The sequence below is a fragment of the Gymnoscopelus braueri genome, assembly GCF_963280865.1.
Source record: "Gymnoscopelus braueri genome assembly, chromosome: 7".
Classification (NCBI taxonomy): Eukaryota; Metazoa; Chordata; class Actinopteri; order Myctophiformes; family Myctophidae; genus Gymnoscopelus; species Gymnoscopelus braueri.
Genome location: NC_137608.1, coordinates 53,552,401 through 53,624,489, shown reverse-complemented (window position 1 = coordinate 53,624,489; position 72,089 = coordinate 53,552,401). Strand labels below are relative to the sequence as shown.

General features: G+C 40.9%; 3 protein-coding genes across 3 annotated transcripts in view; 2 read left to right on the top strand and 1 right to left on the bottom strand.

The window, feature by feature from the left end:
- Positions 1 to 9,041, top strand: part of LOC308088139 (WD repeat-containing protein 5-like) — a 16,282-nt gene extending 7,241 nt beyond the window's left edge. The window contains exons 7-14 of the mRNA XM_080432515.1: positions 424 to 507; positions 711 to 766; positions 1,088 to 1,134; positions 2,633 to 2,708; positions 4,863 to 4,896; positions 6,180 to 6,254; positions 6,375 to 6,462; positions 7,372 to 9,041. Coding sequence (XP_080288641.1) covers positions 424 to 507; positions 711 to 766; positions 1,088 to 1,134; positions 2,633 to 2,708; positions 4,863 to 4,896; positions 6,180 to 6,254; positions 6,375 to 6,462; positions 7,372 to 7,472 — 561 coding nt within the window. The 3' untranslated portion in view covers positions 7,473 to 9,041. The remainder of the gene's footprint in view (positions 1 to 423; positions 508 to 710; positions 767 to 1,087; positions 1,135 to 2,632; positions 2,709 to 4,862; positions 4,897 to 6,179; positions 6,255 to 6,374; positions 6,463 to 7,371) is intronic.
- Positions 9,042 to 13,035: 3,994 nt separating this feature from the next.
- Positions 13,036 to 14,160, bottom strand: LOC308089152 (uncharacterized protein; the record flags this gene model as incomplete). Its single annotated transcript, XM_080433719.1, has 2 exons — positions 13,036 to 13,839; positions 14,029 to 14,160. 2 exons carry the CDS (start codon positions 14,158 to 14,160, stop codon positions 13,264 to 13,266), a joined length of 708 nt encoding a protein of 235 aa, XP_080289845.1. The 3' UTR covers positions 13,036 to 13,263.
- An 18,651-nt stretch (positions 14,161 to 32,811) lies between these two features.
- On the top strand, positions 32,812 to 41,876 carry gstt2 (glutathione S-transferase theta 2). The gene is made up of 5 exons (XM_080432517.1): positions 32,812 to 33,035; positions 35,928 to 36,015; positions 36,908 to 37,058; positions 40,093 to 40,269; positions 40,933 to 41,876. Exons 1-5 carry the CDS (start codon positions 32,930 to 32,932, stop codon positions 41,077 to 41,079), a joined length of 669 nt encoding a protein of 222 aa, XP_080288643.1. The 5' UTR covers positions 32,812 to 32,929; the 3' UTR covers positions 41,080 to 41,876.
- Positions 41,877 to 72,089: the final 30,213 nt, after the last annotated feature.

Below are 72,089 nucleotides of genomic sequence, written 5' to 3'. Positions count from 1 at the left end.
CCTCGCCAATAATGACCCCCCCCCTGCCCCCCCCCCCCACTACATATTGTATAAAGTTGTGATGCAGATTAAACTTTTTCATAGATTTCATAGATCAGATTCATAGACTAGTTTGACGGCACTATCATCAGTTTTTGTCAATTAATTTTACTCATGATCTTTTCTATTCAAGGTCTGAAAATACACAAACATGAATCCAACATATTAACAATTGTGTGTGTGTGTGTGGTCGGTTGGTTGGTTGTGTGTGTGGTCTGTATTATATCTGTCATATCATAACAGTTCTGTGTTTTTATTAACTACCGTAGTAGTATTGTCTTGTACTATGAATGTAAATTCATATTTTGTGTTTGTCTCTAAAAAGTATGAATTCATTTACTGTATAACTTCTTATCCTGTGTGTGTGTGTGTGTGTGTGTGTAGTTTGACGAGAGTGTGCGTATTTGGGATGTGAAAACAGGAAAGTGTCTGAAGACTTTACCCGCCCACTCCGACCCAGTCTCCGCTGTAAGTTCATTAAACAACAATTTAACAAGTTAATTAACCATCTAGTTAACCTAGTTCAGCAGCTGTCATCTTATTATCTTGGTATTGGCAAAGATCTCCCCATTCCACTCTGATTTACTGTGTGTGTGTGTGTGTGTGTGTGTGTGTGTGCGCGCGCGTGTGTGTGTGTGTGTGTGTGTGTGTGTGTGTGTGTGTGTGTGTAGGTTCACTTCAACAGAGATGGTTCTCTGATCGTCTCCAGCAGCTATGACGGTCTCTGGTATGAACACACACACACACACACACACACACACACACACACACACACACACACACACACACACACACACAGTAAATCAGAGTGGAATATTCTTCCCATGTTTTATGGCTGGGCTTTAAGCAGCCATAACTCCAGTTCCCAGCATGCAACTGGCCCCAAACTTTGTGGGTGATCCTAAACTTAAACCAAAACATTTCAGAGGACTAAAATGTGACTGAAACTAAATGGAATTGATTTAAAAATACTGTGACTGAAACTACATACAAATTTGCTGTCAAAATTAACACGTGTGTGTGTGTGTGTGTGTGTGTGTGTGTGTAGTCGTATATGGGACACCGCGTCAGGCCAGTGTCTGAAGACGCTGATAGGTGAGTAGAAACCTGCTGATTCATAAAAACATACAGTGTATCATATAGTGATAGATTCATGTTTACAATATATGATTCATACAGTGAATGAATATGCGGTGAGACGATTGATGAACACTAGCATTCTGGCTAAATCCAGTCTATTTACATCTACATGTGAATGTGTTCATTAACACATTCCATGCCAGAGTTTAATATCATAATATACTCACCAGTGCCAGCGTTTTATTGTAGTTTTTTTGTTTTTTTTCATGTCGCCACAGACCTCGCTAAATACGTTTAAAAGTGCGCGTTCATTTGGTTCTAAACACACAGGGGATCTGTGTGAGACGAGCAGTGAAGACCGCTTCCTTTTGCGATCCGCCATCTTGAAGCTACAGCGGTGAACGCTAAACAGTGATCAGCGAGGAGAAAAACAACCACCGAGATGATCGACTTTTAGATTTCGTCCCAGACAGGAAACGGATACGATCGGAAAAAACGGAACCCGGATAATTCCGTTTCCGGTGGTGCTACCGGAGACGGAAGTGGATCGAAAATTTCAGAAAGTGCACTTTTTGTTCCTTTCGAGAAAAAAAAAAAACACCACTTCGCGTAGATCTACGCGATTGGCAGTCAATGTGTTAATATGCGCTGTCCCGTCAAAATAAACAAATACATTCTACCGTTGTTGTCGGGCAGAAACCTCGTATCTCCGTATTTGAACTCTTTCGTGTTTTTTCTTAAATTAAATCAGCTACCTGATCATACACTACAGCGTCACACAAAAGCATCAAAAGTAGCAGATTGAGCTTGTAGATCTGTGGTACCGAGTGGCGCGCTGAGAGCTTGTAGATCTGCTATTTTTATTGTTGAGGAAAAATCGTAAAAACTATGTGCAAATCTTTGAATATATCTTTTTTTTTTAAGCGAATTTTTTTTTTCCACTGAAATCTTTGCTTCTGGTTGATTCTAAAAGTGTCTTCTAAATCCTAACAGTCTTTTGAAAACACGTATGTTTCTATATCAGTGATTCTCAAACATGTCAAGGACCACCAGAATGATATGTATTTGGCCACCGACCCCCATCTCTAAATATGTTGTTCCAGGGACCCCCCAGAAGCAAAGATTAGAGTTACAAATGTTTGCTTTAAAAAAAAAAATATATAATATATATATATTCAAATATTTGCAAAAATGTTCACGATTTTTATTAAATAGCAGATCTACAAGCTCATACATGCTATGAGCTTGTAGATCTGCTATTTTTGAATAGCAAAAGAGATCTTAAAATGACACAGATGCGTTCCCGGATTGAATGGGTTAATATTCTATGCTCTGTTGATGAATTGAATACATAGGACCACAATGGAAACAAGTCTCCAGGACTTTATTTGTTTGTAATCCTTTTTACCTTAATGTGTTACTGTTTCACATCTTTGACTAATACATGTTCAATCAGTCAATCATGTGTAAATATATAACAAAGCATTGATAGATGTTGTGTTTGTGTCTCCAGATGATGATAATCCTCCTGTGTCGTTTGTCAAGTTCTCCCCCAACGGAAAATACATCCTGGCTGCTACTCTAGACAAGTATGTACCGTTACTAAGTCACCATACTCTATGTACCGTTACTAAGTCACCATACTCTATATGTAACCAAAATGTATCTACTCTAGACAAGTATGTACCGTTACTAAGTCACCATACTCTATATGTACCGTTACTAAGTCACCATACTCTATATGTACCGTTACTAAGTCACCATACTCTATATGTACCGTTACTAAGTCACCATACTCCATATGTACCGTTACTAAGTCACCATACTCTATATGTACCGTTACTTAGTCACCATACTCTATATGTACCGTTACTAAGTCACCATACTCTATATGTACCGTTACTAAGTCACCATACTCTATATGTACCGTTACTAAGTCACCATACTCTATATATACCGTTACTAAGTCACCATACTCCATATGTACCGTTACTAAGTCACCATACTCTATATGTACCGTTACTTAGTCACCATACTCTATATGTACCGTTACTAAGTCACCATACTCTATATGTACCGTTACTAAGTCACCATACTCCATATGTACCGTTACTAAGTCACCATACTCTATATGTACCGTTACTAAGTCACCATACTCTATATGTACCGTTACTAAGTCACCATACTCTATATGTACCGTTACTAAGTCACCATACTCTATATGTACCGTTACTAAGTCACCATACTCTATATGTACCGTTACTAAGTCACCATACTCTATATGTACCGTTACTAAGTCACCATACTCCATATGTACCGTTACTAAGTCACCATACTCCATATGTACCGTTACTAAGTCACCATACTCTATATGTACCGTTACTAAGTCACCATACTCCATATGTACAGTTACTAAGTCACCATACTCCATATGTACCGTTACTAAGTCACCATACTCTATATGTACCGTTACTAAGTCACCATACTCCATATGTAACCAAAATGTATCGGAATTGACGTTCGATACAGTGTACCGAAATCACAAGCTGTATCGCGATTCTCACGCTATTTCATTATGTTAGTCCTGCACATGTGCGCGTCCAGGGGAAGCCAACTATCCCAAACTCACATCATTCGACCCACGGGTCGCGCTCAAGAAATAACGAGCGCAGTCACGGTGACATGCGAGCCTTTTCAGTGGTTGGAGAACGCTGGATTTAAACATTTAATCGCGTTCTAGAACCACGTTACAAAGTGCCAATCGGATCGTGTTTGAGCAAGTGTGTTGCCTGCGACGTATGAGAAATTAAGGCAAGAGTTACTGAAGGGCTGAGCCATGTAGAATTGATTGCCTGCTTTAACTAGAACGGTGTGCTCCTCCTAGTGCGCAGATCTCCGCCAGGCCGGCTTATCTACCCTGGGCCCGCAAACTTTGAAAGGCAGTCATAGCCACTTGGAATGGGAAAAAAATCATAACTTTTCAAAGAATGTTAACTAATCTTCTTAAGGTCAATGACGGTTAATAAAACCCAAAGTTTATATTATTAATATGTTAAACGTTTTATTATTCTAGATTCTACATTTATTTATCATTGTTATTCAAATAAAAGTTATTTATTGAAAAACTTTTTTTTTTCTTTACAAATCAAGAGTCGGCAGCCTAATAATTAAAATTAAATAAAAATCGAATTGTGGATTAGGCGTATCGTGACACCTCTAACTGTTGCGGGTCCATTTGGTTCAATTTGTACACTCTCAGAGTATGAGGGGACCTGCACCCCACTTTGCAGTTTCTAGCGCGTCTAGGAACTGAACAGCAGATCCGATATTCTATTATTTATATGGGTACCTGGTACCCATACATAGATTGTGCATTACATTCACACACTCACACACCGATGGAGGAGGAAACCATGCAAGGCACCAACCTGCTCATCAGGAGCAATTAGGGGTTCAGAGTCTTGCTCAAGGACACTTTGACACTAAGTCTGGGGGAGCCCGGGATCGAACCGGGAACCTCATGGCTTCCGTCCGGCCACTCTACCCCTGAGCCACTGCCGCCCTGTGTACTGTCTGTTGGGTTGTGTAGTAAATGTGTACTGAATGATGTGTACTGTGTGTAAGGTTGTCACACTGATCATTATGAATATCACCAGTGTGACCACAGCTGGTGCCCGGGCCGCAGGTTGAGAAACTGTGGTGTTAAACTGTTGTTGATGTCTGTCTGTCTGCTCTGTCTTCAGCACACTGAAGCTATGGGATTACAGCAAAGGAAAGGTACTGTCTGCCTGTCTACATGTCTGTCTGTCTACATGTCTGTCTGTCTACATGTCTGTCTGTCTACATGTCTGTCTGTCTACATGTCTGTCTGTCTACATGTCTGTCTGTCTACATGTCTGTCTGTCTGCCTGCCTGCCTGCCTGTCTGTCTGTCTGTCTGTCTGTCTGTCTGCCTGTCTGTCTACACGCTGTTACGTTACAAGCGCAACGTGTTGTGAGCTTGTAGATCGGCTGACAGAGACAGTCCCTGTTTACTCAGCCAGTCCAGACCCAACATTGAGACGCGCTAGACAACGTTTCCCAAACTGAACACATAGAGAAACAATACTTAAAGGACAACTTTGTTTTTTTACAACCAAGGTTTATGTTTTAGATTGTAATTAAAGTAAATAAAAGATGAGTGTTAAAACATTTAAATGTACTGCTTTCTATAGTGTTAGCAATTTTCACGATCATTTTTACAGTGGGCGGGGGCATTCTGTCCGGTGGCTAAATATGTCTTTTTTTACACAATAACCGGGCGTTTTCTTTATTATTATTTACAGTAGCTCTACTAGCCCCCAATAACTCACATCTGGCCATCAAAGACCACAGCACCTTTTTTTATTGTGTAAAAAAGGCATATTTAGCCACCGGACAGAATGCCCCTGCCCACTGTAAAAAATATCGCGAAAATTGCTAAAACTATAGAAAGCAGTAAATGAAAAAAAAAGAACACTCATCTTTTATTTACTTTAATTACAAGCTAAAATATAAACATTGGTTGTAAAAAACTAAAGTTGTCCTTTAACTGTTAGCTGAATGTCATTGTTAAGATATTCAACAACATTTTGTTTCAATGCCAGATTGAACTGCTACGTCTGTGAACTTCTCATGCAAACTGCTAGCCTAGCCACTTAGTCGGCCCTGCTCTGCCGAGACTCCGTCTTCATATTTTGATTAGTTTCATTTGAGAACGGCCAGGTGTTCCGTCATGCTCGTTTGAGCACGGGTAGAGCGCCTATTTCATACCAATGGAATTGCTTGGTTCGGAACCACCTGTTGTACAATTTGCTTCATTCCATGTGTTGTGCTCCTCTGCCCCGCCTCCTCTTTGACCCGTTTGGTTTTGTTTTTTGGAGGTTAAACATTGCCGTGTGACATACGTTGGCTGATGTGCATGTTTTATCAGCCTGTCCGCCTGCCCGTTTGCCTGTCTGCCTGCCCCCCCGCCTGTCTGCCTGCCCGTCCGCCTGCCCAACCAGCTGTATGTCTTACTTGTCTGTCTGGTTTGTTTTCCAGTGCTTGAAGACCTATTCGGGACACAAGAATGAGAAGTACTGTGTGTTTGCAAACTTCTCTGTCACTGGAGGGAAGGTGAGTCACTGACCCCCCCCCAACACCCCCCCCCCCCCCCCCCTCTCCTTCTAGTGTGTGAGTTGGTTGACCTATTGACCTGTGCATGGTGTGCTTGACCTTTTGCCCCGTGTGTTGCAGTGGATCGTGTCGGGGTCAGAGGACAGCATGGTTTACATCTGGAACCTTCAGACCAAAGAGATTGTCCAGAAACTACAAGGACACACAGGTAAGATAATAATAATAATAATAATAATAATACTGTGATCTATGGTCTTCAGCTTGTATGTTTCTGATCTACAATCTAGACCAGGGGTCTTCAATGTTTTTCAGGCCAAGGACCCCTTAGCTGAGAGAGAGCGATGAAGCAGGGACCCCCCCAGGGACCCCCCCACTACATATTGTAGAACATGTCTTGCAGATTAACCCATTAAGACCTGAAGCCGATTCTACAAATGTCTCCTATAAATCCCAACAGTATTCTGAAAAACGTATGTTTCTATATCAGTGGTTCTCAAACTTTTTCATGTCAAGGACCCCCAAAATTATTATGAATTTGGCCGCGGACCCCCATCTCATAATATTTTGTTCCAGGGACCCCCCAGAAGCAAGGATTTGAGTTAAAAAAATCGCTTTAAAAGAATATAAATATATTAACAGGGGTGCACATAACTGGTGCGCAGGTGCCCATGCACACCCAAAATAAATAATGCGCGGCACATCAGACGACGCGAGGCGCTTTTGCGTACCAACAGCTGGGACAGGAATATCCAAGCTTTTATTTTTTAGCAAAACTAAAAAAGAAAAGCCTGGAGATCGAGGCTAGGAATTTACTTCCTGAAGCCACACTCACACAATCACGCTGAAGCACGCGTCGGCCCCATGTACAGCCATTAGGCGCAGGGGGAGGGGGACGCATGCTGCACGTGATTGTGTGAGTGTTGCCTCGCATCCTCACACACAGACACACTGCCACTCGCAGCTCGCTGCACCCGGCCAGCAGCGGCTGTTAGAGGCACTCGTCACCGATGATGAACGCACCGTAATGGTGCATGTTAGAAGTTGACCTGGAGGAGAGAGACAGAAATGTCTGACTTTAAGTGTGTGTGTGTGTGTGTGTGTGTGTGTGTGTGCGTAGATGTTGTCATTTGCACAGCCTGTCATCCCACAGAGAACATTATCGCCTCAGCTGCACTGGAAAACGACAAGACCATCAAACTGTGGAGGAGTGACTGTTAGACTGTCTGTCTGACTGATTGACTGACAGAGCTCATGTCGTCATCCAATCAGTCGTGACATTTTGTCAGCATTGTTAAATGCGTTGCATTTGTTCCTTTTGTTAAAGTCTTTGCTTTGGGACAGGAAGTCACCGGTCGGTTCCGTCTGTTGTTTTTGTATCGACGTGTGTGCGTCTGTCTCTGATGATGTCACAGGTCAGAGGATGAGGTCACAGATCAGAAGAATGGGGAAACCACTCAGACCACTCTTTTTTTTTCACAGCCACCCACTAATGATGTCATCATTAGTTCATTAATTGAAGTATTGCATCTCAGTATCCAGGACTCAAAACCTACACCTAACGCCTCTCTCTCTCTGTGTCGCCCTATAACAGTTAGTTCCCAAACGTCTCAGTTCCAGACCCAAAATATTCATTTGATTTCCCCACCCCGGGACCCAAACTAGTGAAAATAGCTGATCTTGTAGATCTGCTATTTTCACTACTTTCTTAAAAGTTTATTTATTTATGGAATTTCTTTGAGGTATGAAGTTATTTTGAAAAAAAAATTTTGGGAAAAGAATATATACAGTATATATGTTTTTTATCTTTTGAAATAATTGAAAAGAATTTGAAGGAAATAGAAAAAAAAGGGATATTTATTCACAACCATAAAGATGTGTCCACGAACCACAAACGGGTCCCAAACCCACTGTTTGGGAATTCCATTTAGCGTAGCACAGTGGTTCTACTTTTTGGTTTCAAGGATCCCCCATGTAACTCTGAGAGTGTACACATGGAACCAAATGGACCCTTACGGGTCCATTTGGTTCCATGTGTACACTCTCAGAGTTACACGCCCGTAAGGGTCCATTTGAAACCCCCTCAAGGAACCATGAGGGTCTCTGGACCACACTTTGAGACCCACTGGTGTAGCAGAGTGTTTCCAGTGACTCAACACCCTGACTCTGTTTGAGCAGAATGGAACAGAGCCTTCATTATTTAGTATCATTGGTAACACCCTGTTAAGGAAGTAAGGAAGAGGCCCAATTTCTTTCCTATATGGCTGCTGTGCACAGAGCCTATTGAAGAAGAAAACCAAAAATGGTCAAATCTGTATCAACAGCACGGTACAGAAGAACGGTGCAAGGCGCTGAGTACGGTTCATTACCTGACAATTCATCTCTGTCGGGTGGAAACCTCATATCTTCACTTTTCAGGATTCAAACCCAAAAATGGCAAAAGTAGCAGATCTACAAGCTCAAAACGCGTCGCTTGTGGATCTGCTACTTTTGATGATCTTGTGTGACGCTGTAGTAAGATCAAATAATTTACGAAAAAAAATTAAGTTATTTGGAGATTGGTTTCTGCCCGACAGCAACGAAATTATATTTACATGTAAAGGAAGAGGAATTCCAGCCCCTGGTAAAAAAAAAAAAGGCCTTGGGAAACCCTGTAGATACAGACATCATCATCGCTATCAACTGACTGAATCTGATTTGAAACAAAAACTGAACTATTGACAATGTATTTTATTTTATTTTTAAATGTTTGTAAATAAAGGTTCCTGTTTTTTGACTTTGAACTGTGAAGTAAGTGTTTGTGTTTACTGGACCAAACCAGACCAAACCGGTTCCCCGCCTCCAACTCGGGTTGGAACCAAGAACACCCTAGTCTCGGGGGAAGGTCTCGCTACATGGGTTTATACATTATACAAATACCCCTGTATGTTATGTGTATGTGTACAGACAGGCCTGTCTCATATTTTATTTTAACATTCGGTTGAGGGAGTGCAGTTACATCACGGTGTAAGTGACCATCAAATACATTCTAGCGACTGAAAAACTGATGTATACTGGCCTTTGAGCATTATATATCTATATCTATATATCTAAAATCACCAGCTGACATTGATCAGTAATTGTAGACAAAAGTGTCTACATGGAGTGGGCTAAGTTGTACTTGAAGCAAAAGACAAAACGGCTGTAAATCTAAACATCTGCCCTTATTTCAGGATGTCTTCTATCGGTTGAAATCATCAGTAAGCATCTATGACAACAGTGGACCCCCGAACTGGGGGTCGGGGGTCCCCAGATTATTTTGGGGGGGTCCCCTGATGATTAGCTTAATGTGCCACATTGTCTTCTCACTCAACAGTGAACAAACCAACCTACAGTATAAGTGTATACTATACAGGGTTTCTGCACATTTCTAAAGTTGCAATTTAATGACCTTTTCAATACCAAATTGTCAAACATTACATAAGAAAGAGGCAAACATTGTGAAAATATCCGATCTACAAGCTCGTAGATCGTCTATTTTCACAATATTTATCTGTGGAACCGAGTCAAACTAAATGCAATGCCTACAACTCCAAGTGCTTGACAAGGTGGGGGGTCCCCAGTTCAAAATAACAACTTAAAAGAAATAAGCTGATGGAAGTTGAAGGGTAAGTTTACCCACATGATATTTGAATTTGTCAAGTTTAAACTTTATGAAATAATGTAGTCACTGAGTCACTCATCAAACATAAATTGAATAACACATGGTCTTATTTAAACAATATAAAATCAACTGAATAACATTTGGTATGAGAACCGTTTAATATTTGCAATCGGTAAAAACAATATTGAAATCTCTTAAATGAGTATTCATCCTAAATAGGCTATAAGCCGGTCAGTCATAATTTTAGATAAAAAAGAACCCACATTATTTGGTTTGGGGGAGATATAATGTATAGCCTACTCACCCAAACATGTTAAACGCCCACAAGCTGCAGTATACAACACAGGCTCTTATATTATAAACTTAATGGTAGCTACTAGTCATGTTATTTTATTGTTTACAGCCTTGTGAGCTAAATAATAGAATAATAGAGGGAAATGCATAAAGAAAATGACATAAGTATGAATTGAGTACAAAGGACCCAAATGGAAACAAGCCGTATCGCTTTCTTGGGTTTAAAATCCTCTTAGCAGACCTTGTATTGAACTGTACTTTCCTGTGCTTCTTTTTGCAAACTGCTAATAAAGTATTCAATCAATCAATCAATCAATCAATAAAATAGTACTAAGGGTTAACTGTGTTGTAATGTCATGAATAAACAGACATTTCTGGATCAATAACAATACTTAAAATATAAATAAAACAAAGTAAATAGAGATTGTCATATACGGTATTGTATGTTTATTTTTCTGGGGTTTGTTTCTAAAGTTTAGGCTTAATTGTCCATCGAAGTTACTACAAGAGCCATACAATGGGTGCGTTCGAAAATACAGCACTGAGTGCACTGGCCAATACAAACTAATAGGCGAGTGTGCTCCGGTGCGTAATTTCCGAACGCGCCCAATATAAAGAGATAAAATGATAAAGAAAATATCCTGTAAATCACAGGCTCTCAAGGTGTGGTCCGAGGACCCCCAGGGGTCCATAAGGGCGTTCCAGGGGGTCCACGACTAAATGACTGATAGTTGGGAAACAAAATGGTCACTTATGGGTCAGTAACTCTGAGAGTGTACAAATGGAAACAAATGTACCTGTACATTTGTTTCCTTTGTTTCCTTTTGACAGAGTTAAATAAGTCCCAGAGATGAAATATTAAATATCAAGTGGGGTCCTTGCAGTGGTGGTAAAAGTACTCACATTCTTTACTTAAGTAAAAGTATCAATACTGCAATGTAGAAATACTCTGATCTGATTCCAATGACATCACCCACAAGTCTGTATGGCAATCAGCTGAAAAGTTACATAGAAAAAAAAAGACAACTTGACCTTGTAAATCGGCTACTTTCATTTCCTGTTTGGCGTTGAAGTTTGATGCTTTGCCACGGTCACGCCGTTGTATTAACATTCACGCTTTCGAGACGCATACATTATTTAAAAAAATCGCCAGTTGTGAATTGTGTGCTAAGTTGCGCAACCTTTTGAGTAAAAAAAAACACGATTCATTATGGATAAAATAATAGTAATAATAATAATAATAATGATAATAATAATCTTTGCAATTTCAATAAGGCTTCGCACTGGTGCAGTGCTCGGGCCCTAATAAAATGAAATGCATGTCCTACTAGGAGGAGACCCTGTGGCAGACCAAGGACCAGATGGGGGGATTATATCTCCACACTGGCCTTGGAACGCCTCAGGATCCCCAGGAGGAAGTGGTTAATGTTGCTCAGGAAAGGGAAGTCTGGAGCTTTCTGCTGAAACTGTTGCCCCTGTGACCCGACTCCGGATAAGCGGTTGAAGATGGATGGATGGATAAAATGAAATGGTATGACGCAGGCACAAGGGAGAGGTTTGCCGTCAACACTTTCTGACTGGGAAAAAAGCCCCCCAAAAAACGTCCTTGTTCTTCCTTGTGCTTTTGCAACTATGCTGAACCCTAACTTTAACCCTAGGCTTAACCTCACAAAACTATGTCTAAACCTAACCTTAACCTTCACACATGAAAACTATGGCTAGCCTTAACCTCACACTAACGTAACATGTATTGGACATGAGAACAAAGGGATTCTACCGTTGCGCCTCAGCCTTAAACGGCCAGTCCGGTGCGTCACAGGGATAGGGACAGTAAGTGCAGAAGAGAGAACGCTGGAGCAACACGGACAGTTTAGGCCTTTTATTTATTTCGGTGCAAGTAAAACAGATAGACTGACGTTTCGGTCTTTCGACCTTCCTCAGAGGAAGGTCGAAAGACCGAAACGTCCGGACTGGCCGTTTAAGGCTGAGGCGCAACGGTAGAATGCCTTTGGACATGCTTTGGACATACTTTGGGGAAAAACAAAGTAAAAAGTAAACCCACGGTAGGTTTTGAACCTGTGAACTTGGGGGAAATCCGTAGGAAGGGGGCCACACCCTTTCTGTCAGAAAGCCCTCAGGGTCAAATCTAGATTAGAACATAGACCTGTCTGTGTGCATATAAACAGTTAGGTGAGACATCACCTGTCTCACCTGCACATGAGACATCACATCACCTGTCATCCATTGGGTAGAAAACTATTGATAACTTCATCAATAATTAAATTGCTTTTGGCTCTGCATTGAGAAGCGGACCCTCAACATGTGATTCACATTGGGCCCCTCCCACTAACATTGGAAGCCAATTACATAAACTGTAATACTTGTAGATCGGCTGTTTTCAAATAGCCTAAGTACATATAGGGCTGAAGTGGTTAATGCATGTTTTGTAGCCTAATAAGAATTAAAATCTCTAAAGCAACTATTATCTACAGTTTTCAAATAATTGCAGTGATGTAAAAGTACAATAATTGCCTCTGAAAAAAATCAGAGGCATGAAAAAAAAAAAACTCAAACATGTCCTTAAGTACAGTACTTGAGTACATGTAGGCACACCACTGCTTTACACCACTGCTTTTCCACAACTACACCTGACCTTAACGACCGAAGTTTCATCATCATTATTATGATCATGACATTTCCATGGTAACTTTAACCCACTGCTATCGCTGAAAGTTATGATATAATAAAGAAAAGGTCATTAAGTGAGAACTTTGGGTGGTAGCCTAGAATATTCAAAGATTTACAAGAGATCTTTGTTCTTCAGGGGGAAGATATATTGAGGGGAGAGTGTGTGTGTGTGTGTGTGTGTGTGTGTGTGTGTGTGTGTGTGTGTGTGTGTGTGTGTGTGTGTGTGTGTGTGTGTGTGTGTGTGTGTGTGTGTGTGTGTGTGTGTGTTCTATCGGTAAGTGTGTGTGCACCACTACATTGTCCAAAGTATCTTACAATGTGATGTTGTTTGAGGTGAGACTTTACAGAGAAGCGTTTTACTCAAAATCTCCAACTGTCAGTGGTAGGTCAGGTCTTCTCTCCTCTATGAGTTCTCTCATGACGTTTGAGATGACTGTTCTGGCTGAACCATTTCCCACACTGGTCACAGTGGTAGGCCTTCAACCCTGTATGAGTTACCTGGTGAAGTTTGAGTTTACTGTTCTGGCTGAACCGTTTCCCACACTGGTCACAGTGGTAGGGCTTCTCTCCTGTATGAGTTCTCTTATGACTTTTCAGATGGCTGTTGCTGCTGAACCGTTTCCCACACTGGTCACAGTGGTAGGGCTTCTGTCCTGTATGAATTCTCTGGTGAAGTTCGAGACTACCTCTCTGGCTGAACCGTTTCCCACACTGGTCACAGTGGAAGGGCTTCAACCCTGTATGTATTAGCTGGTGTATTTTGAGCTTACTGCTCGTGCTGAACCATTTCCCACACTGGTCACAGTGGAAGGGCTTCAACCCTGTATGTATTCTCTGGTGAAGTTCGAGATGACCTCTCTGGCTGAACCATTTCCCACACTGGTCACAGTGGAAGGGCTTCAACCCTGTATGTATTAGCTGGTGTATTTTGAGCGTACTGCTCGTGCTGAACCATTTCCCACACTGGTCACAGTGGTAGGGCTTCTTTTCTGTATGAGTTCTCTCATGACGTTTGAGAGTACTGTTCCCGCTGAACCATTTCCCACACTGGTCACAGTGGTAGGTCTTCTCTTCTCTATGAGTTATCTCATGATGAATAGTGAGATTACCGCTCTGGCTGAACCCTTTCCCACACTGGCCACAGTGGTAAGGCTTCTCTCCTGTATGAATTCTCTGGTGAAGTTTGAGATTACTGCTCTGGCTGAACCGTTTACCACACTGGTCACAGTGGTAGGGCTTCTCTCCTGTATGAATCATCTGGTGTTGTTTCAACTGACCGCTCATGCTGAACCGTTTCCCACATTGGTCACAGTGGTAGGGCTTCTCTCCTGTATGAATTCTCTGGTGTATTTTGAGATCACTGTTACTGTTGAACCTTGCTCCACACTGGTCACAGTGGTAGGGCTTCAACCCTGTATGAATTCTCTGGTGAATATTGAGACTACTGGTCCTGCTGAACTGTTTCCCACATTGGTCACAGTGGTAGGGCTTCTCTCCTGTATGAATTCTCTGGTGTTGTTTCAGATCACTGCTCCTGCTGAACCTTGTTCCACAGTGGTCACAGTGGTAGGGCTTCAACCCTGTATGAATTCTCTGGTGATGTTTGACATTTCTATTTCTGCTGTAGATATGTTGGAGTTGGGCAGGGAAGACATCTAGGATGGAGAATGACGAGAGAGAAAAAAACATGAAATGTTTTGAAATAACATGCAAGCTGTGTTTTGATTGATTGATTGATTGATTGATTGATTGAAAATTTTATTAGGCAAAATAATGTAAAACAACACAGTTACATTTATAATGCTTTTGTCTAAAAGGTCCGGCCAAAAAGGTCCTTGCGGACTTGTTTCCGTTGGGGTCCTTGAATTAATTTCATAGACATATATAGTAGCAACCAAACAGTTCAAATCAACATGAAAATACAGATTATACAGAAAAAATACCACTATGTACAAAAAAAAGCATTAAAAAAAAAAATATATGTACAAAAAAGGGGGGGGGAAGCATGAAAAAAAAAGATTATATACAAAAAAAGCATGAGGAAATAAAAAATATGTACAAAAAAGAGGAGGGGGGGGGGGTCGTCTGTCTACAGGGAAACTGGTACTAGCTCCTTTTTAGGCCTCCAGAAAGATGAGTTTTTAGGGCTGTTTTGAATGAGCCCAGCGAACTGCATTTTTTGATGGATGGGGTTAGTGTGCTATTGTTGTATTACCAACTGATAATAGAGCACCGAAGTCTGACGTAATTTACACATCCTACCTGGTTCGCGGTTTTCCAGCCCCGTTCTGAATTCCCATAGACGTCTCTAACTCATTCAGTGCCCAGCTTCTTTATGGAATTTTGGCTCTGAGTGCCACAGCCAAAATTCATTGTAAAAAAAAAAGTGCTTAGGAGCCGAGATACAGCCTTTTTCAGTAAGAAGTTAAACAAAGAGTGAATGGAGCAGCAAATCTTCAAATCATCGTATCTTGGGTTCTGAACATGTCCCCCCCCCCCCCCCAAAAAAAAAGAGAGTTAATATCGCGTCAAATAAGAACTGTGTTCCAAAAATAAACAAATGACCCCGGCGGTTTGACTCTTATGGATATGAACCATCAACTGACGGTGAGAAAACGATAATATTACTTCAGCTGAATTAGTTACATTTTCGCCAGAAACAGACTGTATCAAATATAAGTGACTGACTATGATAAACGATACAGAACCTCCTCCCTGATAATATCGCAGAGACAGTTTGTTTATTTTTGGACCACAATTCTTATATGAGACGATTCTAAGATGACCCAATGTTATTCTCGAAATTACTTTACGAACCAGGGGATGAACGAGTGACGTCAGGACGTCAGTACTCTATGTCCTAAATGTAGGATGGCAACAGCAACTGCCAGGCACAGATTGGACGTTGGAACATTTAGGTTGATTCCTGGCCTGACTGATTCTTCTTGTAGCCATCTTATAACTTCGGACCAAATCTATGCTACTGAAATACACACTCAAATCTTTTATTGATTGATTGATTGATTGATTGATTGATTGATTGAATACTTTTTTTAGAAGTTTGCAGAAAAAAAGACAAAAATACATGTACAATAATCCAAGCTTTGAGCAAGAGAAATGTGGATTATTATTAGTGCTATAGTAATGTACTTTTATAACCAGCATTTTTTGAAACTGTTCTGTTAGTGGTAACCTCAGCAGACCAGGGCAGACGCCCTGCTGTGCGACCGAGCTTCAAAGTGAGAGATGGGCTATAGTAAGTGAGAATTAACACTGTAACGATTGTATTTCTGACGTGTTCATAATGGAGTGAGGATTCATGTCATTTAATATTGTTGTGTTATGTGTTTTGTTCTCTTTCAGGATTAATAACCTAACCGGGTCTGTCTGTAACTGACCATGTAGACAATGTCTTCCTTGTAGTGGTATTAGAGAAGTACTAGACTAGTGATTTATGTTTGTATATGTGTGATTAGTAAATAAACCATCTAAAAAGACACCTGGTTCGAGTAATTCGCTTAGGACTCCCTCCTCTTTTGACCCCCCTTTTCATGGGATTAGCAATCGTAGCTTGGCTGCAGAAAGCAGAAAGTATGATATGCTATAAAAATTAACAATACAGTTCAAATACAAGGTCAACTAAATAGGATAAAAAAAGAAAGCCAATGGCTTGTTTCAATTGGGTCCTTTTGTACTGAATTTATAGTGACATTAAATGACAGACAGATATACACGACTAAGTGTGTGTGTGTGGGGGGGGGGGGTCATGACTTGTACAGGGGCCAGTTTTGAATTGCAGCCTCCTGAAGTTGCTCTTTTAGGGCAGTTTTGAAGGAGAGTAGGGTATCTTGTAGACCAGGCCCATTGTAAGTTGCTTCACTCTGAGCCATCCGACCCTAGCAAAGTGAGCAGGGGTTAGAAGAGTTGTAGGTGTAAGGCCAAGGAGTAGCCTTACCAGTTTGTTTTGGGATGTCTGGAGCCTTGTTTTCAAGGCCTTAGTGGTGTTGTGGTACCATGAGGTGCATGCATAGTCGAAATGACCTTGGATGAGGGCCCCTGTTAGAATCCTCAAAGTATTCTTACTGAGTAGAGAGGAAATCCTATACAAAAAAAACGTGTTCTTTGATTGACTTTTTTGATGACTCTTGTTGCCATTTCATCACCAGAAAGGTTTGCCTCTAAAATGGAACTTAGTTAGGTAATTTCCTCCTTTCTTTTGATGATATTATGACCCACTTTGATTGTGAAGCTGTCGGCCTTGCCGAGGTTAAAACTAGACCCAAAGAGAATGGATTCAGTTTTTCCCAGGTGTAATGATAGTTTGTTAAGAGCGAGTTCAGAGCTGAGAGCTTTTTCAACCTGCAGCCTGTCCATGTCCGAGACCAACAGAGCCGAGTCATCCGCAAACAGGAACAGGTTGCAGTCACAAGCTGATGACATTTGTTATGACCTGTGTGTGTGTGTGTGTGTGTGTGTGTGACTCAAACGCACAGCAAGGAGTAGGCAATAAAGGGTTAAAGCCCACCCGGGCGAGTTTATTAACAGGAGGTTAAAGCACAAGGTGGGGGGAAGAGGGGTGTGGGCTCCGCCGAGTACAGAGAGACCACAGCACCAGGATGCGGAGGCGAGGAGGAGCGCGACGTAACATTGTTTACATATATATCAGGAACAGTAAAGGTCCTAATATGCTTCCTTACGGAACGCCACAGCTCACTAGGAGGTGGGGGGGGGGGGGAACAGGGTTCCGTTCACCTCCACCACCTGTCCTCCCCTCCAGATAGGATCGCATCCAGCTCTCCGATGTGCTATCAAAACCAATTGCTTTTAGCTTACCAATCAAAATAGAGTGATTAACGGTGTCAAAAGCCTTTTGTAGGTCCAGCATGACCATGCCGCAGTATTTGCCCTGGTCCACCTCTTGTTTGATGTGGTCGTTCAAATACAGAAGGCGTGTATCAGTGGAGTGGGATTGTCTGAAGCCAGAATGGAATTTGTAATTTAGATTTTTTTCAGCTAGATACTTTTCAACCTGCTCATAAACTATTTTTCCATGACTTTCGAGATGGAGCTAAGAATAGAAATAGGGCGGTAGTTGCCAGGGTCTAATTTGCTTCCTTTTTTGTACAGAGTGGTTATTCTCACTATTTTGAAATGGGGAACCCGTCCCTGTTTGATGGAGAGGTTGACTATGTGGGTGATGATTGGAGCAATGGAGGCGGCTGAGTCTTTGAGAAATTTGGAGGGAATATTGTCGAGGCCAGTGGCCTTGTGTGGTTGAAGTCCGCTCAATGTTTTAAACACCTCATCGGTTGTCACCGTGGTGAGTTTAAAATCATCTTTGCGTACACCTAGATTTTTGTAGAATTCTTGGATGTCCTCTACACCAAAACACCCAGAGTGGGAGGGCAGTTTGTTTACCAGTGTTGTGGCTATGTTTGTAAAGAAGATGTTTAAGCGATTAGCCACATCCATCTTGTCTCTCTCTGTCTCTCGCTCGCTGTTTCTCTCTCTCTCTCTCGCTCGCTGTGGATGGCTGCCTCTCTCTCTCTCTCACTTGCTGTCTCTCTCTCTCTCTCTTTCTCTTTCGCTCTCTCTCTCGCTGTCTCTCTGTCTCTCTGTCTCTCTCTCTCGCTCTTGTTTGCTCTCTCTCTCTCTCTCTCTCTCTCTCTCTCTTTTTATGTCCCTGTACACTTTTCTTTCATCTTCAATAGAAACCAGATGTACAGAAATGTTTAGAGAGAGAGAGACAGCGAGCGAGAGAGAGAAAGAAAGAGAGAGAGAGAGAGAGACAGCGAGAGACAGCAAGAGAGAGCTCTTGCTGTCTCTCGCTGTCTCTCTGTACAGGGACATAAAAACAGCACAGACAGACACTCTCACACACACACACACACACACACACACACACACACACACACACACACACACACACACACACACACACACACACACACACACACACACACACACACACACACACACACACACACACACACACACACACACACACTCACACACACAGTGGAGTGTCGCTGTCTAGAACGCCAGGTGAGCGCTTCCACCAGGTTAGCCAGAGCTCTGAGGGAGGAGTTCAGCACCAAGGCCAGGTCTGGCCCCTGGGCCAGCTCATTGAGGGGAGGTATGTACCTAGGTCTGTTCTTAATCAGTTTGATGTGATGCCCTCCAACTAACAGGCTGGAGACAGCTGCACTGAGTTGGGTCTGATCAAGCTCTAGCTATAAAGGTGCTCACACTCCTTCAGTTCTGGCTGGCTCTCCTTGGTGGAAGGACTCTGCTCGGGCGGTAAGCGACATACTCCACTTCCTCAATATTAGTTGTGCAATAAAGACATGAAACTAATTTGATGTTTTCTATTTGTTTGTAGGCAACATAGGACGCTCATACCTTATTGGAACAATACCCCGATCCGGGAAGAAGTTGTGTTGGAATTGTTTGGTTAATTCCCCCCCCCCCCTGCTGTTGTAAGGAATCCCCCCAATAAATCTGTTATTTTGTGCACTCAAAACCCTCTGCCTCTGTCTTGGTTCGTTCAGTCTTTACAACACACACACACACACACACACACACACACACACACACACACACACACACACACACACACACACACACACACACACACACACACACACACACACACACACACACACACACACACACACACACACACACACACACAGAGTGCTTATCTACAGTTGATTTAGTGCTGGAAGGAAGCATTACTCCGTTACTCCACCGAGTACCAACAACATTTCTGTACATCTGCTTTCTATAGAAGATGAAAGAAAAGAGTACAGGGACATAAAAACATGCACACACCTATTCTGTGTAACTTTATCACAGGCTGCTTCAGCATGGCTTGCTGGTAGATCTCTGGCTGTTCCTCCTCTGACGCAGCAGCTGAAAAGCTGTTGGACGACATCTCTCTTTTAAAAACCCCAAATAGTTCATCTCCTTCGGTCCACTTTGATGGTGGACATTTGAGGTCCGCTTTTACCGTTTGGGATTTGACTTTACTTGCTGACATGTTATGGTCTTGAGGTCAGTAGGACACTGGTAATGACTTGACCCAGTCCTCTGCTCCGCTTCCTGGCTAAACTCTCCCAGATCAACACTGAACAGAACAGTGCTTACATAACCAGGACCAACCCACTCTCCACCCACTGTGTGTGTGTGTGTGTGTGTGTGTGTGTGTGTGTGTGTGTGTGTGTGTGGGGCTTTGTTTTCGTAGACGTGGCCGTTTTTTCTCTCGCAAAATCTGGCAACAGTGGAAGAGACAGCTTAGTTCATGGAGACACAGTGAGAGAAAGAGACAGCAGCAATTTTGTATCGTCAACTTATTTGTCAATAAACACGTTAGCATTGTTGAAAGAGGACTCTGTCCATCTTTTACAGAGGCATAAAATATAAAGAGATAAAATGTTAAAGAAAATATCCTGTAAATCACAGGCTCTCAAGGTGGGGTCTGAGAACCCACAGGGGTCCTTAAACGGCATTCCAGGGGGGTCCACGGCTAAATGATTGATAGCTGGGACCCAAACGGGCACTTATGGGTAGCCGTAGAATACGACTCTCGTAGATGTATTTAATGATTCTGACATTTTCAATCTACGAGAGTCGTAGGGAAAATCCCCCATGGACAACTGGACTTTCAGCTCCTAGCCTGTACGGGCTCCAAACATGTACAAAGCAAAAAAAAGGTGCTTACCCCCAAGCCCCAAATGTTAACTAATTGTTCGGAGTTCTAGTGCAATGTAATAATCCATATTTTTCAATAAAGAAGTGTTTTAATGCCGTCTGTCTCTCCCCCCCCCCCCCTCGTTTACTTCCTGTTTACATTTTTTGTATTTCCGGATGCGCTTTGACACTAACGCCCATTGGGAACTTCCGACAGAATCGGCCACAGACGGCATTAAAACACTTCTTTATTGAAAAATATGGATTATTACATTGCACTAGAACTCCGAACAATTAGTTAACATTTGGGGCTTGGGGGTAAGCACCTTTTTTTTTTTGCTTTGTACATGTTTGGAGCCCGTACAGGCTAGGAGCAGAAAGTCCAGTTGTCCATGGGGGATGTTCCCTACACTCTCGTAGATTGAAAATGTCAGAATCATTAAATACATCTACGAGAGTCGTATTCTACGGCTAACTTATGGGTCTCTAACTCTGAGAGTGTACACATCCTAGAACTGCCCATGCGCGGCGGTGTGTGTTACAGTTAGGTCAAAGTTGCATCGGCAGAAGCAGAACTGCCCATGCACGCTAACAACAACACCGAGTCGGCATCTGCGTTGCCACGTTGGGTGGGCAGACAAGCAGACAGGTCAGTGTTGCCAGATGTGCGGCAGAAACAAGCAACCACCTTCATGAAAAAAGAAAAAAACAGCCAAAGGGGTCCGCGATGTTTCACGGGGGTCCGCGATGTTTCGCGGGGGTCCCAAGACTCCCAGGGGGTCCGCGGACCCCCAGGGGGTCCCCCATGTATTTTTTTTCTTCTTCTTTATTTTTTTTCTTTTTACTTTTTTGGGGGAAATTTTTATCCCACAATTTTGGAACCCCAAAATAAGCCAGCCCTCGCTTTTTTTTTGAATTTTTTTTTCAGGCAAGTAACTAAGTACATGTACTCAAGACAAGTACTGTTCTTAAGTACAATGTTGAGGTATTTTTTACTTATGTACGTATGTCCAATTTCAGTACTTTTACTTCTACTCCACTACATCTCTGAGGCAAATATTGTACTTTTTACTCCACTGCAATTATTTGAAAACTTTAGTTACTTTGAAGATTTGAATTATTATTACAAAACATACATTATCTACTTCAGCCCTACATAACTTTGGCTATTTGAAAAAAGACGATCTATAAGCTCACAACGTGTCGCTGAGGTTGCATATGTTACAGGTCCCAGATTTGAGACCCATATGCAGATAAGGTTTTTGCTGTTGGAAAGCCGTGGTAGGCCTGTTGAAAACAGTAATAGAAGAATGAAGACACAATGAGACGATCTTTCTCCATTTAGCCTTCCTCAGCAGAATCCCAGGCATATTTATTGATTCACAGCCTGTATTAACTTCTCTTTATATTGTTCTTTCCCTTTTCTCATCAATATACTTTTACAGTCACAATATTCTTTTCTTTTCTTTTCATTACCTCACATTTCAATGGATTTCACTGTCTCATTTAGTTATAATAACCACATTTTTACCTAACATTTTAGTTACCTTTATATTCATCAGTTGCATTTGTTTTAACCAAAACCCCAAATTGCAAGGAATGCTCCTTTAAATGTCTGTCATAGACAGTAGTGCACACATTATGTAAATAACAACTAGCATCTTGCTACAAATATCTAAGCACCAGGTGGATATTAGTAGTGACTGAGTTTTTAAATAATTTGGCTTTGGAAAACGTTTTTTAGCTTCACTGGTTAAAGTGCATTAAAATATACAAAAACGTTTTAATTCAATAATACTGTTACCCAAAAATCGTTCTTAACACTACAGACAAAAATAGAATGATCTGGAGCCCAAAAACGAAGTCTGCCTTGATTACAAACAAAACAAAGCAGATCCACCATTTTAGGAACACATGAAAACAACATTCTGGACTATAGGTCTCAAAACCACTCAAATTGACACTTAACTTCATAAAAAACGATCTCAAATGAAAATAATAACTTCACCAACAACTGTATGCAGTTTATGACACTTTAGTGTTGTACAAACCTGTTGAAAACAGTAATAGAAGAATGAAGACACAATGAGACGATCTTTCTCCATTTAGCCTTCCTCAGCAGAATGAGGAAGCAACGTCAGTCCATTCAACATGTGTCTCTGAGAAATAATCGTCACACTGCCCCCTAGTGGTGGCAACACTAGGAGAGTCCCACTGTGTGTAGTGTTACTTTGAACACTTGGATTCAACCAAGAAATAATTGTCCATTCTTGTCCATGCAGGTGCATATGAGAAACATTCTTTTCACAAAAATATAATCTTCAAAATAAAACAACATAAATGTGACCATACATTTTGTGTGCGTCACACGCTCCCCAACAAAAGAAAAATGGCTCCAGACATTCAACTCTTAAATTCAAAATATCAAAAATATAATAATATCAACTTCTCAATACCCAAAGGTAAGTGCAAGGTAAGTTGCTGTGTGTGTGCGTGTTTCCCCATAGGTTCAAGGTAAGTAGTGTATCTAGGTAGGTATGTTTGTGTAAGTTTGGGTGTTTGTGGCTGTGTCAATCAGTACACAAAGTGTGGTACACCGTATGGCATGGTTGAGGGGTAAGGTAGCATTGGGTATGGTATGGGATATGGTAGTCTGTTGAAAAGGGTGTGGTATGTCATGGGATGTGGACCCATCTCCCAGATTGGCAGGGATGGCGTTTCATAGGCTCCCACTGCGTTGGCCATGGTTTGGGGTTGGTAAGAGGGTTGGCCCAATGAGCCATAGGTGAACATCTGGGGAGGCCTTCTGTCACGAGTGGACCTCCGTGGTTGTGGGCTGCTGGTTTGATCACAGGTGGGTTGTTCACTGATTGACTGAGGGTCTACTGGTCCTTCCCTTTGCTGGTTCACATTCTCCTGCTCATCATCTGAAGGTATTGTATCGGCAGGTAACTGCTCCTGTAACTGCTCCTCTTCTCTGTTCTCTTCCACAGGCATTTCCACTCTCCCTCCCTGGATAGGATATCCTCTGGTTTCTCTTTCAGGTATGAGCAGTCTGGTTTGTTCAGATCTCTGAGTGTATGTTCCATGATTAGTGTTTCTCTGAGGCTCACAGCGGGGCTGTACTTGTGAACTGTCACGGTCTCTCATTACTGGCGCTCTCAGCCAGTATCGTGGTGCATCATCATCTGAATCTGAGGACTCACTGCTGGGCCCTTCATTCTGTCTCCTTGAATTTGACTGTCTGTTCCTTGTTCTCTGCTGGTGTTGGGGTTCAGGTAGGTCTCTAGGGGGGTCTCTCTTCCTTCCAGGTTGTGGTTGCGGGGGTAAGTCTAGAGGTAAGTCATTGACCACGTGGAGCAGGTTGCGGTGTAGTGTTCGGACCCTGTTTCCACCGGTTTCCGGCGTAACCCTGTAAACAGGTCCATCAGCAATTCTCTCCTTCACAACATGGACTGTGTTTTCCCAGTATGATCTCAATTTACCGGGGCCCCCTCTCTCACTCAGATTACGTACCAGGACACGGTCACCTGGTTCAAGGACAACACCCTTCATGTGGCGGTCATAGTATCTCTTTCCTCGAGAACTTGACTGTTGACTATTCTCAGAGGCGAGTCGGTAAGCTTCCTTCATCCTTTGAGCCCACTTCTCGGCATAGCCTCTTGGAGAAGTGGCTTCCTCTTCATTTTCCAGGCCAAATATCATGTCCACGGGCAGGCGTGGGTGACGTCCATACATTAGATAGAAAGGCGAAAACCCTGTTGCCTCATGCCTGGTACAATTATAGGCGTGGACGACCTGCGGCAAGTGGTTTCTCCATCTTTCCTTCTCCTTTTCTCCCAGGGTTCTGAGCATTTGGAGCAATGTTCGGTTGAACCTTTCCGCAGGATTACCCTGAGGATGGTAGGGTGTGGTCCTGGAATGACCAACTCCACTGAGTTGTTGCAGGGTCTTGAAGAGTTTGTTTTCAAATTCTCTTCCTTGGTCGTGGTGTAATTTACTTGCGTACCCAAAGCGTGGAATAAAATCCTCAAAGAGTTTCTCTGCCGCTGTCTCCCCGGACTTATTTCTGGTGGCGTAGGCTTGTGCGTACCTTGTAAAATGGTCAATGACAACCAGAATGTATTCAAAGCCTCCCTTGCTTGGCTCCAAGTGGAGGTAGTCAATGGACACTAACTCTAGGGGTGAGGTAGAGGTAATGCTTCCCATCGGTGCTCTGATGTGTGAGACAGGCTTCTTCTGCTTTATGCAGGGACATTTCCTTGTTACATAAGCTTCAACATCTTGCTTCATGTATGGCCAGTAGAACCGGTCCCTGGCTAGGCACAAGACCCTTTCTGTCCCCATATGGCCCATATCATCATGGAGGTGTCTCAACACCAGAGTTCTGTACTGGTCAGGCAAGACCAGCTGACTCCTCTGGCTTGTTCTCCGGTACAGCAGACCATCTTCCAGATGGAGTTTCTCCCATTGGTGTAGAAGCTTTCTTGCAAGACCACTAACTCCCTTCTTCATGTCATTGGTCAGTGTGTTGGCGGTCTCTTTCAGCCTGATGACTTGACTGATGGCCGGGTCATCTCGTTGAGATTTAATGAGCTCATCATGGGGGATGGTTGGGAGAAGCTCTGGTGACGGGGAGGTTGAGCTATCTTGTGACAGGTTCAGGACAGCGACATAAGCCACATCGTTCTGCTTGGCAGCATGACTGCCTTCCCACGTTGCCAGTATGATGTCTCTGGACAGCTCCTGTGTGCATGAGTCAACATAGTTGTTGATGTCTAATGGCATCCTAGACAAGGTGTCAGCATCCACATTAACCTTCCCCGGTCGATACTTGACTTCAAACCGGAAGTCCGCTAGCTCACCAACCCATCGGTGGCCGACAGCATTGAGCTTAGCGGTGCTCAGCACGTAGGTTAATGGGTTGTTGTCTGTATACACAACAAAGTGGGGCGCATAGAAGAGGTAGTCTCTGAACTTTTCGCATATGGCCCACTTTAAAGCCAGGAATTCAAGTTTGCCTGAATGAAGGTTGTAATTCCGCTCTGCAGGCGTCAGCGTCCTGGACCCGTATGCAATGATTCTGAGCTTCCCTCCCTGGCGCTGGTACAGCACCGCACCAAGACCTTGTTGTGACGCGTCCGTGTGCAGCACATAAGGGAGCTCGAAATCAGGGTACGCTAGTACTGGTGGGTTGGACAGAGTGTGGATGAGCTGGTCGAGGATTCTTTGGTGCTCTTCAGTCCACTGTATTGGGGTTCTGGATGACAGCTGGGCTCCTTTTCCCTTTTTCTGTCTGGGTTGAGGCACGGTGGTGACAGGGTTTTTGGATTGCAAGAGCTCATACATCGGCTTGGCAATTCTAGAGAAATCTTGAATGTACGTTCTGTAGTAGCTTAAAAATCCTAGCAGCTTCCGGACCCCTCCAACGGTGTTGGGGGTTTTACTCCTCAAGGCCTGGATGGCTTCCAGGTCTTTGGGGTCTAGCCGCACTCCATCAGCAGAGACCAGCTTCCCCACATAACGGACCTCTTTTCTGAAGAGCTCACACTTGGTTGGCCTGAGCTTTACACCGTGGCGTTGGAGAGCCTTCAGCACCTGTCTCAGTGACTCAACGTGATCTTCAAATGTCTTACTGTAGCAGAGGACGTCATCCAAGTATGGGATGCAACATTCGTCTCTCAAGGAGTCAAGCATTTCCTCCATGCTTCTCTGAAAAGCAGCTGGGGCGTTCGAAAGCCCAAAGGGGATGCGCACCCACTCGTACAAACCCCATGGAGTGATGAATGCTGTCATATGTCGCGACCCCTCTGCGATGAAGCCTTGATGATAGGCTTTTCCCTGATCCAAAATCGAGAACAAGTTGTACCCACCCAACGTGTCAATGAGGTCTTGAATACGGGGAAGTGGGTGTCTATCTGGGACTGTCTTTTGGTTCAGGAGCCTGTAATCAATGCATAGCCGCAGGCTTCCATCCTTCTTGCGGACACAGACCACTGGAGCGGAGTATGGAGATTTGGACTTTACAATCCACTTCTTTGCCAGTAAGTCTTGGATGTACTCCTTAACTTCCTTGTACAGTGGTTTGGGAATTGCAGCATAGGTTCTCTGTACTGGGATGTCATCCTTCAGGGTTATTCCCATTTGGAGGCTTGGAATGCACCCCATGTCATTTTCATCCTGAGCAAACGCACTTGACTCCTCATAGAGCATTTGTTTCGCTACTGCTTGATGTTCATTGCTTAGGTGGCTTAAATCAACAGGGGGAGACCACCGCTTGTATGGTTGTTCTTTTTGGTCACTGTTATCTTCATTGACAGGAACAGGTAAGTCAACATTGTTGATCTCGACACTATCCATCTGATCCGTCTTCACGATCTTGTCGATCGACTGGATACTACCCAACATTGTGAAGTTGTTCAATGTCACGTTGTGTTGGGTGTGGTTACCCACGGGAATCTCCACATAGGGCTGTCTGACATGGTGGACCTCGACCAAGCCATCACCAATATCTAGCTCCTCCAGTCTCAGGTCTGGATGGTTGACCTCGAACAGTGCCACAGAGGAGGTGAAATCAGCCGGCACCTTGCACTTGATGCGTGCAACATGGCCTGGGCGGACGACTATGTCTTGACGACCAACTCTCACCACTGCATGGTGCTGGTTGGATTCCTGGGTCTGTATCAAGTTCACAATTGTCTCTGCTTGGTCATTTTCAATCTGCATGGCCTCTCTCAGCAACTTGCCAATAACAGCAACAACTTCAATTTCGCCCTCCTGCCCTAGGATGAGCTCTTGAATGACGTTGAAGCCCAATATCGGCCTCCCGAGGCTCACACGGCTGACCAGGAAGGGTACTCTGATGGCGAGATTTGGATCATCGTTGCCAGGTAGATTAAAGGTGAGTTCCACCCAGCCATCGTATGGGATCTGTCCTCCATTGGCTGCTGTGACATCCAATCCTCTGCTTCCTATGAGTTCACTGAGAGGGCGCACTTGCTGTTGGGGTAGGTATTTGTGTTTCCATGGCTTGTCAATCATACTAACTTGGGCCCCAGAGTCTAGAAGGACAGTCACAGCATGTCCACTTAGATTGCATTTCAATAAGCATTTCTTTCCAATTAGCTTAGCTACTCGCTGTGATGGTGACTTGTCATCAGCCGATGAGTGGGAAGGGGCGGCGAGATTGTGATTGAACTGTGCTGGTACTGGTTTTCTTCTGTCTGGATGAGACTGAAGGCTGGTGCCGGTCACAGGTTGTCTCTCTGCTGCGACCGGGGGGAGTTTCCCGATGGCTTGGGTCTCTTCAGACAACCGACAGCACGGTGTCCGTCTTCTCCACAGGCGAAACAGTGGTTGCAGTTGGGACGGCCATTTGTAACACAGTTAAGGCAGCCATATGGTCTCTCTTTCCTTACTTGTTGACTTTGGCTCGGTTTATTGGAACACTGGCAGGTGGACTGGGGCTGAGGCTCAGGTGTTGATGGCTTTACTGCAGCTTTTGACTGTAGGGAGGTTACTACTTCCGTCAGGGCCTGTACTTGAGCGCTTAGCTGCTGGATGAGCTCATCTTTAACTTTTGTGTCAGGGTCAGGCTTTTCTTTGTTCACTTCACTGGTGGTGACTTCACCACTGTGGGCTTGAGCTGTCTTGGGGCGAGTGCTGCGTCCCAAGCGTCGTTTCCTCTCACTCTCTTCGCTTGTTGTTTTGTTAACTTGTCTGAGCAGTGCATCATCGGTGACTGTAGGGTCTGAGAGGAGGGACTTTAACTCCCACCTGATGTCATCATGCTTCTCATTCAGGCCCTGACATACTGTGCGAAGGAAGACATTCTGTGCTGTTTGTGCTTCGTACTTGATATCAGAGTCTGTCTGTTTTGACATGAAGATCACTTTTTGTTTGAGCCCCATCATTCTGTAGAGAAACTGCTGCGGTGATTCATGATCATGCTGTTTGGCACTTATCAGTTCCTGGAACAGTTCAGTACTGCTTTTCTCTCCTAGGTGGGATTGTAGGAAACTCTTCAGCTCGCTTATGGTCATGTCATCCTTGCTGGAGAGCATATCCTTGAAGTTTCCAGGCTTTATAATGCGAAACACTGCTCGTATGATTTCACCCTCAGTGTGCATTTCTCTCAGTCCTTGATCAATCTGCTTGCTGATATTGCTGTAGGTTATATCGGATGCATTATCGCCAATCTGTCCTCCATGTACCTTGAATTCCTTCTTCTGGAGGAAAGAGAGGTCTTTGAGGGAAATCATGCTTTCAGCATGGTGAGTGGGATGTTGGTTATGGTTGGGATGGGGGGATGTTATGACATGTGGACTGCGGGACTGGTGAGTGTATTGTGTGCCAGTTATGGTTTGTAGACTGTGGGACTGGTGAGAATCAGTGGGTTGTGTGTCAGTTATGGTGTGTAGAGTATGTGAAGCCCCACCCTGTTTAACTTTTTGGTGCAAATCATCATAGGTAGACATCAGCTTACTTATTTGCAATTCAAGGGCATCAGTTTGAGCGGCCAAATCAAATGGTGCAGTGTCAGAGTGTGTATCTGCAACATGTGTGTCAGTGTGGACACCTTCAGATAAGTGTGATGAAACACTAGCATCAGAAACAGCATGTGGGTTAGTGTGAACACTCTCAAAAACATTAGTATCAGATACAACATGTACATCAACATCTGCTCCAACCCCTGTTGTAACATCACTCTTAGTACGCATAGCGATAATTTCGTCAATAATCTTTCGTATATCTAATAACTGTGATATGCCCTGATCATCTAACTCTAGCAGAGTGGCGCTCTCCATGTAAGCACACACATAATCAATACAGCTCTCTTCATCCTGGTTGACCAACTTAGCTTGAGTAGGCTCTTGTGAGATGCACTTGGCAAGCTGTAGCAGTTCATCTGAAGAAAGGTTGAAAAGCTTCTTCTTTATGGTCCAGGTCAGCTTCTTCCTCTCGTCTGCCATCGTGAACATCAATCAGACACCCTCAGCTCGTGAAGTCCTTGCTCTGGCAACAGTCAGACGCTCTTGACTCTCACAGCTGCTGACTCTGATGATGAAGCACCCTGGCCCACAGGTTCAGAAATCACTAGATCGACGTCCAACTCCGACCAACAGGTGGCGCCGATCCCGGACGAGCCCCCACAAATCTGTTACAGGTCCCAGATTTGAGACCCATATGCAGATAAGGTTTTTGCTGTTGGAAAGCCGTGGTAGGCCTGTTGAAAACAGTAATAGAAGAATGAAGACACAATGAGACGATCTTTCTCCATTTAGCCTTCCTCAGCAGAATCCCAGGCATATTTATTGATTCACAGCCTGTATTAACTTCTCTTTATATTGTTCTTTCCCTTTTCTCATCAATATACTTTTACAGTCACAATATTCTTTTCTTTTCTTTTCATTACCTCACATTTCAATGGATTTCACTGTCTCATTTAGTTATAATAACCACATTTTTACCTAACATTTTAGTTACCTTTATATTCATCAGTTGCATTTGTTTTAACCAAAACCCCAAATTGCAAGGAATGCTCCTTTAAATGTCTGTCATAGACAGTAGTGCACACATTATGTAAATAACAACTAGCATCTTGCTACAAATATCTAAGCACCAGGTGGATATTAGTAGTGACTGAGTTTTTAAATAATTTGGCTTTGGAAAACGTTTTTTAGCTTCACTGGTTAAAGTGCATTAAAATATACAAAAACGTTTTAATTCAATAATACTGTTACCCAAAAATCGTTCTTAACACTACAGACAAAAATAGAATGATCTGGAGCCCAAAAACGAAGTCTGCCTTGATTACAAACAAAACAAAGCAGATCCACCATTTTAGGAACACATGAAAACAACATTCTGGACTATAGGTCTCAAAACCACTCAAATTGACACTTAACTTCATAAAAAACGATCTCAAATGAAAATAATAACTTCACCAACAACTGTATGCAGTTTATGACACTTTAGTGTTGTACAAACCTGTTGAAAACAGTAATAGAAGAATGAAGACACAATGAGACGATCTTTCTCCATTTAGCCTTCCTCAGCAGAATGAGGAAGCAACGTCAGTCCATTCAACATGTGTCTCTGAGAAATAATCGTCACACTGCCCCCTAGTGGTGGCAACACTAGGAGAGTCCCACTGTGTGTAGTGTTACTTTGAACACTTGGATTCAACCAAGAAATAATTGTCCATTCTTGTCCATGCAGGTGCATATGAGAAACATTCTTTTCACAAAAATATAATCTTCAAAATAAAACAACATAAATGTGACCATACATTTTGTGTGCGTCACACATATCTGCTTTTTTCAAATAATACATTTTATATATTATGATAACATGTGAAACGGGACATTCTGCATAAAGAGTACTTCCTACTTTTGGTACATAATCATATTTTGATGCCAATACATGTACTTTTACTCAAGTCAATTTTGATTACCGGACTTTTGTAACAGAATGATTCTGCATTGCGGTATTGATACTTTTACTTAAGTAAAAAGATCTTTTTCCACCACTGCGAATAAACGAGGGAGGTGTATAGAGTTATAATAACTTATAGTTATTATAATAACTATAAGTTACTATAATAACTTATAGTTATAATAACGGGGAGGTAGCGAACCACTACAATAAGCAAAGAAGCTTTTATTTTGAAATGCCAGACGGAAATTGTCTTGTTGTTGTGTAGGGTTGCCATGTCCACTTATTATAAGCGACTTTGGGCTTATTCTTCTGTAAAGTTGCTTGTAAATGTTGGTAGTTGAGGGCTGAGGTTTTTTTGGGGGTCTTGTTTCTAAAGTGTAGTTGTTTATTTGGTCTTGTTTCTAAAGTGTAGTTGTTTATTTGGTCTTGTTTCTAAAACGTAGTTGTTTATTTGGTCTTGTTTCTAAAGTGTAGTTGTTTATTTGGTCTTGTTTCTAAAGTGTAGTTGTTTATTTGGTCTTGTTTCTAAAGTGTAGATGTTTATTTGGTCTTGTTTCTAAAACGTAGTTGTTTATTTGGTCTTGTTTCTAAAGTGTAGTTGTTTATTTGGTCTTGTTTCTAAAACGTAGTTGTTTATTTGGTCTTGTTTCTAAAACGTAGTTGTTTATTTGGTCTTGTTTCTAAAGTGTAGTTGTTTATTTGGTCTTGTTTCTAAAGTGTAGTTGTTTATTTGGGCTTGTTTCTAAAGTGTAGTTGTTTATTTGGGCTTGTTTCTAAAGTGTAGTTGTTTATTTGGTCTTGTTTCTAAAGTGTAGTTGTTTATTTGGTCTTGTTTCTAAAGTGTAGTTGTTTATTTGGTCTTGTTTCTAAAGTGTAGTTGTTTATTTGGTCTTGTTTCTAAAGTATAGTTGTTTATTTGGTCTTGTTTCCAAAGCGTAGTTGTTTATTTGGTCTTGTTTCTAAAGTGTAGTTGTTTATTTGGTCTTGTTTCTAAAGTATAGTTGTTTATTTGGGCTTGTTTCCAAAGCGTAGTTGTTTATTTGGTCTTGTTTCCAAAGCGTAGTTGTTTATTTGGTCTTGTTTATAAAGTGTAGTTGTTTATTTGGGCTTGTTTCTAAAGTGTAGTTGTTTATTTGGTCTTGTTTCTAAAGTATAGTTGTTTATTTGGTCTTGTTTCCAAAGCGTAGTTGTTTATTTGGTCTTGTTTCTAAAGTGTAGTTGTTTATTTGGTCTTGTTTCTAAAGTATAGTTGTTTATTTGGTCTTGTTTCCAAAGCGTAGTTGTTTATTTGGTCTTGTTTCTAAAGTATAGTTGTTTATTTGGTCTTGTTTCCAAAGCGTAGTTGTTTATTTGGTCTTGTTTCTAAAGTGTAGTTGTTTATTTGGTCTTGTTTCTAAAGTATAGTTGTTTATTTGGTCTTGTTTCCAAAGCGTAGTTGTTTATTTGGTCTTGTTTCTAAAGTATAGTTGTTTATTTGGTCTTGTTTCCAAAGCGTAGTTGTTTATTTGGTCTTGTTTCTAAAGTATAGTTGTTTATTTGGTCTTGTTTCCAAAGCGTAGTTGTTTATTTGGGCTTGTTTCTAAAGTGTAGTTGTTTATTTGGTCTTGTTTCTAAAGTGTAGTTGTTTATTTGGTCTTGTTTCTAAAGCGTAGTTGTTTATTTGGTATTTTCAATGTATACAATATAGGTTAAAAGTGCTGATGGCTTATAGTGCCCCATTTGCTTCTTCTGGGCTTGTTTTCCTAGACCTGGCTGCTTATTTCTCTCACAGAATCTGGCAACACTATGTTGCGTTGTCGGACTCGGAAGGAGTAAAGGTCGGAGAAGAAGAAGAAGAAGAAGAAGCGTTACAATGTATCAATGTTTTAGCTTTGATCTCCTATTAATCTGTCAGCAGTAAATCAATCAATCAATCTAAACCATGAAGGTTTATTTAGACTTATTGTCTCAGCCGTGCAGAGCCGTGCACATTCTGTTAAACTTCAACAACATACCTCACACTGTCCGCACGGTGGCGCTCAGGAGAGGTGAGTCAACTAAGAGTTGTTTATATTAATGTACGTAAAGTAACTCTATTATATCTAACCAGCTGTAAGTTAGTTACCATGTAGGTAAAGTACTTCAGAAGTAGTTTAAGTAAAGTAACTAAACTAGATCCTCAGCTTAGCCATGGTTTTCATGACGGTCGTCTGTCATGACCGTCATGAATGAACTTCAACCTGGTGTTTGCACTTTCTCCATTTCTGGTCCGTACATCTACATAAACCTTCAAATTTTAAATATAAAGTTCTCACCTCATGGCCATGGATGTTACAATTCTATACGGGCCCTCAGAAGTACCCGTATCATCCGTATTGTTCAATAAAAATCATTTTAATCCGATTGGTGGCCATTGTCTGTTACAGTTATAATGTATCAGAGTGCAATACACCTCCCAACCAATCGCGTAGTTGAAAGCATAATGGAGAAAATGCGAAGGAAATGGCCACCGATCGGATTAAAATGATTTTTGCTGAACAATACGGAAGATATACTGGTACTCCTGAGGTCCCGTACATAATTGTAACATCCGTTACCATGAGGTAGGAACTTTATATTTGAAATATGAACGTTTATGTAGATGATTGGGCCGTAAATGTAGAAAATGCAAACACCAGGTTGAAGTTCATCCATGACATGTTCCTGCGCGCTGCTCCTCAGCTCGAAGTTGTTTGATGTCCTCGTTTGAACTTTAGTCCTAATGAGCTTTGACCCAGTTATAAGGACAACATACTGTACACTGGTCCAGGAGGTCAGGGGGTCTTTGAGGGGGTTTAGGGGGTCCACAAGACCTGTGGTTCTCAAAATGTGGTCCAGGGACACTCAGGGGTCCTTGAGGGGGTTCTAAATGGACCTTTGCAGGTGTGTAACTCTGACAGTGTACAAATGTAACCAAATGGACCCAAACGAGTCCATTTGGTTACATTTGTACACTGTGTTAAAAGTGTGTCCACAGTCACTCAGCCTACCTACACTGTCTCACTAGTAGTATACATTATATTAACTTTATGAACTTAAATGTAAACTAAAGTACAATGCCATTTAATACAGTGGACTGGATTGTAATCATGCATGTCTCCTCTGACAGAAGATAGCTGTGTGCTGTTGTAGTTGTTTAATGGAGTGTGTGTGGGGTGTGTGTGTGTGTGTGTGTGTGTGTGTGTGTGTGTGTGTGTGTGTGTGTGTGTGTGTGTGTGTGTGTGTGTGTGTGTGTGTGTGTGTACCAAATGGTGCCATAAGTGTATAGTATAATTTGATAAATAGACATTGTTTTCCTTGTCCTAACTAAGAATCTTTTTTTTTTTTTTTTTTTTTTTTTTTTTTAAGAAGAAAAGAGAAAGATGGGTTAGATTCATGCCTGATTTATACTTTAGTATGTCTTGCAACCAAAAATAGCAGAGCTACAAGCGCACAAGGCTGCGGTGCCTCTTGAGCTTGTAGATCTGCTATTTTTCAGCTTTATTGTTATGGTTAAAAAAACTGCAGATAAAAAAGAAAAAGAGAAAAGAATGTCATTCATAAAATCGCTGACTTAAATGTTGAGTCCTCACAAGTATAGGGCATAGCAGTGGTGGCCATTTTGTGATGCCACAGATAGAAACCCCATTCATTGTATACTATATTTCATAAATACCCTTTTATTTGTGGTTATAGGGTTAGGGCAGAATCAATTGTTTTATAGTCACGATTCACCAGGAGTCTGGATGGCTTGGTTTAGGCTTTAAATAATTTATAGATATTTTCGGTAATCTCTATGAGAAACATGTATGGGTTTCCTATCTGTGGCACCACAAAATTTCCACCACTGCTATGACCTACAGCAGGGGTCTGCAACGTTTTTCAGCCCAAGGACCCCCTAGCTGAGAGAGAGATGAAGCAGGGACCCCCTAGCTGAGAGAGAGATGAAGCAGGGACCCCCTAGCTGAGAGAGAGATGAAGCAAGGACCCCCTAGCTGAGAGAGAGATGAAGCAGGGACCCCCTAGCTGAGAGAGAGATGAAGCAGGGACCCCCTAGCTGAGAGAGATGAAGCAGGGACCCCCTAGCTGAGAGAGAGATGAAGCAGGGACCCCCTAGCTGAGAGAGATGAAGCAGGGACCCCCTAGCTGAGAGAGAGATGAAGCAGGGACCCCCTAGCTGAGAGAGATGAAGCAAGGACCCCCTAGCTGAGAGAGAGATGAAGCAGGGACCCCCTAGCTGAGAGAGAGATGAAGCAGGGACCCCCTAGCTGAGAGAGAGATGAAGCAGGGACCCCCTAGCTGAGAGAGATGAAGCAGGGACCCCCTAGCTGAGAGAGAGATGAAGCAGGGACCCCTTAGCTGAGAGAGAGATGAAGCAGGGACCCCCTAGCTGAGAGAGATGAAGCAAGGACCCCCTAGCTGAGAGAGAGATGAAGCAGGGACCCCCTAGCTGAGAGAGATGAAGCAGGGACCCCCTAGCTGAGAGAGATGAAGCAGGGACCCCCTAGCTGAGAGAGAGATGAAGCAGGGACCCCTTAGCTGAGAGAGAGATGAAGCAGGGACCCCCTAGCTGAGAGAGAGATGAAGCAGGGACCCCTTAGCTGAGAGAGAGATGAAGCAGGGACCCCTTAGCTGAGAGAGAGATGAAGCAGGGACCCCTTAGCTGAGAGAGAGATGAAGCAGGGACCCCCTAGCTGAGAGAGATGAAGCAGGGCCAGGGACCACCTCTATATTGTATAAAATTGCGTTTCAGATACATTTAATTTTTTTTCAAATGGTTAATGTAAAATACAAAATAAAAAGTTCCTTTCACACAAAGATTTGGCGCCCCCCTCCCCCCCTGTAGTAACTCTGCGGACCCCCTGTTGAAGACCCCTGCCCTATAGTAATACAAACTTGTGTGTGTGTGTGTGTGTGTGTAGGAGAGCAGAGTAGTCCAGAGTTCACCAGGCTGAATCCCATGCAGAAGGTTCCTGTTCTGGAGGATGACGGTTTTGTCCTCACTGAGAGGTCAGAGGTCATTCTATTAAAGTAAACATATTGTTGTCGGGCAGAAACCTCTCATCTCCATATTTGTACGTTTTGTGTGTTTAAAAAAGAAATTACGCCCTACTTTATCATACTACAGCGTTACACAAAAACATCAAAAGTAACAGATCTACAAGCTCAAAACGTGTCGCTTCACGCCGCATTTTGAGCTTGCAAATCTACAAGCTCGTGGCGCGCTACGAGCTTGTAATCTGCAATTTTTTTGAAAAATCGTGAAAATGTGTGCAAATCTTTAGTTTGAATATATATATATACTTTTTTAAAGCGAAAGTTTTTAACTCAAATCTTTGCTTCTGGGGATTTTACAGATAAATAAATAAACAAATTTTTTTCCCTAAAGTTTTTAAAAACATTTTTTTTTAAACTTATGTTGCTATATTACCAATGGTTTTCAAACTTTTTTCATGTCAAAGACCCCCACAATAATATGTATTTGTCCGCGGACCCCCTCCCATCTAAAAGTATTTTGTTCCAGGGACCCCCAGAAGCAAAGATTTTAGTTAAAAATGTATATAAAAGATTTTGCACATATTTTCAGGATTTTTCTAAAAATAGCAGATCTACAAGCTCATGAGCGCTATGAGCTTGTAGATCTGCTATTTTTTATATAGCCAAGGAAATCTTAAAATGACACACAGATGCGTTCCCGGTCTTAAAGGGTTAAGCACAACTTTACTGGAGTATTTCCAGTGGTCAATACTTTGATGGCGGCTGCATCCCACCACTGACACAGGGTAGACCCTGGGTCGGCAACCCGGCCTGGCGGAGACTCTTCTAGTTTCTACTGGTTTTGTTTCTTTTTTCCGGTTGGTAAATGTTGTTGTTGTTGTTGTTGTTGTTGTTGTTGCCATAGCGATGCCATCCTCAAGTACCTGGTAAACAAACACAACGTCCCAGAACACTGGTATCCACGGCAACCAGAGAGGAGGGCCAGAGTGGACGAATACACTGCCTGGCATCACACACACACACGACCGCACGCCGCTAGTGTGTTTATAATGGAGGTACACGCACACACACACACACACACACACACACACACACACACACACACACACACACACACACACACACACACACACACACACACACACACACACACACACACACACACGACCGCACGCCGCTACTGTGTTTATAATGGAGGTACACACACACACACACACACACACACACACACACACACACACACACACACACACACACACACACACGACCGCACGCCGCTAGTGTGTTTATAATGGAGGTACAGACACACACACACACACACACACACACACACACACACACACACACACACACACACACACACACAGTATGACTTTTGTGTTTTATTCAACTAGTAAAATCAACAGGGTTTTGTCATTTATGTTTTTTTTCTTTTTTTTCACCTTTATTTAACCAGTAAAAAACACACTGAGACAACGTCTCTTTTCCAGTGTGAACTGTCCAAGAGGCAGAATAATAAAGTTACTCGTCTTTGCAAAACATGCACTACGAAACAAACAACAATAGGACATCCATGATGCACTTTCAGATAAAAAGCATGACATTTGAGCTTGTGCTGTACATCTATTTTGAATAGCCAACGTATAACTGGATAAAGTGGTCAAATTATTGTGATGCTTTATTATTAACCCATTGAGACCTGAGGCCAAGGTTGCTCTAGCAACATCTAAATGAAACAAGGGTTTCCAAACTTTTCAGGCCTCGACGTCCCCAAAATAATCCTATTTGAACTGGGGACACCCCAAAATAATCATTTGAAGTGCTTACAAACACTTGGAATTGTAGGCATTACATTTTGTTTGAATCGGTTCCACAGATAAATATTGTGAAAATAGCAGATCTACAAGCTTGTAGGTCGGCTATTTTCATAATGTTTGCCTCTTTCTTACGTAATATTTGACAATTTGGCTAATTTGGTATTAAAAAGGTCTTAAAAGTCATTACATTGTCACTTTATAAATGTGCAGATACTCTGTTTACACTTATACTGTATGTTGGTTTGTTTACTGTTGAGTGAGAAAACAATGCTGAACATTAAAGGTTCTATGACATTCATTTTCACTTTTTTTTTATTTTTTATGTTTTTTTGGGGGTTTTATGACCTCAATTACACCCAAAAAATCTGAACTTTGAACATTCAGTGGATTTTCTGTGGTCTGGGGTTTTCTGAATAATTAGGCTGAAAAGTAATCTGAGCTTGGCCCTTTGGCAGTGAGGTCACAGTCGATTAATCCCGCCCACTCTCCTCCTCGCCCCTCCCCTCCCCTATCCTTTCTTTTGGGGGGGGGGGGCGGAGCAGAGGCGATGATTGACAGGCAAAATCCCTCACCAGCGACACCCGCAGGCAAAGATTTCTTTTTTCATTGCAGTTGAAAAGGCTTTAGAAATGTGAGAGAAAAACACCTGCCATGGATCAATGGAGTGGCATTTTTTGTTAAAACTTTCTATATACGTTTGAAGGACCATGACAAAGACTTTTAATGTGTGGTAAAACTGAACATCATGAAACCTTTAAGATAATCCTCTGGGGACCCCTTGGGGTTCCCGACCCCCAGTTTGGGAACCACTGAACCACATCTAAAATGACACAGATACTTTCCCGGTTTTAAAGGTATAATACGTATAGGCTTTCCCGTGCTGGGGACCCCTCAGACTAAGCAACATAAATGAAAGCTAATGATCCTACAGGAATACAATTCTCATCTACGGTGATACTTTGACTGAGAGCATTTTATCAGCTTCAATTTGCATAGTGTTCCAGTTCTAATTGTGTCTGCTCATATCTTGGTGTCATCACTTCCTGTTTCACTTGTTTAATCTGTATCCTGTGTGAGTTCTCTATCCTGATTGGATACAATTGGTGTCCTGACCTGAAAACGCATTTTCTGTTAATTTAAGAGAGACATGGAGACTCCTGTTACTGAACAAACACTCTATAGCAATGAGCTATACAGAATACAGAGCACTATCACAATATAGAGATAGTTCATTTATTTTAAATAGTATACACCTCACTGGTTGTCAAAGTGAGGTGCAGGGACGGTCTGGGTAACTTGAGGGGGTTCCAAATGAACCCTTACAGGTCTGTAACTCTGAGAGTGTACACATGGAACTTAACTCTCTCAGTGCCAAGCCCCGAGTTATCCCGAGTTTTATGGTTATACCCTCAGTGCCAGAACGAGAAATCCCGAGTTTTTAAAGTGTTCAGTTAAGATATCATTATCTGAAGATTTGCAGCTCCATCCACTCTTTGTTTAACCTATAACTGAAAAAGGCTGTATCTCACTTCCTAAGCACTTTTTTTTTCTTTGAAAAAACAAAACAAAAAATCTGGCAAAGTTCGCAATATTTATTTTATTTTATTGGCAGTGAAAGAAGGGTCCATTTAGTTCCATGTGTACACTCTCAGAGTTATGGTAGTCCTTGAAATGTAAATGTTTGTGAACCACCGGTATTGTAATTGTATAGCAGCTCTGACAGGCCCCTTTTCCACTGAGAGAACTTTGGTTCTAGAATTCTTGGAAGAAGATTTTTGGAACCTCTGTGCTTTTCACGAAACCAGCCCGCGGACCGGCTTGCGTTTCCACCTGTTTTAGCGCCCCGCCTGTAGAGCAGGAGTCGCCGGTCGCCCCAGGTTCGATTCCAATACGACCGGTCGGACTGTCCATTTCAAGGGGGAAATTCAATTGACAATGGCAGAAAATAGTTTCCCTTTTCTTTGAATTTCCCCCGTGAAATGGACAGAAAAGAATTTTTTTATGAAATATTTTTCACTATACTTTTACCATTGTTTATATCACATCTGCATCTTCCAACCTGTAGAATAGTGACACAGACACAGACACTTTGGTTCACGGCAAGAAAAAACAAGTGATTTTTGGTTCCAGTTCCGAACCAACTTTTAGGGGTTCTGAACCAATTCATTTTTAGTGGAAACACTCTGAACTGGTTCAGAATTAGGCGGGAAAACTAAACTGGTTCAACCCCGGTGTTAACACATTGGGTGTTTAATTATTTTTTTTGCTGCAGGTTCTGCTCCCTCGCGCGTCGGGCTCCGGTCCGGACCCGTCCAAACTGGACCGGGCTCTGTCCCAGCTCGGCACGACCCTGGACCTCCTGGACTCCATGTTTCTACGGCGACAGCCCTTCCTGTGTGGCGATGACATCACTCTGGCCGACCTGCTGGCCATCTGCGAGCTCATGCAGGTCAGAGGTCATGGGGGGTCACTTTATGAACGTGGGTGGGGGGTCACATGATCATACTTTAACCCATTCAATCCAGGGAACGCATCTGTGGCATTTTTAGATTTCTTTGGCTATTCAAATATAGCAGATCTACAAGCTCATAGCGCTATTTTTTTAAAATTGTGAAAATGTGTGCAAATCTTTGAATATATATATTTTTTAAAGGGAATATCTTTGACTCAAATCTTTGCTTCTGGGGGGGTGGGCCCTATTACAACATATTTTGAGATGTGGGTCTGCGGCCAAATACATATAATTTTGGGGGTCCTTGACATGAAAAAGTTTGAGAACCACTGATATAGAAACATAGGTTTTAAATAAAATAAAAAACTGTAGGATTTATAAGATATTTGTACAATCCCTCAGAAGCAAAGATTTGAGTAAAAAATGTTTGCTTAAAAAAATTATATTCAAAAGATTTGCACAAACTATCATGATTTCTTTCAAAAATAGCAGATCTACAAGCTCGTAGCGCGTCACTCGGTGCCGCGCTACGAGCTTGTAGATCTGCTATTTTTGAATAGCCCAAAGAAATCTAAAAATGACATGGTCTAAATGGGTTAAAGGTAAAAAAAGTTCAAAGTAAAACATTTATAACATATATGTCTGCTGTTCTTCTGCCAGCCTCTAGGTGGCGGTAGAGACGTACTGCAGGACCGGCCAAACCTGCAGCGCTGGAGAAGTCGCATCCAATCGGCTCTCGGAGAGTCTTTTGACCACGCCCACGCAGTGCTGTACGCCCTCCGGGACAGGAACAAGGCCAAGCTCTGACATCACACCAGGCACACATATATCCAGCCAATCAGAGCGAGGGCGGGGCTGTGATGTCATACTGAACGCAGTGATTGGTGTTGTTTTTGTTTTTTTTCTGCTCGGAAAAGTGCCCGATAGCCTATCACTGATCTAGGATCCTTGTGCTCCTTACTATTGGTTGATTGTAATTGGCCCCAATTCCAATCCGCTCCCTTACAGCAGTGGTTCTCTAAGTGGGGTCCGGGTACACCCAGGGGTCCTTGAAGGGGTTCCAAGGGGTCCCCAGCCAAATGATTGATATTTAGGAATATGAACCAAATGAACCCTCATGTGTCTATAACTCTGAGAGCGTACAAATGGACCCTAACGGGTCCTTGGCTTAATCGATATAAAAACTGGGGATCCTTGAAATGTAACTGATTTGAGAATCACTGCCATGGCCGTGAAAATCTTCCTGGTCCCTGGCATATCTTTTCAAACGGGGGTCCGCGGGCTAATGTGTGTCAATTTGGGGGTCCTTGACTTGAAAAGGTTTGAGAATTACTGCCTTATAGACGTACTAACTTAGGTGCGCCGTGTGAAGTTCACGTGAGGTCTGTGAGGACTTCAGGGCTGTCTGTCCCTACACTTTGAAATGGGTCAGTCCGCATCGATGCAGACTTTGTTTAACCCATTAAGACCGGGAACGAATCTCTGTCATTTTTAGATTTCTTTGGCTATTAAAAAATAGCAGATGTACAAGCTCATAGCGCGGCACTTGTAGATCTGCTATTTTCATGAAAATGTGTGCAAATATTATAATTAATTTTTTTAATTTTTACAAATGTTCCCTTTAAAAAATTATATTTTAAAGATTTGCACAAATGTTCTCGTTTTTTCAAAAATAGCAGATCTACAAGCTCATAGCGCGGCACTCGGTGCCGCGCTATGAGCTTGTAGATCTGCTATTTTTGAATAGCCAAAGAAATCTTAAAATGACACACAGATGCGTTCCCGGTCTTAATGGGTTAAGGGAATTCCCCACAGTTCAGGGGAACAAACAGTATAGTCTACACCCTCTCAAAGGGAGACGGAATGGAATATATATATATTTTTAATAAAAGATAAGCGACACAAGATAAGAAATTAGCAAAGTAAATACAGAATATTGAAATACAATAATGTTACAACCCCTAATTTAAACGCAAATAAAAACAAACAGAATAACTTAAATATTATAACAATAATCAACAATCACAGCCTTTTTAAAGCATTAACTGTAATTAAGGACAAAGTCAAAGTGATGTAAAGTGTCATGAATGAAGGACTCATCTTCAGAGGGTCCGGGTTTGAGCGGGGGTCCGAGGGTCTGGGATGGGTTGCTCGTCACTCGCTGAAAAGAGAGGTTCAGAGGCAGTGATATTTCGTTTTGTTTTTCGTAAACTAACGCTCTACTCGATCACACTACAGCGCCACACAAAATGATCTAAAGTATTCCACCACGGTTTGGCAATCCTCTCGTAGTTGTGTCCAATGAAAGTGAAAATGTAGCATTTTTGTCACTGGCTGACCTGGCTTTTTCCACACGGTGGAAAAATGAACGACTGACGTTTGAGGAAGTGACCGAATGCGTTCACACAAAAGACTGAATCTTCTTCCTTATTGAACTAATAAGCTTCATTGGTTGATTGTAATGTCACTGATCTGGTCACTGATCTGTGGTCTAACCACCATGCTACTGTATTAGACCATTGATTAAAATGTAATGGTGTAAATATTAATAAAATGCTGTGATGTCTTCCTCATGTGAGTGAGTTTCATGATCATATGAGATGATTATTGTTTTTTTTTTACTACTACAAACATACATAAACAAAATTACAGTAACTATACTGGTAGTGCATGCTATAAATATGTCTTAAAAATAAAGGGCGCCTCCTGGGTCTTCAACAGAGGGTCTGGGACCCCTAAGAGGTCGTCTATGGAAGTCCATAGGTCAAAAAATGTAGAAATACCACAATCAAATCAATAAAATCCACAATCAAATCAATAAAAAACACAATGATATAAATAAAGAAATACAATTTAAAAAATGCAATTAAATAAATACATGTATTAATTAATTGAATTATGTTTTTTTTTATTTCATTGCGTTTTCTATTTATTCATTTGTGTTTTTTTATTTATTTCATTGTGACCATTTCATTCCGGCCCTCAAAGAAAAACAAAATGACCCCCCAAACAAATCTACATCTTAATAGGCAGCATTTTATGTTAATAGTTTTGAGGGAAATTGACTCCAATTAATTATTGGTAATGATTATGCACCATTAGAATACATTCCATATTCCATCCATATGTAACTCAAATATAAAATGTTGATAATATGACAGAGAAACAGTCTGCCGTGAGTCCATATTATAACATGATGCAATATGGTTGATAATGTGAGTGATACAGTACAGATGTGGGGAAAAAAAGGAGTGTCATGTCTACCAAATTCATGCAGTTTTAACAGTTTTAACAGAATTCAGCACCATATGTTTCAAGTTTCAATCTAATAGTCCAATGTGTGATTGTGTGGCCCTTCACTCACTTTATCCAAGTCAGTATGGCCCCCTGGTAGTGGTGGAAAAATGTACTTAAAGTACCAAAAGTAAAAGCACTAACATGTTTGAAAATAGCCGATCTACAAGCTCACAACGCGTCGCGATGTGACGCGTTGTGAGCTTGTAGATCGGCTTTTTCAAATAGCCTATGGTATAAAATAGGGCTAAAGTGGTCAATGTATGTTTTATAATGTAATTATTTATATCTGCATAAAGTAACTAGTAACTAAAGTTTTCAAATCATTGTGGTGGAGTAAAAACTACAAAATTTTCCTCTGAGATGTAGTGGAGTAGAAGTAAAACTATTGGAAATTGGAAATACTCCAGTAAAGTACAAATACTTAGTTACTTTCCACCACTGCCCCCTGGTATAGAGAAGGTAAAGCCGGTCTGTTACCTTGTTGCCTCGTGTGCTCTAGAACCAAAGGAGCATTGTTGCAACAAAGAAAGAAACTATTATTTATTAATTCATTTATTCATTCATTCATTCTTATTTTTTTTATTTATTGTGTAGCACAGCACACAATATCCAGTTGAAACAAAGTCACAGCTATCTGACGTTATGTAAAGTGATACAGCAGACCTACTGTTCCTTTGACTTGCCTATAATAGTGCGGTGGCTTATTTAGTCTTATTTCACTTTGACTGAATTGTCTTTGTTTGCTAGAACTGAACTAAACTTTGTTCAATTAAAACAAAAGTCTTTCTCTCAGTCGTTATTTATTACTCGACATGTGTGCTTGCTTAACTTGTCAGACGGTCCCTAGAGGGTACCGTTTTCATCCTGTAAATAACCTTTTCATCCACATGGCACCACCTGAATAACAGTGTTACTTTATAGCAGGGGTCTTCAACAGGGGGTCCGGGACCCCTAGGGGGTCCTCAGAGTTACTACAGGGGGTCCGCCAAATCTTTGTGTGATAGGATTTGTTTTTTTACATTAACCACTTGAACCCTAGCATCCCTTTTCTGAGGAGAACTTTAGCCAACATTAGCAGATCTACAAGCTCACAACGCCTCGCGCTGCGAGGCGTTGTGAGCTTGTAGATCTGCTATTTTTGGCAAAGAGGTATACAGGTGTAGAGGGAAAAAAGAGCAGACCAAGTAAACAGAAAAAGTTTAATCTGAAACACAATTTTATATAATATAGAGGGGGTCCCTGCTTCATCTCTCTCTCAGCTAGGGGGTCCTTGGCCTGAAAACGTTGAAGACCCCTCCTTTATAGCACCTTACATTCATGTCATATTACGCTACGTAAATAAGTCTTGAGAGAATGTCAGTTTTCTTTAAATTATGACAGATTGAAAATGACTTTATACTCGTCGTTTAACCACCTGAACCCCAGCGTCCCTATTCTGGGAGGAACATTAGCCAAAAATGTCCGATCTACAAGCTCACAACGCGACAAGATCGGACATTTTTGGTGTACAGTTGATGGAGAAAGAACGCAGTGAGGTGAAGTGGTTAAAACTGAAGTTATATTGATGAATTCCAAGTATTATCAAAGTATTCTGCAGTGCCCCTGGCCCTGGACTTGCATCACGGCACCCTAGGGTGCAACGGGGCACCTACTTTCAGAAACCCTGCCCACACTCTCTAGGACTGGTGGTTCTCAACCTTTTCAGGCCGTGACCCCCCCGAAATAATCATATTTGAACTGGGGACCGCCTAAAATAACCATATTTGAACTGGGGACCGCCTAAAATAACCATATTTGAACGGGGGACCGCCTAAAATAACCATATTTGAACTGGGGACCGCCTAAAATAACCATATTTGAACTGGGGACCGCCTAAAATAACCATATTTGAACTGGGGACCGCCTAAAATAACCATATTTGAACTGGGGACCGCCTAAAATAACCATATTTGAACTGGGGACCGCCTAAAATAACCATATTTGAACGGGGGACCGCCTAAAATAACCATATTTGAACTGGGGACCGCCTAAAATAACCATATTTGAACTGGGGACCGCCTAAAATAACCATATTTGAACGGGGGACCGCCTAAAATAACCATATTTGAACTGGGGACCGCCTAAAATAACCATATTTGAACTGGGGACCGCCTAAAATAACCATATTTGAACTGGGGACCGCCTAAAATAACCATATTTGAACTGGGGACCGCCTAAAATAACCATATTTGAACTGGGGACCGCCTAAAATAACCATATTTGAACGGGGGACCGCCTAAAATAACCATATTTGAACTGGGGACCGCCTAAAATAACCATATTTGAACTGGGGACCGCCTAAAATAACCATATTTGAACTGTGGACCCCCCAAAATAATAATATTTGAACTGGGGACCGCCTAAAATAATAATATTTGAACTGGGGACCCCTCACCCTGACAAGCACTTGGAATGTAGGAGTTGAGGCATTCAATTTATTTTGACTTGGTTCCACAGATAAACATTGGGAAAATAGCTGATCTACAAACTCAACGCCTCACAAAGCAAGGCGTTGTGAGCTTGTAGATCGGCAGTTTTTTCTTTTTTTTTGCCTCTTTCTTATATTATTTGACACTTTGGCCAATGTTTGACCAGTTTTTATAGTATAGTTTGTTGATTATTGTGATGCAGTAATTGTGTTTTTCTTTCCTTTTTCCTTTTTTATTTTTTGTATTAAAAAGTCTTAAAAGTCCTTAAATTGTCACTTCACGTCATCTGGGGACCCCCCCCCCCAGGTTGAGAACCACTGCCCTAAGAAGCAGGGGCGGGGCTATTTGAGTCCTTTAATTGTTGGCCCCTCCCCCTCTCACACCCACCTACCAGCAAACAAATGTTTGTGACCCAGTGTGTTTGGAAGGAAAAAGACTCTTCTAGTGAAATAAACAACTCATTATGTAACATTACTCCACATTGACGTTGAGTAGAGTTATCAGTGTTCACAACAAGCTGTTAAAACACATTGTGACCAGACTGTGGAAACATTATCTCCATCCAAATGAAACAGGTGAGTTTTCTACAGGTGTGTTAGCTACTTAGCTTAGCTAATTAACTTCTTAGCATTAAGGAATTGATGAAATTGTGTGTAATTTCACTTTTATTTGATTTGGTAAAAAAGCAACAACTAGTGAGAATGAAGCATTGTTGTGCGAAGTGAATATGAACCGTGTTTGTTTTAGTTCTGAAACATGACTGTCATATCATGACAGTCATGGATGAACTTCAACCTAGTGTTTGCACTTTCTCAATTTACGGCCCCTACATCTATATAAACGTTCAGATTTCAAATATAAATTGCTTACTTTATGGCCACGGCTGTTATCATTATGTACGGGTCTTCAGATGTAGCTGTATATTCCTAATTTTTCAATTAAAAGCATTGTAATCCGATCGGTGGCCATTTTCTCCGTCTTTTCGCCATATGCCTTGAACTACGCTAGTATCGGTTGGGAGGTGTATTGCACTCTGATACATTATAACTCTATGAGGAAAATGGCGGCCGATCGGATTAAAATGCTTTTTATTGAACAATACGGAAGATACGGGTACTTCTGATGGCCCGTATAGAATTGTAACATCCGTGGCCATGAGGTAAAAACGTTATATTTGAAATGTGAACGTTTATGTAGACGTACGGACCGTAAATGGAGAAAGTGCAAACACCAGGTTGAAGTTAATCCATGACGGTCGTGATGCTGACGCTATGCAGGCCTAGTCAGTGTTGTAAAGTAACTAAGTACATGGATGTACTCAGGTACTGTACTTGAGTACAAGTTTGAGGAACTTTAACTTGTGAGTACTTTTTCCATCACTGCAAGTTGGTGTCTGTGTGTCTGTCTGTTTAGTTTTAGATCAGGGCTGATGCAACTTTAATGATGGAGAGGGCCACTGTATTTCCACACTCAACTCCAGAGGGCCACATTGCATATACTGTGCCATTGTCACACAAAAGTAGCAAAAATAGCCAAAAATAACTGATCTACAAGCTCAAAACGCGTCAGATCAGTTATTTTTGCTACTTTTGTGTGACATACTAGAATGCCGAAGTACAGCATTAATTTACCAAAAAATATGGAGATAAGAGGTTACCAGTATGTCATGTTTCTAATGTTTGCAGACCAATAGTATAGTTGAATATTTGGTAGTGCAAGCCCGCCAAGGTTCTTTTGATTGATTGATTGATGTACTTTATTTAGTAAGACATGAGAACATCAGTACATGGAAGTACAAATTCACAATACAAGGTCTACTAAACTGGAAGACTCATTAAGCACTAAGCTTGTTTAAGATGAGATCCCCATGCACACAAATCATGATGACATATAAGAGACAGACAGATATACACACTACTATACAGAACGTCATACAATCAGCTTACAGGTTACTGGTATGAAGAGTGAAACAAAAGAAGAAAAAAAAGGGGAGGGGGGGTAGGTTAAGACTTGGACAGGGTTTTTATTTGTCATTTTAAAGGTCTTAAAAGTCCTTAAATTGTAACTTTATAAATGTGCAGATACCCATACAGTATACACTTATACTGTATGTTGGTTTGTTTACTGTTGAGTGAGAAAATAATGTTGCAACATTAAGCTAATCGTCTGGGGACCCCCAAAATAATTTGGGGGACCCCCCCCAAGGGGTCCTGGCCCCCAGTTTGGGAACCATTGTTCTATTGCTCAATCTAGGCATTATCCTTGTATTTTGTAACTGCTGTTCTACTGTTATGGCAGCAGTATGGCACAATTTACAGTAATAGAGACATTTAATTTATTGCCTCACTTCACTGGCTCCCTGTCAAATTTTTAAGGTCCTTTTGTGTTTGCTTTTAAATCTTTAAACGGGCTAGTATAGCTCCTCTGTACCTCGCTGAGCTCCTGGAACCATACACTCTTAACCAGGGCTCTGAGGTCTTGCCCATCAGTCATTACTGGTAGTTAGCTAAAACTAGCAAAAAGACCAGGGGTGGCCGCACTTGGTGCCGCGCTATGAGCTTGTATATCTGCTATTTTTTAATAGCCAAAGAAATCTAAACTGACACAGATGCTTTCCCGGTCTTAATGGGTTAAAACCCACCTATTCTCTTTGGCTTTTAATGTCACTGGATCCTCTAATGCAGGGGTCTTTTAATGTCACTGGATCCTCTATTGCAGGGGTCTTTTAATGTCACTGGATCCTCTAATGCAGGGGTCTTTTAATGTCACTGGATCCTCTAATGCAGGGGTCTTTTAATGTCACTGGATCCTCTATTGCAGGGGTCTTTTAATGTCACTGGATCCTCTAATGCAGAGGTCTTTTAATGTCACTGGATCCTCTAATGCAGGGGTCTTTTAATGTCACTGGATCCTCTAATGCAGGGGTATTTTAATGTCACTGGATCCTCTAATGCAGGGGTCTTTATGTCACTGGATCCTCTAATGCAGGGGTCTTTTAATGTCACTGGATCCTCTAATGCAGGGGTCATTTAATGTCACTGGATCCTCTAATGCAGGGGTATTTTAATGTCACTGGATCCTCTAATGCAGGGGTCTTTATGTCACTGGATCCTCTAATGCAGGGGTCTTTTAATGTCACTGGATCCTCTAATGCAGGGGTCTTTATGTCACTGGATCCTCTAATGCAGGGGTCTTTTAATGTCACTGGATCCTCTAATGCAGGGGTCTTTTAATGTCACTGGATCCTCTAATGCAGGGGTCTTTATGTCACTGGATCCTCTAATGCAGGGGTCTTTTAATGTCACTGGATCCTCTAATGCAGGGGTCATTTAATGTCACTGGATCCTCTAATGCAGGGGTCTTTTAATGTCACTGGATCCTCTAATGCAGGGGTCATTTAATGTCACTGGATCCTCTAATGCAGGGGTCATTTAATGTCACTGGATCCTCTAATGCAGGGGTCATTTAATGTCACTGGATCCTCTATTGCAGGGGTCTTTTAATGTCACTGGATCCTCTAATGCAGGGGTCTTTTAATGTCACTGGATCCTCTATTGCAGGGGTCTTTTAATGTCACTGGATCCTCTAATGCAGGGGTATTTTAATGTCACTGGATCCTCTAATGCAGGGGTCTTTATGTCACTGGATCCTCTAATGCAGGGGTCTTTTAATGTCACTGGATCCTCTAATGCAGGGGTCTTTTAATGTCACTGGATCCTCTAATGCAGGGGTCATTTAATGTCACTGGATCCTCTAATGCAGGGGTCTTTTAATGTCACTGGATCCTCTAATGCAGGGGTCATTTAATGTCACTGGATCCTCTAATGCAGGGGTCATTTAATGTCACTGGATCCTCTAATGCAGGGGTCATTTAATGTCACTGGATCCTCTATTGCAGGGGTCTTTTAATGTCACTGGATCCTCTAATGCAGGGGTCTTTTAATGTCACTGGATCCTCTATTGCAGGGGTCTTTTAATGTCACTGGATCCTCTAATGCAGGGGTCTTTTAATGTCACTGGATCCTCTAATGCAGAGGTCTTTTAATGTCACTGGATCCTCTAATGCAGAGGTCTTTTAATGTCACTGGATCCTCTAATGCAGAGGTCTTTTAATGTCACTGGATCCTCTAATGCAGAGGTCTTTTAATGTCACTGGATCCTCTAATGCAGAGGTCTTTTAATGTCACTGGATCCTCTAATGCAGAGGTCTTCAACGTGTTCAGGCCAAGGACCCCCTCTCTGAGAGAAAGATGGAGCAGGGACCCCCACTATATATATTGCATAAACTTGTGTTGCAGATTAAAGCTTTTCATAGACGTTGGTTTCATGTTAATGTGTATTTTCAGACATTTGACCACTTAAACCATCAACACCAAGTAAACTTTCACAATGTACTTAGTCTGCTCTTTTTTCCCCCTCTCTTTGCCGAAAATAGACGATCTCCAACGCCTCGCACTGCGAGGCTTTGTGAGCTTGTAGATCGGCTATTTTCGGCTAATGTTCACCTCAGAATAGGGTTGCTAGGGTTCAAGTGGTTAATGTAAAAACAAAAATCCTATCACACAAAGATTTGGCGGACCCCATGTTGTAACTCTGAGGACCCCCTAGGGGTCCCGGACCCCCTGTTGAAGACCTCTGCTCTAATGTGTTGTAACTATGTACATTTGTGTCTGTGCGCCGATGGATGCCTGTTGATGCTGTGTTTGCCTCAACCTTGTACGGCACTTTGCTCAGTTTCTGTTGTTTATAAATAAAGTTTGATTCCATTTACTAGGCTGTGTATGTTGTGACAGGATACAATCTACGTATATATCTGGCTCTCAGTCACTTGAATTAATATTTGTTTCTTTCTTTCTCAGAGTGGAGACAGACTGTGCCGAGGTTAAATAAATGCCCAGAAGACTGAGGTTCTCCCCTACAGTATAACCCTCCCAGAACATCCACCTCTAATGACTCACTACACAGAGGTTATCTGGTGAAGCTACCTGTGTGAGTCCCTATAATGTGCAGGTGAGATCTTTGTGACTACCTGAGGAAATTCTGTGTGAATCCCTGTTTATGTCTGTCTGTCTGTAAAGGGTGTCACGATACTCAATACGTACCGACATTGAAAGCCGTATCACGTTTCTCACTGTCCCGCGTCCAAGGCAGTGTTGCCAAGTCTGCTTATTATAAGCTACTTTGGGCTAGCTTAATTTGGACTTCTTTTTATAGACGTGGTTGCTTGTTTCTCTCACAATATCTGGCAACGCTGGTTCTAGGGAAGCCATGCGTTCGCTGTTTTTTTCTGTACATTCCTCCTTCCGACGGGGAAAAGGGAAGCCTCACAGCCGTGTTGACAGAGAGAAACCGTGTGTTTCTTCCCAAACTCTCACATAATTCGACCCGTGGATCGCGCTCAAGAAATAACGAACGAGCGCAGTCTCGTGACATGCAAACCTTTTCAGTGGTGGAGAACGCTGGATTTAAATATTCAAACAGTGTATCTAGAACGTTACAAAGGGCCACGGCAGCAGATCGCATTGCAGCAAAAGTGTGTTGCCTGCGATGTATGAGAAATTAAGGCAAGAGTTACTAAAAGGCTGAGCCATGTAGAATTAATGTACTGCCTTTACCAGAACGCTCCTCCTCAGAGCAGAGATTTCCGCCAATCTCCGCCAGGCCGGGTTCTCTACCCAGGGCCCACAAACTTTGGAATGGGAAAGAAATCTTAACTTTTCAAAGACTGTTAACTAATCTTCTTAAGGAATAATCAGAAAATGACAGTTGATAAAAACCCAAAGTTTATATTGTAACGCTGGGGTACTATTACACATGTGTGTCCTGTTGCTTTGATTGAGTGAGGTGTCACTGATTTGCGGGTTGGCTACATGTGTGCCGGGGAGGGAAAAGAGTTAGTTAAGTTGGGCTGTTCTGGGGTGCTGTAAGCGGGACTGAGTGAACTGAGAGACAGCACACGTCCTCATTATTACTAGCCTTGGGCTAGTAGCCACCCTCTTTATTGTTTTATGTTCAGTGACCCTCAACCTCGGGTTAGCTTTGTGCTGCGGCAAGGGAATAAATCTGGACTGGCAACTTGCACATCGTCTCCTCGCCTCGTCTTTCTAGCTACCCCGCAACCTTACAATATTATTAATATGTTAACACATTTATTATTCTAGATTCTCATTTCGAATATCGAATCGTGAGCTTAAAATCGAAAATCGAATTGTGGATTAGGCGTATCGTGACACCCCTTAATAAAAATGTGTGTGTGTGTATATATATATATATATATTTTTTTTTCTTTTTTTATAAAATTGTATTTATTGTTTGCTATTGTTACATTATTTGTACTTTTTCTGTAAAGCACTTTGAGCTGCATTTCATGTCATGAAAGGTGCTATACAAATAAAGTTTATTATTATTAGATGACGGGAGACGCCGCTGGAAGGCTCAACCCGAGGATGCCCATAGAGATGGAGATCTGGAAATCTCTCTCTATCCATGGATTTGTCTGCATGGGGGGGGGATTCCTCCGCGCCGATGGCCCGGGTCTTCGGTGGTTCTCCGACAGTTTTTAAGTTGCTTGATTCAGTATTTAGATATTTGATATTCATTTAATCAGACACGCCCCCTTCCTATACAAACCCACTGTAACTTCAAACTCTACTTTAACCATGATAGATTCATGGTTCAACACCTGTCCTTGGTTCTGATGACTGATATTGACCTTCTAGTGTGTGAGGAGACCGGGTTTTTGCAATACGTTTTTTCATTTATTTCATTTTTGTTTCTGTTTTATTCATTTACTCTAAAAGATTTTGTAAATAAATAAAAAAAGTAATTGAAAAAACACGGTCCCACACATTAGAAGGTCCACATCAGTCACCAGAACCAAGGACAGGTGTTTTCAATGAATGTAACATGGTTAAAATGGAGTTTGAAGTTACAATGGGTTTGTATAGGAAGGGGGCGTGTCTGATACAATGTATATCATCAAATATCTTCTAAATACTCAATCAAGCAATTTAAAGTGTCTGGGGTGAATCACAAAAGCAGAGTGGACGTCAAAATGAGCTCAAACAAGTTTGTAAGTGAAATATCCCTTTACGGTTATTTGTCATGTGCAATTTGTTTTATTACGAAGTCTGAAAGCCAAACAGAAAAGACATTTGTATCCATATGCAGTGGTGGAAAAAGTCTATTAAAATGTTTTACTTAAGTAAAAGTATCAATACTGCAATATAGAAATAGTAAAAGGACTGAAAATTGGAAATACTCCAGTAAAGTAAAAATACCTCACAACTGTAGTACAGTACTTGAGTAAATGTACTTAGTTACTTTACACCACTGTTCATATGTTCCAATGCCAAAAACACAACTAAATGGTTAATCACATGTATTTGTATGACAGGCGTCAACTTAAATGTTTTAATTGTCACAGCCCAAGGCATAGCCTAAGCCGGTCTTAAAGGGATAGTTCACCCCAAAAATAACTTATTTTCTAACGATTAGTCACCCCTGAAGACTTGAATTTGTGGATATTTTGTTGTTTTGTCTCATTCCTAAGCCAATAATTTGATGACCGGTAGCGGTTCCGGTAGGAGACACAAAGAGTCTCCTTTGTTTCTCCTACCGGAACCGCTGCCTACCGGTCCGCTGGTCATCAAATTATTGTCTTAGGAATGAGACAAAAACAAAAAGATATCCATGAATTCAAGTCTCCATGGGGTGACTAATTGATAGAAAAACATTTTTTTTGGGTGAACTATCCCTTAATCATGGATTAATGTGCTGCCTGCTATTGCCACTGCTATGCTGTGTAGGACAGGCTATAGGGCTGTGTCACCGTTATGTGTCACTGCTATGCTGTGTAGGAAAGGCTATGTCTAGGGCTGTGTCACCGTTATGTGTCACTGCTATGCTGTGTAGGACAGGCTATAGAGCTGTGTCACCGTTATGTGTCACTGCTATGCTGTGTAGGACAGGCTATAGGGCTGTGTCACCGTTATGTGTCACTGCTATGCTGTGTAGGACAGGCTATAGGGCTGTGTCACCGTTATGTGTCACTGCTATGCTGTGTAGGACAGGCTATAGGGCTGTGTCACCGTTATGTGTCACTGCTATGCTGTGTAGGACAGGCTATAGGGCTGTGTCACCGTTATGTGTCACTGCTATGCTGTAGGACAGGCTATAGGGCTGTGTCACAGTTATGTGTCACTGCTATGCTGTGTAGGACAGGCTATAGGGCTGTGTCACCGTTATGTGTCACTGCTATGCTGTAGGACAGGCTATAGGGCTGTGTCACCGTTATGTGTCACTGCTATGCTGTGTAGGACAGGCTATAGGGCTGTGTCACCGTTATGTGTCACTGCTATGCTGTGTAGAGCAGGCTATAGGGCTGTGTCACCGTTATGTGTCACTGCTATGCTGTAGGACAGGCTATAGGGCTGTGTCACCGTTATGTGTCACTGCTATGCTGTGTAGGGCAGGCTATAGGGCTGTGTCACAGTTATGTGTCACTGCTATGCTGTGTAGGACAGGCTATAGGGCTGTGTCACCGTTATGTGTCACTGCTATGCTGTGTAGAGCAGGCTATAGGGCTGTGTCACCGTTATGTGTCACTGCTATGCTGTGTAGGGCAGGCTATAGGGCTGTGTCACCGTTATGTGTCACTGCTATGCTGTGTAAGACAGGCTATAGGGCTGTGTCACCGTTATGTGTCACTGCTATGCTGTGTAGGGCAGGCTATAGGGCTGTGTCACCGTTATGTGTCACTGCTATGCTGTGTAAGACAGGCTATAGGGCTGTGTCACCGTTATGTGTCACTGCTATGCTGTGTAGGACAGGCTATAGGGCTGTGTCACGCTATGCTGTGTAGGGCAGGCTATAGGGCTGTGTCACCGTTATGTGTCACTGCTATGCTGTGTAGGACATGCTATGTCTAGGGCTGTGTCACCGTTGCAAAACTTAAAAAATAACACATAATTGTGATTGTGAGTTTTTTTTGGCATTGGAACATAATACAATGCCTTTCAGGCACACTGTGTATGAGGTTACAGTATACGTATACTAGGCTGTGTATGAGGATACAGTATACGTATACTAGGCTGTGTATGAGGTTACAGTATACGTATACTAGGCTGTGTATGAGCATACAGTATACGTATACTAGGCTGTGTATGAGGATACAGTGTACGTATACTAGGCTGTGTATGAGGATACAGTATACGTATACTAGGCTGTGTATGAGGATATAGTATACGTATACTAGGCTGTGTATGAGGATACAGTATACGTATACTAGGCTGTGTATGAGGATACAGTATACGTATCCTATATGTTTGTTTGTTTCTTTCAGATACTCAAGTATACATCCTGGCAGAGGTTCTTCACCCTCCTGTGACTCGTCTCAGCCTGCCTCCACCACTGTCTACACTAAGGTAAGTCTTTTGAAGAGCCGCTGTCTACAAAGTCTTTTGAAGAGGAGCCGCTGTCTACAAAGTCTTTTGAAGAGGAGCCTCTGTCTACACAAGTCTTTTGAAGAGGAGCCGCTGTCTACAAAGTATTTTGAAGAGCCGCTGTCTACAAAGTCTTTCGAAGAGGAGCCGCTGTCTACAAAGTCTTTTGAAGAGGTTCCTCTGTCTACACCTCCTGTGAACCTACCCAGCCTGCTTCCTCCTGTGACTCGGCTCAGCCTGCCTCCACCACTGTCTACACTAAGGTAAGTCTTTTGAAGAGCTGCTGTCTACAAAGTCTTTTGAAGAGCCGCTGTCTACAAAGTCTTTTGAAGAGCCGCTGTCTACAAAGTCTTTTGAAGAGCCGCTGTCTACAAAGTCTTTTGAAGAGCCGCTGTCTACAAAGTCTTTCGAAGAGCCGCCGCTGTCTACAAAGTCTTTCGAAGAGCCGCTGTCTACAAAGTCTTTCGAAGAGCCGCTGTCTACAAAGTCTTTAAAAGAGCCGCTGTCTACAAAGTCTTGTGAAGAGGAGCCTCTGTCTACAAAGTCTTGTGAAGGGCCGCTGTCTACAAAGTCTTGTGAAGAGGTTCCTCTGTCTACACCTCCTGTGAACCTACCCAGCCTGCATCCTCCTATGACTCGTCTCAGCCTGCCTCCGCCTCTCTCTATCCATGGATTTGTCTGCATGGGGGGGATTCCTCCGCGCCGAGGCCCTGGTCTCCGGTGGTCTCCACCGGCGTATCGATTCTGATTTATCACAGAATTCCACTTCAGTGTGTCTTGTGTCTTCATTGATGCAGAATCACACGACAGTGTGTCACGACAGTGTTGTATGTGTCTTCGTTGATGCATAGTTCCACGACAGTGCGTTCTGTTTTTTTGTATCCACCTCGATGCTCAACGCCGGTTGGTTTCCGCCGTCGAAGACCTTGGCCCATCGGGGGTTTCCTCTGAAGACGCCTCAAGGTAGGAACCTCTTTAGGGCTGTCACGATTATGACGTTTAACTTGACGCTTGATTAACTGTCGCTCAAATAGTTGCGATGAACTATTTTAGTAGTAGTAACATTTTGAATAAAACGTTTTTTTAGGCTTCATAAACAAAAGCCGAACTACAAGCTCAAAACGCATCACGTTGTGATGCGTTTTGAGCGTGTAGTTCGGCTATTTCCACAATGTTTTTAAAATGTTTGAAATGATATGAACATTTTTTCGACATGGAAACGATTATGACTATTATCCCCAAAAAAGTATTGCGACTATCTCAAATACTTGCGATTATGTAATATTTGTGACGGTCCTAATTTTTCCTTTTCCTTTGCTGGATGCTGCAGTTGCTTCATGCTGCAGTTTGTAATGGATGATGCTTGTGGTGTATTTCGTACGTGTTGGATGCTGACGTGTCGGATGTGTGTTGATGTGGTTAAAGATGTGTGCTCTTTTTTCCAGATTTGAAGGCTGACGTTGAATCTAAGACTATGTTGGTAGTGTAGTTTTTGTTTAATTTGCATTCAATATTTATTTTGACATGGCAAATCCAGGATTTGGACCTGGTCATTGGTCCTTAAGACCAAAGGTCACTTTTTGGTAGGTACCAAAAGGACACTGTTTGGTAGGTCCCAAAAGTCACTTTTTGGTAGGTACCAAAAGGTCACTTTTTTTCTGGCTGGGATGGGGGGGGAACTGTGTAAATCCGGGCCTGGACCTGGTCATCTTAAAGGTCAATTTCAATTTCTAACCAATGCCATTCGCCCAACCGTGGAGTAACATTAAAGCAAGGTAACTATAACACACACACACACACACACACACACACACACACACACACACACACAAATACACACACACACACTTAACTTATTTTATGATTTGATCTAATAATGATCATTTTTCTTTTATGTTTGGTAGCTTTCTTTCTTTCAGACGAGAAGAAGCCATTCCGGTACACTTCGGCAAAATACAGAAGGCACATCCTTGGATGTATTCATCACACTGTTCCAGTGCGGTCGTATGGACCAGGTGCTGAACACCATGAGAGACTATCGGCTAGACATACTAGGCGTTGGTGAGATGAGATGGACTGTCAAATGACAACTGTTAAGCAGAAAAGACATGAAAGGCGATACTGTGCCTTTAGAACAGCAAGGCGCTACTGTGCCTTTAGAATATTAAGGCGCTACTGTGCCTTTAGAACATTAAGGCGCTACTGTGCCTTTAGAACATTAAGGCGCTACTGTGCCTTTAGAACATTAAGGCGCTACTGTGCCTTTAGAATATTAAGGCGCTACTGTGCCTTTAGAACATTAAGGCGCTACTGTGCCTTTAGAACATTACGGCGCTACTGTGCCTTTAGAACATTACGGCGCTACTGTGCCTTTAGAATATTAAGGCGCTACTGTGCCTTTAGAACATTAAGGCGCTACTGTGCCTTTAGAACATTACGGCGCTACTGTGCCTTTAGAATATTAAGGCGCTACTGTGCCTATAGAACATCTAGGCGCTACTGTGCCTTTAGAACAGTAAGAACACCAAGGTGCTACTGTGCCTTTAGAACAGCAATGCGCTACTGTGCCTTTAGAATATTAAGGCGCTACTGTGCCTTTAGAACATTAAGGCGCTACTGTGCCTTTAGAATATTAAGGCGCTACTGTGCCTTTAGAATATTAAGGCGCTACTGTGCCTTTAGAACATTAAGGCGCTACTGTGCCTTTAGAACATTAAGGCGCTACTGTGCCTTTAGAACATTAAGGCGCTACTCTGCCTTTAGAACATTAAGGCGCTACTGTGCCTTTAGAATATTAAGGCGCTACTGTGCCTTTAGAACATTAAGGCGCTACTGTGCCTTTAGAATATTAAGGCGCTACTGTGCCTTTAGAACATTAAGGCGCTACTGTGCCTTTAGAATATTAAGGCGCTACTGTGCCTTTAGAACATTAAGGCGCTACTGTGCTTTTAGAACATTAAGGCGCTACTGTGCCTTTAGAACATTAAGGCGCTACTGTGCCTTTAGAATATTAAGGCGCTACTGTGCCTTTAGAACATTAAGGCGCTACTGTGTCTTTAGAATATTAAGGCGCTACTGTGCCTTTAGAACAGCAAGGCGCTACTGTGCCTTTAGAATATTAAGGCGCTACTGAACCTTTAGAACATTACGGCGCTACTGTGCCTTTAGAATATTAAGGCGCTACTGTGCCTATAGAACATCTAGGCGCTACTGTGCCTTTAGAACAGTAAGAACACCAAGGTGCTACTGTGCCTTTAGAACAGCAAGGTGCTACTGTGCCTTTAGAATATTAAGGCGCTACTGTGCCTTTAGAACATTAAGGCGCTACTGTGCCTTTAGAATATTAAGGCGCTACTGTGCCTTTAGAACAGCAAGGCGCTACTGTGCCTTTAGAATATTAAGGCGCTACTGTGCCTTTAGAACATTAAGGCGCTACTGTGCCTTTAGAACATTACGGCGCTACTGTGCCTTTAGAATATTAAGGCGCTACTGTGCCTATAGAACATCTAGGCGCTACTGTGCCTTTAGAACAGTAAGAACACCAAGGTGCTACTGTGCCTTTAGAACAGCAAGGTGCTACTGTGCCTTTAGAATATTAAGGCGCTACTGTGCCTTTAGAACATTAAGGCGCTACTGTGCCTTTAGAATATTAAGGCGCTACTGTGCCTTTAGAATATTAAGGCGCTACTGTGCCTTTAGAATATTACGGCGCTACTGTGCCTTTAGAATATTAAGGCGCTACTGTGCCTTTAGAACAGCAAGGTGCTACTGTGCCTTTAGAACATTACGGCGCTACTGTGCCTTTAGAATATTAAGAACACCAAGGCGCTACTGTGCCTTTAGAACAGCAAGGCGCTACTGTGCCTTTAGAACAGTAAGAACACCAAGGTGCTACTGTGCCTTTAGAACAGCAAGGCGCTACTGTGCCTTTAGAACAGCAAGGTGCTACTGTGCCTTTAGAACAGCAAGGTGCTACTGTGCCTTTAGAACAGCAAGGTGCTACTGTGCCTTTAGAACAGCAAGGTGCTACTGTGCCTTTAGAACATTAAGGCGCTACTGTGCCTTTAGAACATTAAGGCGCTACTGTGCCTTTAGAATATTAAGGCGCTACTGTGCCAGTAGTAGTAATGGGCACTTCGGTAGCTAAATGCTAAGCTAACAACATGCTAACATGCTAATTGTGTTAGCATCCGCCATTTTGTTTTTAGTGACGTCATCATTAGGGGGTGTGCCCAAGCATGCCCTAACATGTCTGAGACCCCCTGCTGTGTGGAGGCGGAGTGGAGGGGTGGGTTTGGCGCCCCCTGCTGGGGAGGGGATGAAGTAGGAGGGGGTTAATTCAATTACTGTGTCTGTGTGTGTGTGTGTGTGTGTGTGTGTGTGTGTGTGTGTGTGTGTGTGTGTGTGTGTGTGTGTGTGTGTGTGTGTGTGTGTGTGTGTGTGTCATGCCGGGCGATGTGTGGACACGACTGAGACCCCATGCTGTCTGTGTATTCAGGTGAGAGGCCCAGAGATAAATTAAATTAGAAAAGACAAAGGCATTTTAGACAGATGCAAAATCCCTTTTAACTTTAATTAGGGCTGGCATGGGGTGGGCTTTTAATTACTGTGTCTGAGTGGGGGGTGTGTCCCAGACAGGATAACGTGTATTGAAAGGTGAAGGGAGTGGGTGTAGGGGGATGTGGCTGGGTAACCTAGACAGTGATAATTGAATACACTCAAGAGATAGTGGGGTTTCTGTTTTGTTTTATTCTTAAAGAATAAGAATTGTTATTCTTTGATCAAATGTTTGCGTGTAATTGACTGCTGCAATGTCACTTGAGATTAACAGGCTTCAAGTGGTTGTTTAAAAGGTAACTTTGATTGACTTAGGGAACATTATAGTCTTATTTCAGAAAAATCACTCTTTTATTCTTAAAGGGTATAATAACTTTAATACCTATAATGACTTTAGAACATATGTAGTAGCAGGGTTTTATTTTCTTACAGTATTCCTTACTCCCCTGTAGTTAAACTGGGGAACATGCAAAGGAATCAAGGTGCATTGAGAGTGTAACAGGCTGGCAAGTGGTTCTTTAGTCTAGTCTTTTCACAGACGGTTTGATTGAAATAAAAATCTTTTTTTTTTAAAGCAACGGTAGCTAAACCTTAATGTGACACAATACAACCCTAACAACATCACCATGTTAAACATTTATAACTTTTTTACTGCATACACAGCTTTAGAAAAACAAGTATTTAAAAATACCCCCAGTGCATGATGGGTAATTATTTCAACCAATGGGAGGGGGCCCCTAGTGACATAGATGGTTGAAAATGCCCCACTCACAGGGTGTTATTATACAGTGTAAACAAGTAGAATGCACCATTGACACAACCTATGTATTGTGTTTAAAACTGCATTTACTCGCTACTCTTTTAATTCCCTAAAGTACACAGTCCTTTAACAAAAAGGTTTGAACGCTTTGAATGTGATTCTAAAAGATGTTAACACATCAGGATAGAGGATACATTGAAAGTCTAACAGGTTTGGTACCACTGTCTAGTTTCTAGTCCTTTCACTGCAGGTTTTAAAAATGTATATATATAAATTAAATTTTAAAAGGCTAATGGTAGCTAAACCTTAATGTGACACAAAGACAACCCTTACAATATCACCATATTAAACATTTATAACTTTTTTTTTTTACAAGTGGAGTGCAACTTGATATGATTAATGTAATGATAGGACTCAGGTTGCACTTTAAAAGGGAGACAGGCTGGCAACTGGCTCTAGTCTCTAACCTTTTCACTGACGGTTTGATTAAAATAAAAATCTTTTTTTTTTTTTTTTTTTTAAAGCAACGGTAGCTTAACCTTAATGTGACACAACACTGAACAACATCATACAAAAACATGTTCTAACTTAGTACTGCATATACAGCCATAGCATGCAAGTATTCAGAATTTACCGCAGTGCATGCTGGGTAATTATTTTTAACCAATAGCTGAGCTTTGATGTGGTTGATCCATCTTTGGAGATCTTACACAGTAACTGTTTCACTTTCATTTTGTTTTAAGACACTTTTTATGTCTTACTACTAAACAAAAGAGTAGATTAACTTACTGACCCCCAGCCAATATATATTTTCTAACTAACTTACTGCATCTTTTAAGATATGACACAAGACAAACCCCTAACCACCTTACCACATAAGACATTTATATCTTTTTTATTGCAATAGCTTGTAGTAAGCATGTATTTAAAAGTTACCACAATGCATGCTGGATATTTTTTTATTTTTTACTTCTTACTCACCGTCTCAGAGGATCATAGTGTCTCACTGTTTGTTAGTTTTTTTTTTGCTGGCAGTATCATGTAGTATATATTTCTTCTCTCTGTGTATTACTTTTACCTAAAAAATGTATACATAAAGGTGCTAAGCTATCTATACAATGCTATATCTACATACTCAAACTCCATATTAACAAGAGTTTGGTGAAGAAACATATTTTCTGAAAATGAATTCAATGTTTTTGGCTGAAACACTACATCATTTCTATATTAAACCCAGAAGAAGTAACCTCCGTAGGCCTATTGTGAATTAGTAATTAACAGAGTACATTGGATCATGGTCTCCCGCATGCCTGCCAGGTAAGTATAACCTCCTCACGCTATTCGTGGAGGGAAGCACCCACCCTACGTACAAGTCACACTTACGGTTCATACAACACACGCTCAATCACACACACTACTATGTTAACGTACACACATTTTATGAAGCTAGGTGATGATAGCTGTTGAATGTTGGGATTGGAAGGAAATAGACTTGTATTATGCATTGTTTTTGGAAGCTATTTTAAGCTATTTTAGAAACCTTTTATAACATAATGTGTCACCCACTTTTATTCCGAGACAAAGGTGTGGTTATTCACATTGTATCTCTCAAAATGTCATCTTTAAAAACATTTCTCCACTTTCACACAATTCCCACATTTGTGGAATTATCACCATGTTAAACATTTATAAACTATTTACTACATGCATAGCTTTAGTAAGCCAGGATGTCAGGCCATAATGCAATGCATGCTGGGTAATTATTTTTTAACCAATGGGATGATCAGTAAACACTGAGTGCATTAGATCGTAGTTTCTCACCAGCCTGCCAGTGCCAGGTAACAAAGCCAGGAATCTGGTTACGATGGCTCCCCCTGCCAGGTAAGTATGACTTCCTCACGCTATTCGTGGAGGGAAGGGCCCCACACACGTACTAGTCACACTTACGGTTCATACAACACACGCTCAATCACACACTACTATGTTAACGTACACACATTTTATGAACTAGTTGATCAGCTATTTTAGAAACATTTTGAAAATAATGTGTCACCAATTCTATGAGATCATTCACAATAACGGTTTCACTGTCAGTTTTTGAAGACACTTTTTTACTTCTTACTTCTAAACAAAAGAGTAGATTAACTTACCGACCCCAACCAATATATATGTTCTAACTAACTTACTGCAGCTTTTAAGATGTTGCACAAGGCAACCTTAACCAACATCATACAAAAACATGTTCTAACTTGATACTGCATACATAGCTTTAGTAAGCCAGGATGTCAGGGCATCCTGCAATGCATGCTGGGAAATTATTTTTTAACCAATGGGAGGATCAGTAAAACACTGAGTACATTGGATCATGGTCTCCCGCATGCCTGCCAGGTAAGTATAACCTCCTCACGCTATTCGTGGAGGGAAGCACCCACCCTACGTACAAGTCACACTTACGGTTCATACAACACACGCTCAATCACACACTACTATGTTAACGTACACACATTTTATGAGTATAGTTGATGATAACTGTTGAATGTTGCGATTGGAAGGAAATAGATTACAGATTGACTTGTATATGCATTGTTTTCGGATAGAATAGAAGTAGAATCAGCTATTTTATAGCATTATAGCATACACATTTCTATATCAGGTTACTCACATTGTAACTCTCAAAATTTCATCTTCAAAACTTTTCCCACTCTCCACAGTTCCCACATTTGTGGAATTATCAACCACACACTACTATGTTAACTTACACACACGGCATGATATCTCCCAATAGGTCAAATATGTTGCATTAAATACAAGATTTTGTATTACTTATTGTAAGTCTCTGATTTTGACACTTTTCTGATCTTGTGCGATATCATGAACATGATCTCTCAAAACATCCATCAACGGATGCACTTACTGTATAACAAAAAACTAAATTCAGACCACATTGTCAGCATTCTCAAACTAATTTCATAAGTAGTACGTATATTTACATGTTTCCAAATAACTTTTCTTGAAACTAAGATCTGTATTACTTATTGTAAGTCACTGATTTTGTTGAATACTAAATCTTTTAAGATGTGACACAAGTCAACCCTAACCAATAACACCATAATAAACTTTAGGTTTGATAAAGCTTAACGTTACACTAAACATCTCCTAATAAATATACATTTTCAAACTATCTTATTTACTGTATACGTGGCCTTAGAAAAAAACAATTATTTAGTGTCACCCCCAATGCATGATGGAATATTACTAGTTGTTAGAAATATTATCAAGCTGACTAAGCCTTATAACTAGGGTATGCATTAGAATTGTCCACTGTGTCAAAAATAAAATACAATACATTTTCCTCAATAGTGAAAGAAACTCCCGAGAAAATGAATGATTGGTGGAATATACCACAAAGCAATTATAGTGGACATGATATCATTGCTGTAAGTATATTAATGAACCAGCACATTTGGTTACTTTCAATCTTTTTTAATTATTGGAAAGTCATTTCTGTCAAATGACAGCATCCAAAATATTCATTTAATTCATTTTATTCTTTGTTTCAACTTTACTTATTTGTGGATCCCATGGTGGGCAGCTTGGCGATACAAAATCCCCAAGTGATACTTGGATCATGGCACTCACAATGCTTGTTGATTAGCTATGCTCGTTCCAATTTTGCTTGCTTGTTTATTTGTTTGCCTGTTTACCATTGGAACCCTGCATCCATGCTGGTCAACTTTTTTTTATGGAATACTTTATTAACAGTATGCAGAGGCAAGCACAGGGAAGTACAGTTCAATACAAGGTCTGTTAAGAGGATTTTAAACCCAAGACAACCTATGACTTGTTTCCATTTGGGGTCCTTTGTATTCAACTCATAGAATAAAGACTGACCCCGACAGGATTTGACCCCGCAACTTTCTGATCTGGAGTCAGACGCGCTACGGTTGTGTCACAGAGTCCTTATAAATTAAGTTTTACTCATCAACATAACATTTTCTTGCTATGTCATATCATGCTTTAATAGAAAAGTGAATACCGCTTCACCCAACATGGATAGTATTAGTAATGACAAATAGGCTAATAACACCACAGAAGAAAGAAAAAAAAACACCACTGTCTATTAAGCAAACTGAAATGAACAAAATGTTAACCCAAACATCAGAAAGACACACCACTGTCTATGATTCCTGGCTTTGGTTTCCCGGGGGAAGTCAGATTTAATTTTGTTAACGAATTTTTTGCACAAGTCAAAATATGAATGTAGTGCTTAAAACTATTTTGTTTATTTAATGATTATTCACTTGAAGAATAACTTAAAGCTGCTCTAAGGGCGCGCTCCCACCGCACTTTAATTTTTTTTAAATTCCCTAATAATATTACACAGTCTCACATTTCCTCCTTTAACAAGTGTTGAAAACTTTTGAAAACTATGCTATGAATGTTAACTCTTCCTTTTTAGGAATATAAGATTACAAATAAAATGTTTCAGGTTATTTTAAACTGTAGTACAGTTGTATGATGTAAATATGGGTTTGTGTGGGGACAAAGTTTTAGATTTAATAGGGTTAACACTTTGCACACATATTATCAGTCTCAAACTAAATTATGCCCCAAGTTGTAGCTTATAGTTAGTTTAACAGTACAACAGTAACAACTCTCACAGACCCTTATTACCACCTCCACGTATCCCCCAGAGTTTAAAGGATTATTCACTTTTTTACGTAATATATTGCTTAAGTATATACCTTTAGCAATATCTAGGGTGTTTTAAGTAACTTTTTATGCTTTATAATATCAGTTGTATTTTATCAAACTACTTTTGTGTGCATACCTGCACATGCTCAGGGAGTGATGATACACTCATTGGAAAAAAATATGTTATGCACGTTGTTGTTTTACTCTAATCCAATGTATTTGTAGATATTTTATCAAAACAACATCTAGTGGTCAGTGGTGGCTTCTCTTAACATCTGTCTCTCTCAATCTCCTCTCTCTTCCCCCCTCTCTCTCCTCTCTCACCTTTCACACACACACACACACACACACACACACACACACACACACACATAATCTCTCTCTCTCTCTCTCTCTCTCCTCTAGCACACACTATCTCTCACATAATTTCTCTCGTTTTCTCTCTAAACCTTAACAGCAAGTAGACCCTCTAATATGATATGGTCACTACATCATTCACCTAATACCGTTTTAATTATAAGCAGAGAACCATTACCAACCATTTAACAATTCTGTAGTTCTACAAAACCGATTTTCAAACTAATAATCTTGGGCAATGGGGGCTATACCATAAATTATGGTCATTCATAGTAAAAGTAAATACTGATACATTTTCAGATATACATACATTTACTACTCGTGAACCTAGTTTGAGAACATAGTTAGTGTGTCAGATTATACTTAGCTGAGTTGAATTGTAACCTTATAACCATACATCGAATGAAATAGAAATATGGGGTTATAATCAGGGTCTAACAATTGGACGCTAGACAAATATGTTTACATCTACAAAAGCTGTCCGGTTCTATTATTATTATAGCTAATATATAATACAACTATCTACATTTTCAGCAATGGCTTCTAACTGAAAAATGTACCACAATATGCAATCATACTGTACTATCTAGTAAACACATAGCCCTTTTTTCCATTTTCTTCAGGTCTACATCAATTTGCTTGTGTTTCATGGGAATTTATGCTTGTTCATACGTACATCATTCTAGCCACAAAAAAAAAAAAAAAAAAAAAAATATTTTCAAAACTATTAAGAGTGTATGATATTGTTGTTTGTCAAGAAAAGTATGTACATGAACATACATTTTACGCATGTTACACATTGGGGCTTTAAAACAAAATAAAAATACTATTTTGGTAAAAATCTGTGTAATGGTCAAATATTGTAGTATGTAAGGCTAAAGCTGACATTAATTCACACTATCGATTCTTAACATTAACAAATATACTTACTATTGTGTATCATTAACGATATTTGATAGTTTATTAAACAGGGGTATAAGTCATAAACATTCAATTATGTATTTGAAGAAATACCTGTACATAGTTTAGTCAAAAACTGCTACTATAGTATATTTATTTTTTCTGAACACAAATCATATACTTTTGAGTAAATCTCAAACTTAACTATTTTCATCACGTGGCATGCTAATAAATTATGCATTAAAATACAAACACATATTATATTCACATTTCAAAGGAAAGATAACATTAAACAAGAAAGCACTATCTTTCGTTTCCCTTTGGGGTTCCGGTAAAAAAAACGTGTTCTCCCATACTGGGGGGCCACCTGGGTGAAAACCAGGAATCCGGAGACCATATGGGATATGGGATAACTACCCCTTTATGTTAAAAACATAGATCTTCATACCTGTACACTCCAGATACCTCTTTATACAATATAACCAATAGCGCTTTTATCAGTAAGTTGATATTTTCTATGTTTACAAGTAAAAAGTGTCTTCTATAAATTATAGGCCTGACTAAAGCTGTATTATTTCTTATTATTATCTAAATGCTTCTTTAATATTAGTTTTTACTAAAACATTGGATGTTTACTCTTACATACCTCTACATACTAAGCAACAATAAAGAATCCTTTAACTATCGTTTGTTTAATAAACTATCAAATATCGTTAATGATACACAATAGTAAGTATATTTGTTAATGTTAAGAATCGATAGTGTGAATTAATGTCAGCTTTAGCCTTACATACTACAATATTTGACCATTACACAGATTTTTACCAAAATAGTATTTTTATTTTGTTTTAAAGCCCCAATGTGTAACATGCGTAAAATGTATGTTCATGTACATGCTTTTCTTGACAAACAACAATATCATACACTCTTAATAGTTTTGAAAATAGTTTTTTTGTGGCTAGAATGATGTACGTATGAACAAGCATAAATTCCCATGAAACACAAGCAAATTGATGTAGGCCTGAAGAAAATGGAAAAAAGGGCTATGTGTTTACTAGATAGTACAGTATGATTGCATATTGTGGTACATTTTTCAGTTAGAAGCCATTGCTGAAAATGTAGATAGTTGTATTATATATTAGCTATAATAATAATAGAACCGGACAGCTTTTGTAGATGTAAACATATTTGTCTAGCGTCCAATTGTTAGACCCTGATTATAACCCCATATTTCTATTTCATTCGATGTATGGTTATAAGGTTACAATTCAACTCAGCTAAGTATAATCTGACACACTAACTATGTTCTCAAACTAGGTTCACGAGTAGTAAATGTATGTATATCTGAAAATGTATCAGTATTTACTTTTACTATGAATGACCATAATTTATGGTATAGCCCCCATTGACCAAGATTATTAGTTTGAAATTCGGTTTTGTAGAACTACAGAATTGTTAAATGGTTGGTAATGGTTCTCTGCTTATAATTAAAACGGTATTAGGTGAATGATGTAGTGACCATATCATATTAGAGGGTCTACTTGCTGTTAAGGTTTAGAGAGGAAACGAGAGAAATTATGTGAGAGATAGTGTGTGCTAGAGGAGAGAGAGAGAGAGAGAGAGAGATTATGTGTGTGTGTGTGTGTGTGTGTGTGTGTGTGTGTGTGTGTGTGTGTGTGAAAGGTGAGAGAGGAGAGAGAGGGGGGAAGAGAGAGGAGATTGAGAGAGACAGATGTTAAGAGAAGCCACCACTGACCACTAGATGTTTTTTTGATAAAATATCTACAAATACATTGGATTAGAGTAAAACAACAACGTGCATAACATATTTTTTTCCAATGAGTGTATCATCACTCCCTGAGCATGTGCAGGTATGCACACAAAAGTAGTTTGATAAAATACAACTGATATTATAAAGCATAAAAAGTTACTTAAAACACCCTAGATATTGCTAAAGGTATATACTTAAGCAATATATTACGTAAAAAAGTGAATAATAAGGGTCTGTGAGAGTTGTTACTGTTGTACTGTTAAACTAACTATAAGCTACAACTTGGGGCATAATTTAGTTTGAGCCTGATAATATGTGTGCAAAGTGTTAACCCTATTAAATCTAAAACTTTGTCCCCACACAAACCCATATTTACATCATACAACTGTACTACAGTTTAAAATAACCTGAAACATTTTATTTGTAATCTTATATTCCTAAAAAGGAAGAGTTAACATTCATAGCATAGTTTTCAAAAGTTTTCAACACTTGTTAAAGGAGGAAATGTGAGACTGTGTAATATTATTAGGGAATTTAAAAAAAATTAAAGTGCGGTGGGAGCGCGCCCTTAGAGCAGCTTTAAGTTATTCTTCAAGTGAATAATCATTAAATAAACAAAATAGTTTTAAGCACTACATTCATATTTTGACTTGTGCAAAAAATTCGTTAACAAAATTAAATCTGACTTCCCCCGGGAAACCAAAGCCAGGAATCATAGACAGTGGTGTGTCTTTCTGATGTTTGGGTTAACATTTTGTTCATTTCAGTTTGCTTAATAGACAGTGGTGTTTTTTTTTCTTTCTTCTGTGGTGTTATTAGCCTATTTGTCATTACTAATACTATCCATGTTGGGTGAAGCGGTATTCACTTTTCTATTAAAGCATGATATGACATAGCAAGAAAATGTTATGTTGATGAGTAAAACTTAATTTATAAGGACTCTGTGACACAACCGTAGCGCGTCTGACTCCAGATCAGAAAGTTGCGGGGTCAAATCCTGTCGGGGTCAGTCTTTATTCTATGAGTTGAATACAAAGGACCCCAAATGGAAACAAGTCATAGGTTGTCTTGGGTTTAAAATCCTCTTAACAGACCTTGTATTGAACTGTACTTCCCTGTGCTTGCCTCTGCATACTGTTAATAAAGTATTCCATAAAAAAAAGTTGACCAGCATGGATGCAGGGTTCCAATGGTAAACAGGCAAACAAATAAACAAGCAAGCAAAATTGGAACGAGCATAGCTAATCAACAAGCATTGTGAGTGCCATGATCCAAGTATCACTTGGGGATTTTGTATCGCCAAGCTGCCCACCATGGGATCCACAAATAAGTAAAGTTGAAACAAAGAATAAAATGAATTAAATGAATATTTTGGATGCTGTCATTTGACAGAAATGACTTTCCAATAATTAAAAAAGATTGAAAGTAACCAAATGTGCTGGTTCATTAATATACTTACAGCAATGATATCATGTCCACTATAATTGCTTTGTGGTATATTCCACCAATCATTCATTTTCTCGGGAGTTTCTTTCACTATTGAGGAAAATGTATTGTATTTTATTTTTGACACAGTGGACAATTCTAATGCATACCCTAGTTATAAGGCTTAGTCAGCTTGATAATATTTCTAACAACTAGTAATATTCCATCATGCATTGGGGGTGACACTAAATAATTGTTTTTTTCTAAGGCCACGTATACAGTAAATAAGATAGTTTGAAAATGTATATTTATTAGGAGATGTTTAGTGTAACGTTAAGCTTTATCAAACCTAAAGTTTATTATGGTGTTATTGGTTAGGGTTGACTTGTGTCACATCTTAAAAGATTTAGTATTCAACAAAATCAGTGACTTACAATAAGTAATACAGATCTTAGTTTCAAGAAAAGTTATTTGGAAACATGTAAATATACGTACTACTTATGAAATTAGTTTGAGAATGCTGACAATGTGGTCTGAATTTAGTTTTTTGTTATACAGTAAGTGCATCCGTTGATGGATGTTTTGAGAGATCATGTTCATGATATCGCACAAGATCAGAAAAGTGTCAAAATCAGAGACTTACAATAAGTAATACAAAATCTTGTATTTAATGCAACATATTTGACCTATTGGGAGATATCATGCCGTGTGTGTAAGTTAACATAGTAGTGTGTGGTTGATAATTCCACAAATGTGGGAACTGTGGAGAGTGGGAAAAGTTTTGAAGATGAAATTTTGAGAGTTACAATGTGAGTAACCTGATATAGAAATGTGTATGCTATAATGCTATAAAATAGCTGATTCTACTTCTATTCTATCCGAAAACAATGCATATACAAGTCAATCTGTAATCTATTTCCTTCCAATCGCAACATTCAACAGTTATCATCAACTATACTCATAAAATGTGTGTACGTTAACATAGTAGTGTGTGATTGAGCGTGTGTTGTATGAACCGTAAGTGTGACTTGTACGTAGGGTGGGTGCTTCCCTCCACGAATAGCGTGAGGAGGTTATACTTACCTGGCAGGCATGCGGGAGACCATGATCCAATGTACTCAGTGTTTTACTGATCCTCCCATTGGTTAAAAAATAATTTCCCAGCATGCATTGCAGGATGCCCTGACATCCTGGCTTACTAAAGCTATGTATGCAGTATCAAGTTAGAACATGTTTTTGTATGATGTTGGTTAAGGTTGCCTTGTGCAACATCTTAAAAGCTGCAGTAAGTTAGTTAGAACATATATATTGGTTGGGGTCGGTAAGTTAATCTACTCTTTTGTTTAGAAGTAAGAAGTAAAAAAGTGTCTTCAAAAACTGACAGTGAAACCGTTATTGTGAATGATCTCATAGAATTGGTGACACATTATTTTCAAAATGTTTCTAAAATAGCTGATCAACTAGTTCATAAAATGTGTGTACGTTAACATAGTAGTGTGTGATTGAGCGTGTGTTGTATGAACCGTAAGTGTGACTAGTACGTGTGTGGGGCCCTTCCCTCCACGAATAGCGTGAGGAAGTCATACTTACCTGGCAGGGGGAGCCATCGTAACCAGATTCCTGGCTTTGTTACCTGGCACTGGCAGGCTGGTGAGAAACTACGATCTAATGCACTCAGTGTTTACTGATCATCCCATTGGTTAAAAAATAATTACCCAGCATGCATTGCATTATGGCCTGACATCCTGGCTTACTAAAGCTATGCATGTAGTAAATAGTTTATAAATGTTTAACATGGTGATAATTCCACAAATGTGGGAATTGTGTGAAAGTGGAGAAATGTTTTTAAAGATGACATTTTGAGAGATACAATGTGAATAACCACACCTTTGTCTCGGAATAAAAGTGGGTGACACATTATGTTATAAAAGGTTTCTAAAATAGCTTAAAATAGCTTCCAAAAACAATGCATAATACAAGTCTATTTCCTTCCAATCCCAACATTCAACAGCTATCATCACCTAGCTTCATAAAATGTGTGTACGTTAACATAGTAGTGTGTGTGATTGAGCGTGTGTTGTATGAACCGTAAGTGTGACTTGTACGTAGGGTGGGTGCTTCCCTCCACGAATAGCGTGAGGAGG

Coding starts and splice junctions, on each gene's coding strand:
- gstt2 (XM_080432517.1), top strand. CDS start 32,930: ATGAAGGTTTATTTAGACTTATTGTCTCAGCCGTGCAGAGCCGTGCAC. Junction 36,016..36,907: donor GGTTTTGTCCTCACTGAGAG/GTCAGAGGTCAT, acceptor TTGTTGCCATAG/CGATGCCATCCTCAAGTACC. Junction 37,059..40,092: donor CTAGTGTGTTTATAATGGAG/GTACACGCACAC, acceptor TTTTTGCTGCAG/GTTCTGCTCCCTCGCGCGTC.